General features: G+C 41.4%; 1 protein-coding gene across 4 annotated transcripts; it reads right to left on the reverse strand.

Annotated features, from left to right (window-relative positions):
- Window positions 14,544–46,111, reverse strand: BPGM (bisphosphoglycerate mutase). Of its 4 annotated transcripts, none has more exons than XM_018046913.1 (4): window positions 45,983–46,099; window positions 35,374–35,594; window positions 33,597–34,258; window positions 14,544–16,751 (listed from the first exon to the last, which is right to left on the reverse strand). In XM_018046913.1, exons 3-4 carry the CDS (start codon window positions 34,195–34,197, stop codon window positions 16,573–16,575), a joined length of 780 nt encoding a protein of 259 aa, XP_017902402.1. In that variant the 5' UTR covers window positions 34,198–34,258; window positions 35,374–35,594; window positions 45,983–46,099; the 3' UTR covers window positions 14,544–16,572. The 4 variants fall into 4 exon arrangements, with proteins under 4 accessions (XP_017902402.1, XP_017902401.1, XP_017902403.1 ...); XM_018046912.1 differs by having other exon boundaries at window positions 35,351–35,594; XM_018046914.1 differs by lacking the exon at window positions 35,374–35,594 and adding an exon at window positions 45,662–45,805.

Consider the following 72,089-nt stretch of genomic DNA (forward strand, 5'->3'; position numbering starts at 1 on the left):
CCCACCAGGCTCCCCCATCCCCGGGATTCTCCAGGCAAGAACACTGGAGTGGGTTGCCATTTCCTTGCTGGAGTTATTCTCACACAGTATTTTGGATGTTATTCTCAACTCACTGGCCTTCCAAACTTAACTCTTTGGCCTTCCCAAAGAGTCTGTGAGGCATCTGATATCCTTTAAGAAATTCCTTTTCTGTTTAGACTAGAGTGGTTTCTACTGTTCCTGACTAAGGATCCTGACACTGATATTTTCTAAGGCTGGGGGTCTGTGGCTTTAAATACCCTGTGCTAAAGAAGGCACAATGTTTGATTTTTATTTTTTTGCAAATAAAATGTTTAGCTCACCTACTCCTCGGTATGCATTCATATAATCCAATTAGTTTCATATACAAGCTCTGGACTCCCTGAATATAGAAGATGGCTTAAGAAAAGAAGGAAAGAAAACTCTGTTTCCTCCAACTTGAAAAGCAAACACTTCAATTTTGTTTGAAAAAGCTCACGAGCTCCACTCAGTGTCCTGATGGACAATGTTTTCCCAATGCCGTTTCAGGAGGGACTGTCCTTTCCTCATTGTGCAGTCTTGACACCATTGTCAAAAATCATTTGGCCGTATGTGATCAGGGTTATTTCTGGACTCTATTCTGTTCCACTGGTCTCTACATCTGTCTTTTTGCCAGTCCCAAAGGTCTTGATTTCTGTTGCTTTGTAGTATGTTTGAAATTAGGAAGTGTGAGACCTCTGAATTTGCTCTTTTTCAAGATTGTTTTAGCTACCAAAGGTCCTATGAGATTCAGTTTTAAGATTTTTTTTGTCTGCTTCTGCAAAGAATGCCACTGGGATTTTGAGGGAGATTGCACTGAATTTACAGACCACTTTTGGTAGTCTGAACATTTTAATAACATTAAATCTGCCAATCTATGAGCACCAGATGCCTTTCCATTTAGTTGTATTTTCTTCAGTTTCTTTTAGTAATATTTTGTAGTGTTCAGTATATAAGTCTTTCATCTCCCTGGGTACATTTATTCCCAAGTATCTTATTCTTTTTGATGTTATAGTAAATGGAGATTATTTCATTAATTTCCTTTTCAGTATGGTCAGTATTAGTGTATATAAACACAATTGATTTTTATATGTTGATTTTTTACCCTGCAACATTGTTAAAATAATTTCTTACTTTTAACCATTTTTTGTGTGTGAAATCTTTAGGGTTTTCTTTAAGATTACGTTATCTGTGAACAGAGATAATTTTACTTCTTCCTTTTCAATTTGGGTGCATTTTATATCTTCTTTTGATATCAGAGTGATGTTAACCTCCTAGAATGAGTTTGGAGCATTCCCTTATTTTAAATTCTTTAGAAGAGTTTAAGAAGGATTAGTTCATTCTTCTTTAAATGATTGGTAGAATTCTGCTGTGAAGTCATCTGGCCCTGGACTTTTCTTTGTTGGGAGGCTTTTGATCATTGCTTTAATCTCCTTACTAGTTATAGGTCTCTTCAGATTGTTTAATTTCTTATGATTCTTATGTTGGTCAGTTGGTAGAAATATATAATTTTCTTCCAGGTTATTCAATTTGTTGGTATATAATTGTTCACAGTAGTCTGTTTAACCCTTTTTATTTCTGAGACATCAGTTGCAATGTCCCCTATTTTATTTCCAAGTTAAGTTAACTGAGTCTCATTTTTTCTTAGTTATTCTATGTAAGGGTTTTCCAATTTTGCTGGTCTTTTAAAAAACCAAAACAACTCTTATATAGTTCAGACACTCAGTCATATCCAACTCTTTGCGACCCACGGACCGCAGCATGCCAGGCTTCCATGTCCATCACCAACTCCCAGAGCTTGCTCAAACTCATGTCCATTGAGCCAACTAACTCATCCTCGGTCATCCCCTCTCCTCCTGCCTCTTTCCCAGCATCAGGGTCTTTTCCAATCAGTCAGTTCTTTCCATCAGGTGGCCAAAGTATTGGAGATTCAGCTTCAGCATCAGTTCTTCCAATGAATATTCAGAACTGATTTCCTTTATGATTGACTGGTTTGATCTCCTTGCAGTCCAAGGGACTCTCAAGTGTCTTCTCCAACCAGTTCAAAAGCATCAGTTCTTTGGCTCTCAGCTTTCTTTATGGTCCAACTCCCAAATCCATACATGACTACTGGAAAAACCGTAGCTTTGACTAGACAAACGTTTGTTGGTAATATCTCTGCTTTTTAATATGCTATCTAATTTTGTCATAGCTGTTCTTCCAAGGAGCAAGCATTTTTTAATTTCATGGCTGCAGACACCATCTGCTGTGATTTTGGAACCCCACAAAATAAAATCTGTCACTGTTTCCATTGTTTCCCCATCTATTTGCCATGAAGTGATAGGACCAGATGCCATGATCTTAGTTGTTTGAATGTTGAGTTTTAAGCCAGCTTTTTCACTTTCCTTTTTCACTTTCATCAAGAGGCTCTTTAGTTCTTCTTCACTTTCTGCCATAAAGGTGGTGTCATTTGTATAACTGAGGTTATGATATTTTTCCCAGCAGTCTTGATTCCAGCTTGTGCTTCATCCAGCCCAGCATTTCACATGATGTACTCTGCGTATAAGTTAAATAAGCAGGGTGACAATATACAGCCTTGATGTACTTCTTTCCTAATTTGGGAAAATGTTGTTCCATGTCTGGTTCTAACTGTTGCTTCTTGACCTGCATACAGATTTCTTAGGAGGCAGGTCAGGTGGTCTGGTATTCTCATCTCTTTCAGAATTTTCCACAGTTTGCTGTGATCCACACAGTCAAAAGCTTTGGCATAGTCCATGAAGCAGAAGGAGATGTTTTTCTGGAACTCTCTTGCTTTTTCAATGATCCAGCGGATGTTGGCAATTTGATCTCTGGTTCCTCTGCCTTTTCTAAATCCAGCTTGAACATCTGAAAGTTCTCAGTTCACGTACTGTTCAAGCCTTGGTAGGAGAATTTGAGCATTACTTTCCTAGTGTGTGAGATGAGTGCAATTGTGCAGTAGTTTGAGCATTTGGGACATTGCCTTTCTTTGAGATTGGGATGAAAACTGACGTTTTCCAGTCCTGTGGCCACTGCTGAGTTTTCCAAATTTGCTGACATATTGAGTGCAGCATTTTCACAGCATCATCTTTTAAGATTTGAAATAGCTCAACTGGAATTCTATCATTACCACTAGCTTTGTTTGTAGTGATACTTCTTAAGTCCCACTTGACTTCGCATTCCAGATGTCTGGCTCTAGGTGAGTGATCACACCATCATGGTTATCTGGGTCATGAAGATTTTTTTGTATAATTTTTCTGTGTTTTGTTGCCACCTCTTAATATGTTCCGATTCTGTTAGGTCCTTCCATTTCTGTCCTTTATTGTGCCTATCTTTGGTATCTCTAATTTTCTTGAAGAGATCTCTAGTCTTTCTCATTCTATTGTTTTCCTCTATTTCTTTGCATTGGTCATTGAGGAAGGCTTTCTTATCTCTCCTTGCGATTCTTTGGAACTCTGCATTCAGATGGGTATATCTTTCCTTTTCTCCTTTGCCTTTAGCTTATATATCCAGAGAAGACCATAATTCAAAAAGACACGTGCACCACAACAGTCATTGCCAAACTATTTATAATAGCCCGGGCATGGAACAGCTGAAATATTCACTGACAGAGGAATAGATAAAGACACAGTACATCTATACTATGGAATATTACTCAGCCATAGAAAAGAATAAAATAACATCATTTGCAGCAACATAGATTGACCTGGAGTTTGTCACACCGAGTGAAGTCAGATAGAGAAAGACAAATATATGATATTGCTAATATGTGAAATCTTAAAAAATGGTACAAATAAACATTTCAAAAACAGAAATAAAGTCACGGATAGAGAAAAGAAACTTATAATTACCAGGGGGCAGTGGGGGAAGGATAAATTGGGAGATTGGGATTGACATACACACACTACTATATATAAAATAGATAATAAGGACTTACTGTATAACACAGGGAACTCTTCTCAATACACTGTAACAGGAAAATAGAGAATCTAAAATACAGTGGTACATGAATATATATATATATATATATATATATATAACTGATTTACTTTGCTGTACAGAATAAATTAGCACATTTTAAACCAACTATACTCCAATAAAAACTTTAGAAAAATCAGCTCTTGATTTTAATTTTTTCTACTTCTATTCTCTATCTCTGCTCTAATCTTTGTTATTTCCTTCTTCTCCCTAACTTTTCCTTTAGTTTGTTCTTTTCCTAATTCCTTGAGATGTAAAGTTAGGTTGTTGATCTGAGAGCTTTCTTCTTCTTAATGGAAGCATTTGCCACCATAAATGTTCTTCCTATTACTGCTTTCACTGTATGCCATATATTTTGGAGTGTTGTATTTTCATTTTATCTTCAGATATCTCCTAAATTCCCTTGTGATTTCTTTTTCTACCTGTTGGTTGTAGAAGAGTTGATTATTTTCACATTTTGGTGGATTTTCCTGTTTTCTTTCTGCTGTTGGTTTCTAGTTCCATTCTATATGGTTGAAGAAGATATTTTATGTGATTTCAGCTTCTCAAATGTGTGAAGACTTGTCTTGTAGATTACATGTGGTCTGTGGGAAGAATATTTTATGTGTACTTGAGAAGAATGTATTCTGCTGCTTGGAGGGAAATGTTCTGTATATGTCCATTAAGTCTAACTGGTCTAATTGTGCTGTTAAAGTCCTCTGTTTCCTTATTGATCTTCTGTCTAGTTGTTCTATCCATAGCTGAAAGGAGGAATGAAAGTCTGCCACTATTACAGTGTTGCTGTTCATTTCTCCCTTTGGTTCTGTCAATGATTCATATATTTGGGAGCCTTAATCTCTCTTAAAATAATATAGGATTTATGATTCTTACAGGGATTGTATTTCTTGGTAGTAGAATGTAAATGTTGCTTTGGGGAGACTGTGTGTCATGTAGCTGAAGCTCTTCAGTGGCAATAAGGCCTTGGGCCATTGGACCACTCTTCTTTTCAGAGAAGACTTCCATAACCATTCTTGATGGGTGGTGGCTTTCAGTTATTTAAAAAAAATACCTTTACATATTTTAAAATATTTTTGTTATGAAGGTATATTTGTCAAGGTACATAAAATGTCTGTTAGCTTGATTGATATTTTAAAATATTTGGACAAAAAGCATATGGGCCTCCACTGTGCTTTTGTATTGGACCTCATAAACATTCAAAAAGAGTCTGGGAGAGAAGTTGTAGGGACAGAATTGGTTATTATAGCAGAATGTTGAAAGCATCTAATGGCCTCCTTTTGGGACATTTAAATTTTATCCAAATAATGGAATGGTATTTATCCATATAACACAATTGTTTGCAGTCTATGAAGCATAGAGAAATGCTTATGATGAAGAAAAGAATACAAAATTGAATACAAATTAAGAATATATCTATGTGAAAATTTATACAAGAAAAAAAATAGCTCTCTGGATTGTAGGATTAAGGAGTTTACTTATTTTTAACATATTTAGACTGATATATTTAACTCTATAATTTGAATAAAAAGCAAGAATACAACTCATTAAAATGTTTTCTCACCATTATAGCATTCTGCCTATGGAGAAATGCTCTGAGTTGAAGGGCTACTCAGCCTCACTTGCCTTCCACTCCACCAGCAGCAGGGTTTCCACTTCTGCTTCCATGAATTCACACAGTGGGAAGACAGCCACAAAGCATAGTACAGCTTAAGATCAAATCTCTCTAGATAAGAACTATCTTAAAGAATATATCTACAAAAACTGGACAGTTTAATGCTCATGGGAGATAAATTTGGGGGATTCTGGAGAGTAAGTTTGCATGACCTTGCCTGGCACCCAGCTTTCTGAGGCAGAGAACAGTTGTGGATGTGACTGGTGATAGAAGCAAGGTCCCATGCTGTAAAGAGCAATATTGCATAGGAACCTGGAATGTCAGGTCCATGAATCAAGGCAAATTGGAAGCGGTCAAACAGGAGATGGCAAGAGTGAACATCGACATTCTAGGAATCAGCGAACTAAAATGGACTGGAATGGGTGGATCTAACTCATCTGGCCATTATATCTACTACTGTGGGCAGGAATCACTTAGAAGAAATGGAATAGCCACCATGGTCAATAAAAGAGTCCAAAATTCAGTACTTGGATGCAGTCTCAAAGACGACAGAATGATCTCTGTTCATTTCCAAGGCAAACCATCCAATATCACAGTAATCCAAGCCTATGCCCCAACCAGTAACACTGAAGAAGCTGAAGTTGAACGGGTCTATGAAGACCTACAAGACCTTTTAGAACTAACACCCAAAAAAGATGTCCTTTTCATTATAGGGGACTGGAATGCAAAAGTAGGAAGTCAAGAAACACCTGGAGTAACAGGCAAATTTGGCCTTGGAATGCGGAATGAAGCAGGGCAAAGACTAATAGAGTTTTGCCAAGAAAATGCACTGGTCATACTAAACACCCTCTTCCAACAACACAAGAGAAGACTCTACACATGGACATCACCAGATGGTCAACACCAAAATCAGATTGATTATATTCTTTGTAGCCAAAGATGGAGAAGCTCTATACAGTCAACAAAAACAAGACCGGGAGCTGACTGTGGCTCAGATGATGAACTCCTTATTGCCAAATTCAGACTTAAATTGCAGAAAGTGGGGAAAACCACTAGACCATTCAGGTATAGCCTTAATCAAATCGCTTATGATTATACAGTGGAAGTGAGAAATAGATTTAAGGGACTAGATCTGATAGACAGAGTGCCTGATGAGCTATGGACGGAGGTTTGTGACATTGTACAGGAGACAGGGATCGAGATCATCCCCCTCAAAAAGAAATGCAAAAAAGCAAAATGGCTGTCTGAGGAGGCCTTACAAATAGCTGTGAAAAGAAGAGAGGTGAAAAGCAAAGGAGAAAAGGAGAGATATAAGCATCTGAATGCAGAGTTCCAGAGAATAGCAAGAAGAGATAACAAAGCCTTCTTCAGAGATCAATGCAAAGAAATAGAGGAAAACAACAGAATGGGAAAGACTAGAGATCTCTTCAAGAAAACTAGAGATATCAAGGGAACATTTCATGCAAAGATGGGCTCGATAAAGGACAGAAATGGTATGGACCTAATGGAACCAGAAGATATTAAGAAGAGGTGGCAAGAATACACAGAAGAACTGTACAAAAAAGAGCTTCATGACCCAGATAATCACGATGGTGTGATCACTCATCTAGAGCCAGATATCCTGGAATGTGAAGTCAAGTGGGCCTTAGAAAGCATCACTACAAACAAAGCTAGTGGAGGTGATGGAATTCCAGTGGGGCTGTTTCAAATTCTGAAAGATGATGCTGTGAAAGTGCTGCACTCAATAAGCCAGCAAATTTAGAAAACTCAGCAGTGGCACAGGACTAGAAAAGGTCAGTTTTCATTCCAATCCCAAAGAAAGGCAATGCCAAAGAATGCTCAAACTACCACACAATTGTACTCATCTCACACGGTAGTAAAGTAATGCTCAAAATTCTCCAAGCCAGGCTTCAGCAATATGTGAACCGTGAACTTCCAGATGTTCAAGCTGGATTTAGAAAAGGCAGAGGAACCAGAGATCAAATTGCCAACATCCGCTGGATCATGGAAAAAGCAAGAGAGTTCCAGAAAAATATCTATTTCTGCTTTATTGACTATGCCAAAGCCTTTGACTGTGTGGATCACAATAAACTGTGGAAAACTCTGAAAGAGATGGGAATACCAGACCACCTGGCCTGCCTCTTGAGAAACCTATATGCAGGTCAGGAAGTAACAGTTAGAACTGGGCATGGAACAACAGACTGGTTCCAAATAGGAAAAAGAGTACGGCAAGGCTGTATATTGTCACTCTACTTGTTTAACTTCTGTGCAGAGTACATCATGAGAAACGCTGGGCTGGAAGAAACACAAGCTGGAATCAAGACTGCTGGGAGAAATATCAATAACCTCAGATATGCAGATGACACCACTCTTATGGCAGAAAGTGAAGAGGAACTAAAAAGCCTCTTGATGAAAGTGAAACAGGAGTGAAAAAGTTGGCTTAAAGCTCAACATTCAGAAAACATTCAGAAGATCATAGCATCTGGTCCCATCACTTCATGGGAAATAGACGGGGAAACAGTGGAAACAGTGTCAGACTTTATTTTTGAGGGCTCCAAAATCACTGCAGATGGTGACTGCAGCCATGAAATTAAAAGACGCTTACTTCTTGGAAGGAAAGTTACGACCAACCTAGACAGTATATTCAAAAGCAGAGACATTACTTTGCCGACTAAGGTCCGTCTAGTCAAGGCTATGGTTTTTCCAGTGGTCGTGCATGGATGTGAGAGTTGGACTGTGAAGAAAGCTGAGCGCCAAAGAATTGATGCTTTTGAACTGTGGTGCTGGAGAAGACTCTTAAGAGAGTCCCTTGGACTGCAAGGAGATCCAACCAGTCCATCCTAAAGGAGATCAGTCCTGGATATTCATTGGAAGGACTGATCCTGAAGCTGAAACTCCAATACTTTGGCCACCTCATGTAAAGAGTTGACTCATTGGAAAAGACTCTGATGCTGGGAGGGATTAGGGGCAGGAGGAGGAGATAACAGAGGATGAGATGGCTGGATGGCATCACCGAGTCGATGGACATGAGTTTGAGTGAACTCTGGGGTGTTGGTGATGGACAGGGAGGCCTGGCATGCTGTGACTCATGGGGTCACAAAGAGTCGGACATGACTGAATGACTATATTGAACTGAACTGAACTGAAAGTCATTCCACTCTTCTACGAGGGAAAAGACAAAGGAACAGAGGAGATTCAGCACCGGTAAATCACAGGGATCCTTGAGAGCCTAAGAGCCCTGAGAGATAGGCAGGAGATAAAAAGACAGGGTGATGATGGAGGAGAAATGAGTACAAAGGCAGAGGCTTAAAAAATGGTGTCCCTGAAAGTTTGTGTGAAGTACTGTGTGGTAGACCTTTTGAAAGGTCACCCGGGAGAGGAGTGAAGGAGAACAAAAGCAAATCATCTAGAAGACTGCTTAAATGTCTAGAGAGAGAAAAGCACCTTCTTAGTGCAGTAGGCAGCATGTGGGGCTCATAACAACAGAGAAGGTGGGGATGTGACTCAAGGTGTGAGTGGTGGGGTTAGAGATGAATTTGACAGCTAGGAGGAGAGATAATCAACAAAAAAATAAGTAATCAGAAGGAAAGTCAAGGGTGATGGCCAAATTCTGCCCGAGCATTTGAGTGCACCCGTACGACCAATGTTGCCAGACAAGTCTCCAGCAATGAAAAGGATCTGGTGTTAGTTTATATTTCAGATTGAAAACTGTCTGCCTCCTTCTCGCGTTGCAGTCCTACAGGGATCCACAATATTTATGTTTACATTTTATGTTTACCTAGGCTGGGCTCTGTAGTTACATAATCAGAGAAAGAAATCCCACGATCAACTCCAGGACTCTAGATACCACCTTTTGTAAGTAGCCAGAGCTAGGCTTACAGTCAAATTGAGAGGCACTTATGAATAAATACTGACCCCCAGTGTCTAGGTGCAGAAATAAAGATTAAATAAAGATTATAAAATACCAATACTCTCAGGAGAGTACCTAGAATTCCAGCTACAAATAATGTTTCTGACAATCCAATTCAGAATCCTGGGGTGCTTCAGAAATAAAAATACTGACCAGTATTTTACTATACTGATGGCTAGGAGCTGCCTGGAGAACTCCAGTGAATGTTCTATAGAAAAAAGTGTCAGAATGGATTAAATGACCTCAATCATGAGTGTACAACTATATAATGGTCTTGACCCTCTCTGCTCCAAGGTTCAGGTTTAAATACTCTGAAGTCTTCTCTGTAAGAGAGGAGATTTTTACACAATTAATTTGACTGATACAAATTCCAGCTGTGTTTTATTCTCCACCTAGGTCAACACTGACCTTTCCTCATGGCTCAGATGGTGAAGAATCTGCCTGCAATGCAGGAGATCTGGGTTCCAGCCCCGGGTTGGGAAGATCCCCTGGAGAAGGGAATGGCAACCCACTCCAGTATTCTTGACTGGAGGGGAGCCTAGTGAATTACAGCCCATAGGGTCACAAAGAGTCAGACACAACTGAGTGACTAACATTAGGTCAACATTACATCAAATGAAGTTTCCTCTCAAGTGGATGCAAGGCAATGTGGTTGGCTAATGTGCCCTTTTCAGTATCTGTGTGGCTAGAGTGAATTCATGAGAAATTCTTGAGTAAAAGCTCTGAAGCAAAAGAGTTCCTTCAGGTGCAAGCGCTTCAGGGAAAGAAAGGCACCGCCTAACATCTCAGTCTATGGTTGCTGCAGCTGCTATCAGATGGCATCTGCTTTCTACAGACTAGAAGAGATGCACTGGCTCTTTGGACACAAGCTGATGTTGCATTCTGGTCTAGGCTAAAGTTTTTAAGAACTTGGCATTGCAGAGAATTAAATGAAGCCGTCTTGAAAAGGTAGAGCTTCCTTCATGAAAACAGGGATTATTTTCATGAACCTTGTTTTTAAAGTAAGAATAGACTTAAGGCTTAAGTGGCCAACCACAATATAAATAAAAGGCTGGTTTTTAGTGCCAATGAGAAGCATTCATTACAGGCTATTGACCCCCAGCAGTCTTAGAAGGAAGCGTGGAGCAGCAGTAGAAACCATAGCTGCTTCGAGGTCACACGTATTCAAGCTGAGGTATGACACTCAGCTGAGTGAAACAAGGGACATGGGAGATGATTGCTTTGGGGAGCTAAATTCCAAGGAAATGAAGGCCCAGAGATTAAGGAGTTTAGGAGTCAAACAGGTGTCATTAAGAAGGGATGTCAGGCTCAGGCAGGAAGAGATTAAAGCCTAAGGTTTTGCATCAGGAGAAAGAAATTCTGTTTGTTCAGCTACAAGGTGATGGCAATCATAATCCTGCTTCTGACTGGTATTAGCAGAGAAGGTATTAATAATTGTTGGTCTGGTATGTAACTGTAGCACTAGACCTAGCAGAAGTAAAATAAGCATGCAACTATTTGTTTCTTGCAATATAATATAGACTTAAGAAGGTGTTCCTTTACTAACAAAGACTGAAATTTCGAAAAGAAATAAAAAGTACAGAATCCAGGCACATTTATCCAGTCATTGCATATAGCAAAAACATGCTTTCATTTTAAATATGAGGCTGTTTTGGTTGCTTATCAATGTTTCCCATTACTTTTTATTTGGTTCTATTTTGAAAAATATCAAACCTACAGGAAAGCTGGAAGAATAGTACAGCGTTATAAATTTTCCTCAATTTATCATTTATTAATTTGCTTTCTGTGTCTCTTTAAATATGTATGAACACTGTGTCAGCTGAACCATTTGAAGGTGAATTGCAGGCATCATGACACCCCACCCTTAAATTTTTCAGCCCCTAAAATGTCTTTTGTAACTTTTAATCAAAATATCCAATTAAGGTTCAAACCTAATTGGTAAAACCCTACTCCCTGGGGTGATGGTGTTCGGAGGTGGGGCCTTTGGGAGGTGAGCAGGTTTAGATGAGGTTATGAGGGTGGATCCCCCATGGTAAGAATAGTGTTCTGAAAGGAAGAGACCAGAGCCCCCTCCCTCTCTACCGTGTGAGGACAAGCAAGAAGACGTCAGTCTGAAAACCAGGAGACAGTTCTCATCAGACACTGAATCTGCCAGTGCCTTGATCTTGGACTTCCCGCCTTCTGAACCATGAGAGGTGTTGTCATCTGTGGTGCTTTGTTACAACAGCCTGAACAGACTAAGACAAATGTTTTATAATCCGTCCCTTGTTATTCTTTAATCCCAAACTGCCCCAAATTTGGCACCTGAAGCCAATGTTTATGTCCCACCAGTCTTTGGGCCTTTTCTTCTTTTCTGACTCAAGGTGTTCTAAGCTCACTTTATCTGCTTCCAACCTGGAATCAATGGTGTTTTCCCAAACATCGCTGGATCTATGGAACAGTATTTAGAAAACAAGATCAAGGTAACTAAGTGTGTTCATTTTTACTAGGTTATGGCTTCCAGGCCCTTTCAGAGCACACAGCCAGAGCTTGGGGTGGGGGAAAGGGAGAGGAAATTACATACACATTCATACAATTATCTGCAGTTCAAAACTAGTAACATGGTGGTCTTCTTTACCTTCCTCCACCTTCTCTCTCTCTTCTCCCTTTGTGAGTAACCTAATTTACAATAATATCAACAAATATGCTCAATTTTTAAACCTATGAAATTCAGAATTACTCAAGTAATTCTTTAAAACAGTCTCAGGAACATTTTCATCTTTAAATACTTGGAATTTAACATCAGTGTTACCAAATCATCCCAAATTATCCCACAGAAGTCACACAGAACAGACTAACAGCTCTCTAAAGAGCAAGGACAGATAATGCACCTGTATTTAGGACCTGAATTGGACAACTTAGCAATGGCTGTTTCTTGAGAGTACCAAAATGGACCAATATCAGAAGAAATTACTGGGGCTTCCATTTTAACTGGTTGAAGACTATTAAAGGAGTTTTCCTTCTCAAAATCTATCCTATTTGACATTCAGCATTCGTTTCAAAGCAATCCAGTGGGCAGAGTGAGAAGACACACATAACAGTGGTCACAAGTCAATGAAGGTTTCCCGGGTGGCTCAGCGGCATAGCATCTGCCTGCCAAGTAGAAGACACCAGTTCGATCTCTGGGTTGGGAAGATCCCCTGAAGAAAAGGGCAACACACTCCAGCATTCTTGCCTGGGAAGAAGAGGAGCCTGGTGGGCTACGGTTCATGGAGTTGCAGAGAGTCAGACATGACTTAGTAACTAAACAACAAAGGTAATGAAGCGGTAGTGGGTGATTGGTGAGTGAGTATTGCTTGTGGCTATTTAGTCTCAGCCTTTGCGGATGTTTAAAATGTTTTATAATAAAAAGATATTAAAAATATATTCCTGTTAAATCAGAGTAAGCATAAACGGCTAGCCCTAACTAAATAAAAGGCAAATAAAATGTGGCTCTGTTATGTGAAAGTCAAACGTGATGATGACAATCTGGCTCATGCTTACGATTTTGTCTAAGGAACTTACATTTTTTGGACTTAAATTCCACGTCCTAAAAGCTAGTCTATACAGTGAGATTATCCTCCAATGAGTAAAATTTCGCCTATTGTGGGCAAGAGTGACTTTAATTCTGCCTATCATTTTGCTAAATAGCTTTGGCACTAGAGGGAGATTACATGATTAAAATGTTCTTATAGTATGGCCATTTCATATTTCCCCTGGGACAAAATTTCCCTCACAGTCCAGTGTGGAAACCCTCAGGATACAGCATAATATAGCATCTGCCACAGTCAGATCTGCTGAGAGGCAAGCCATGATTTATAAGATGAATAGTGCTATAGAAGTGAGCCCCAAACTTGCAAAATCCAACCACGCAGAAGACAAAAGCAGGAAAAGTGATCAGAGTCTGAAATGTTGAGGCAATTTTGTTTTTCTGAGGGAAGAGAAACATATGAAAGACTTTCCAGGTGAGAGGGAACCTGAACTTTGAAGAGACTTGCCACTTCTAAGAGCATAAAAATAAATTTAAAATGATGCTGGGGATGATGAACTTTCTGTCCGGTAAAGCTGGTTCCCCTACTTCATTCTGTCATAAACAGAGAGGGCCTGGAAAATAAAAAAATTATAACTACATGGTAGGAAGGGGGGAAACATATGTGATCTCTGACTTCTCTTTCCTGGAAGGATTTCTGCTTCTGGCCACCAAGTTGGCCAAATGCAGCCCAACAGGGATTTGGTAACCAAAAAAAGCCTTTTGGCAACAAAGCTACAGGGCCTCTGGGGAGGCTTCCCAGGCTAGAAGACAAATAACCACTGCCATTAGTGTGCACACAAAGGGCTGCATTTTAATAAAAGTGGTCATGACCCAAGATGAGAAATAGTCTGCAAATTTGGGGCAAAAGAATCTGGTTAAGCATGGAAATAGCCAGATTGTGTTAAGAAATTTTCCTTGCACATCTTTATCAAGGAAATATACATGATGTAACATATCCTAACTGAGGATGCCTTGTTAATTCAGTGCTCAAATTTGTACTGGATGATTTTTAAGAACATTTTTCCTGAGGCAGAATTTTTTTTTTTTCTTCCAGAAAAACAAAGTCTCAGTGTACTGGGATACAGGATTCATTTGAGATATTTAAAAATGAAAACTCATAGCATCTTGCTATGGCTATTATCTTACCACACTGGACCTGCATATAACAAGCATTACAGCCTGGGTAGAAGAAACTTGTCTAGGTGATTCCAAGGCAAGCCAAACCTGGCCTGCCAAGGACCAAATTTCCAGATGAGCTATCATTTTTTACATTGAAAAAATTCCCCCTTTTTATGGCCCCAGCTTGACATAGTACAGAGGATACCAAGGACTCAGGTTAGGCATACTTCAAGGTACCTACATTAAAAATCCTGAATACTTTGTAAACCATGCAAAGTAAACAAGTTCGCTAGGTGGTCTCAAGGTTGACGTGCTAAAGTTGTTAAAGATAATTGTACATCAAGTTTTCATAAATATCTCTTTATTTCAGCCAAGATCTCAAAAACAATAAAACCAAAATTGTACCAGAATGTGTCAGCAACAATTATCCCTCTCTGAGGAGGTCTGTGAGATTCCAAAGTGACTGAGTGTGAGCACAGCTTTGTGTACGGGAGCAATCATGCTGCTGGGGGTCCTCTGGAGGTGGATGTCTAGAGGTGGGATGAGGGAAGAATCCAAATCTGGGATCTTGAGCTGCTTTAAGACATGGTCACCACTTGGGCTAGAAAATTCAGATGCCAGTTCCAGAAATAAAGCTGTTCAAAAATGGTCTGAGTTGAAGTTTAGCCATAGGTTTGGAATTCTAGGAAGAGACGGTAGTTGTGTTCGCGACCCTGATTTATCTGAATTATAAAGTGTGCTATTTGGTTGGGCAACAGGACTGTGAAAAGAAGGATGGCAGCAGAAAATACAGTAATTGGTCAAGAATGTCAAGTAGCCACATTTCACGTCCTTACGCATGGCAGATGTGGACAGCTGTGAGCAAACCATGTTCTTTTCAGCCATCTTTTTCAGCTGATGCTCTAAGTCTTCATTTTTTATCTTTTGGCTACACTGCACAGCACGTGGGGTCTTAGTTCCCTGACCAGGGATGAAATGTGTGTCCCCTACATTGGAAGTTCAGAGTCATAACCACTGGACTGCCAGGAAAGTCCCTCTAAATCTTGATTTAAGGATCAGTGGAGACCAAGCAGTGGCAAGGGTTTTATAATTAGTTTCCTTCTAATGCCAATTTTACTATAAAATGGATACAAATAAAATAATCCATCAATGGAAAACCGTGAAAAACTGGTGATACCTGTAATAGCTATTACAGTTGTAAACTGTTAAGATGACTCTATCGTTGAAACGTATGTCACTTGCTTTGATATAAGTCATTAACTTAAATGATGACGTACCTGTCTGCAGCATCTAAAGACATCCTGTATCGTTAAGACTGATGAGCAATCGATCAATCGATCGGTCTGTGGCCCACCCTGAGTACTGTAGACTATGCACCATAATGTTTTGCCCTCAGCAGATAAAGAACAAATGTACGTTGACGAGCGCCGGTATACCATTTCCCATATTCAAACAAAGGAAATTACACCCACTATACTCTAACTTCACCCTGACCCAAACTTCAATTTGTAGAGAATTAAGCATGTCTGTGTTGAAACAAGTACAGCTCTTTGTGTTACAGGAAGATGAAAGCAGAGACTAATTCAGAAGCCTGTACTTAATACTTATGAATCATATGGAAATACTTTGGGGGTACCACTTTCAGACATGGAACTTATTTTTAAATGAATTTTAAGGAGCCCAAGATTAATGTTTAAAAACAAAAGAGAACATGAACAGCTATGGCTGTCTATATGCTGCTAATTCCAGCAGCTAGAGAGAAATTCCACCAGACGTCAAACAGGATGTCTCTGGACTAGAGAAGAGGCAAAGGGCCTTGCTGTTTGTAAGAATCCATATGTGACTCTCCCATTTAATGGGCCTCTGGTCTTACCTATCAGAGTACCCCTTTTCCTTGAGGAAAAGACTAGTAATAAATACTTAAGTAGAGTATATTATCTAATATCTTTTATTGTCATCCCAGAAATTTTCTATAAATACAAACGTCTTATTGAAGTGAAGGTCTGTCGATAGTGACTCAATATTGATTTATGAATGAGGATGACCTTGAACTTAACCTTCACTTGTTGCTTTCCCATCTCAGAAACTTAGGACACTGATTAAGCCCCACTGGTGACTAACTTAGTGATTAATTAAAAGGAGGCCAGCAGGGGTTAGCGCATAAGGCTATGCCATAAGCACTTGGGCATCCTAAAGCCTTTAACTGGGCCAACGTTAAGTTACCTAATTACCTCTACAAACTCTACCCCACAGCCTAGATCTGGAAAAATCAGGTGGGGAGACAAAAAAAAAAAAAAAGAAAGCGAGATGAGCACCCGTAACACACCGCATGCCACTCCTGCAGCTATTCCCAGCCAGCACGTGGGAAAGACTTTATTTGTCAGCTCGTTTCACTTTTCCTTGATCGTCAACTTTCTTAATGGCCGCTTGGATAGCCTCTTGGTCGCCCAGGAACTGGTGAGGCCCAACAGTATGCAGGTTCTCGTCGAGTTCCAGGAGAATGGGGACCCCAGTAGGAAGAGTAATGTTGATAATTTCTTCATCCGAGATACCTGGAGATCAAGAGGGGGAGAAACAAGGCGTTAAAGACAACCCAGGAGGAAGCTCTGGTTACGTGTTTAAGTGCACATTTACTTAGTCCCACATTAACTGTGTGTTTGGAACCATGCCAGATACTGAAGGCTTCCAGCTATGGTCACTGGAAGCCAAGGACATCCCAGAAGATTAAGAAAGAAAGAAAGATGAGACAGAAATTTACATTACATCAAATCTTAGGAAAATATGTTTTGGGGCAACCTGTTCCTGGTTGCTTCCTAACTAAATGATTGACAGTTCTCGTCCTCTTGCCCTTTAACATTCCAACTGCTGGGAGAGCAAGGTTGGGATCTGAGTTCCCAGACCAGGGATTAAACCCACAGCCTTGGCAATGAAGGCGTGGAGTCCTTAGCCACTGGACCACCAGGCAATTCCATCAGATCTTTTTTAAGTAACCTGAATCATAGGTTGTTCAACTTTGACCAGAAGAGCTGGAGTTGTAGGAAGGGTAGTAGCAGCCATGGTGGTTATAGGTTTTTTTGGCTTTTTTTTTTATGAGTGCTTTAAACGATAAATAGCTAATGTACATTCCACATGCCAGGTACTTTTCGAAGTACTTTATGTGTGTTAACTTGTTTAATCAGATATGCACTATTATTTTTCCATGTAACAATTTTGACACAGAGAGGCTAAACAAACAATTCAAGATCACACAGGCTGTAAACAGCAAAGCCTGCATTTAAACCTAGGTGAGGAGAGTGAAAAAGTTGGCTTAAAGCTCAACATTCAGAAAAATAAGATCATGACATCCGGTCCCATCACTTCATGGCAAACAGAGGGGAAAACAGTGGAAACAGTGGCTGACTTTATTTTTCTGAGCTCCAAAATCACTGCAGATGGTGACTGCAGCCATGAAATTAAAAGACACTTACTCCTTGGAAGGAAAGTTATAACCAACCCAGACAGCATATTGAAAAGCAGAGACATTACTTTGTCAAAAAAGGTCCATCTAGTCAAGGCTATGGTTTTTCCAGTGGTCATGTACGGATGTGAGAGTTGAACTGTGAAGAAAGCTGAGCACCAAAAAATTGATGCTTTTGAACTGTGGTGCTGGATAAGACTCTTGAGAGTCCCTTGGACTGCAAGGAGATCCAACCAATCCATCCTAAAGGAGATCAGCCCTGGGTGTTCATTGGAAGGACTGATGTTGAAGCTGAAACTCCAATCCTTTGGCCACCTGATGTGAAGAGCTGACTCATTTGAAAAGACCTGGATGCTAGGAGGGATTGGGGGCAGGAGGAGAAGGGGACGACAGAGGATGAGATGGTTGGATGGCATCACTGACTCGATGAATGTGAGTTTGAGTGAACTCCAGGAGTTGGTGATGGACAGGGAGGCCTGGCGTCCTGCGGTTCATTGGTTCGCAAAGAGTTGGACACAACTGAGCGACTGAACTGAACTCAGCCTAGGTGTCTGTAATTAGAATACAATGTTTCTCAAGTTTCTCTGATTCCAAATGGACAAAAAGAAGAGAGGAGACCTGAACAGATGGAGTCAAGCTAATTAAAAGGTAACGAAAGTGTTCAAATTATCTGCTTTAAAAATAGACATTTATTATATAGACTTCTAAACTCTAACCATATGCTTCTGTGCTATATTAACAGAAAGGACCTAGGTAGAGCAAGTTCTGAGGCAAGTTCAAGGGTCCTCCTTTACCTGGAAGGTGAGAACGGCAGAATAAGGTAGTGGCAGTTAGTTATCAATGCACTCTGGCGTTTTTATTAACCAATGGTCATAACTCGGAGGCCCTCTCTGGGCCTCCACTGCCCCTGTCTAACTAAAAAAAGAAACACACGCTCTTCTCTACCACCATGACAAAGGCTGTGAGGTAGAAGGAATGGACTTAAAAAGAGAACATACATGAAGGAGGACAGCACAAAAGGTATTTCTTCTTTCTCCACTAGGAGTTCTCTTCTAGGCTGAAGATGTAAACAGTAGGCTGCTAACACACTACTTTGCCCTGCGGAGCCCCCACCCTCACAGTGCAACCCTACCTAAGATTACCACTCCAAACCAAAGCTGGCAAGAACGAACAAATTCAGACCAGACAGCCAGCTGTTTAGCTGGGAGATGACTGCCTTGGATTTTAGGAGCCCTCGGGCTCCGTCAGGTCAGATCTGTCAGCTGGACGCACAGCAGCTGCCACATGCAACCCCTGGAGACAGTCAGAGCAGAATGCAACAGCACGTGGTTTAGAGCCAGGTGACCGCTAAGGATAGAGAGAAACTGAAATCCTAATACATTGTAAATTAAGAGTATAAGATCCTGTGGAATCTTTGGAAAACAGTCTGGCAATTCTTCAAACAGGTAAACTCAGGATTACCATGGGACCCAGCAATTTTACTCCTAGGTACACATCCAAGAGAAATGCAAACGTATGTCCACACAAAAACCCATACCCGAACCCTCAGAGCAGCATCATTCATAAGACATAAAAGATGGAAACAGCCTAAAAGCCCACCAACTGATGAACGGATGAATTAAATGGGGTAGATCCAAACAATGGGTTATTATTTGGCAATGAAAAGGAATGAAGTGCTGCCGCTGCTGCTAAGCCGCTCCAGTCGTGTCCGACTCTGTGCGAACTCACAGATGGCAGCACACCAGGCTCCCCCGTCCCTGGGAGTCTCCAGGCAAGAACACTGGAGTGGGTTGCCATTTCCTTCTCCAGTGCATGAAACTGAAAAGTGAAAGTGAAGTCGCTCAGTCACGTCCGACTCGTAGCAACCGCATGGACTGTAGCCCACCAGGCTCCTCCATCCATGGGATTTTCCAGGCAAGAGTACTGGAGTTGGGTGCCATTGCCTTCTCCGGAATGAAGTGCTGATACATGCTAAGCATTGATGACCCCTGGAAACAGTATGCTAAGTAAAAGAAGCCAGTCACAAAGGAGTATATACTGCATGATTCCATTTATACCCAATGGTGCCTTCCCAAGATGGTTCAGCAGGTAAAGAATCCACCTTCCAATGCAGGAGACACAGGAGACATGGGTTTGATCCCTGGGCCAAGAAGATCCTCTGGAAGAGGCCATGGCAACCCACTCCAGTATCCTTGCCTGGAGAATCCCACAGGCAGAGAACCTGGTAGGCTACAATCCAAACGATCACAAAGAGTCGGACATGGCTGAGCAACGAAGCACGCACGAGGGCCAGAACTGGCAAATCTAAAACGGTGACATAAATAGACGTGTAGTTGCTTAGGGCCAGAGGGGATGGGAGGACTGCGCACTGACAGCCAGGTATGGGGTGTTTGTCTTTTTTTGAGGGTAATGAAAATGTTCTGAAACTGACTGTGCTGGTAGATGGACAGCTCTGCGAATAAACAATTCTGTGAAAAGCCACTGAATTATATACTTTAAATGGGTGAACTGTATGGCATGTGAATTGTATCTCTAGAAAGATGTCTGAAAAACTACTGAACAGATCCACAGAAGTTTACAGTTCAAATCACAAGACAGTAAAACTGGACTTTTTAAAAAGTTTCCAAATTCCAGGACTTCAGCTCTGGTCATCTGACTTGTCGATGGCTATTTCCACCTCAGTACTAGGAGAGAGGAGAATGTTTATGTCCATGTTCTGCCCTTGTGAAGGGCTGGGTGATAACTGGACGCCAGAACCTAGTGGTCTCATGTTTTCAAGACTAGTACAGGGATGAATGGGCTTCGCCTGTGGCTCAGCAGTAAAGCATCCACCTGCAGTGCAGTAGACCAGGGCTCGATCCCTGGGTTGGGAAGATCCCCTGGAGAAGGAAATGGCAATCACTCTAGTATTCTTGCCTGGGAAATCCCATGGACAGAGGAGCCTGGCACGCTACAGTCCACAGGGTCGCAAAAGAGTAGGACATAACTTGGTGACTAAACAACAATAACAGGGATGAACTGACTTGTCCGATCCCCTTGAAATAGCTAACACACGGGGATTATCATGGGCCAGGGTTAGGGGTTATGATGTGACCTCAGAGAAAAGTGCTAGGTCTTTGGCAAGGGTCAAGGGGCACATGTGGAACTCATCTGACTATGGCCTCAGATCTAACCAGGTGTAACAAGTGTTATTTTCAAGAGCGTTACTCTCAAGCTCATGCTTACGGCTTAGATAACAACCCGGCTATGCGTGGGACCAAATGAAAGAGCAAACTAAACAAAAGGCCACAAGAACTACAATATCTCACCTATAAAGAAAGGAGAGTTCAACAAAAACAGAAATATTTCCAATAAATAAAGCTGACATTCCACTTTAATGGCTACTCAAGCCATTCACAGAGCAGACTAATTACTTACAAATATTTAAAATACTTAGACCGCTTAATAATCAGTCAACAGACTTAGTGACTGACACTTTAAAAAAGCAAATTAGGAAAAACCACAATGAAGCCATTACTCATTGCTCAATTTTGGCATAAGCCACATTCTTTGTCCTGAGAGAGTTAAGCAAGCAGAACTCCTAAGGCTAAAAAATGCATCTGCGTTGGATTAAATCAAACTGAATCAATACTATATTATGCAATATCATATTACAAATGTATTAACCAGAACATCATATGAAAGTTATAATGAGTGACCAGATATCACATGCTCCATCTGATAATGGGTTCAGATTGTTTTAAAAGGCATCTAAGAATGTTCTGAACTGAAATACCTAATCCCGCATCAACCCCTTCACCAACTCCCGACTGTTGTCTTTAATTCTTGAATCTTCCATGTAGGAGCATCTGAAAGGTAACTGCAATCCATTTTAATGACTGGGATATTTCAACTAAGAAATAATGAAAGTTTGATGGTAAGTCAAAGGAGTAACTCAAAGCCAATATGGGAAGAAATCTAAACAACTTAATTCTCTGCACACAGGACCGACTTCAAAAAATCAAGACTGTATCTACAATGATTCCCCTGACCACTGAGCTGGAACAGGAACCATGGACAGTCATGAAGATCCCCACACAGATATACAGCACTACCCCTCTGCCTTCTATCAGCGGAGGATGAGCAAATACTCACTTCTCCCACCAGGATTGTAAGACAATGTTTTAGCCACTCTTGTGATGTTCATGCTTTAGAACGGGGCCTTATGCAAGAATTTAGTAATGTTTGTTCAACTGTAAGGAATTTTATTATGTGTTGGCTGCTAGAATCTGGAACTTTTTTAGCTTAATGATCTGATATTACAACTATATGAATTAAGTAAAGGCTGTTAGGAATAGAATGTTAACAAAAACTCTAAGACATATAGTCTGTACATGAAAGCACTCAGAGGACTATGTCGGAGGTACATTTCAGTTGCTCAGTCGTGTCCGACTCTTTGCCACCCCATGAATCACAGCATGCCAGGCCTCCCTGTCCATCACCAACTCCCGGAGTTCACTCAGACTCATGTCCATCGAGTCAGTGATGCCATCCAGCCATCTCATCCTCTGTCATCCCCTTCTCCTCTTGCCCCCAATCCCTCCCAGCATCAGAGTCTTTTCCAACGAGTCAGCTCTTCGCATGAGGTGGCCAAAGTACTGGAGTTTCAGCTTTAGCATCATTTCTTCCAAAGAAATCCCAGGGCTGATCTCCTTCAGAATGGACTGGTTGGATCTCCTTGCAGTCCAAGGGACTCTCAAGAGTGTTCTCCAACACCACAGTTCAAAAGCATCAATTCTTCGGTGCTCAGCGTTCTTCACAGTCCAACTCTCACATCCATACATGACCACTGGAAAAACCATAGCCTTGACTAGACGGACCTTTGTTGGCAAAGTAATGTCTCTGCTTTTGAATATGCTATCTAGGTTGGTCATAACTTTTCTTCCAACGAGTAAGCATCTTTCAATTTCAGGAGGTACAGTACTGGCCAAATTTCAGGAGATGGAAACAGAGACTCACAGTGTGCCTCGTAAGTACAGACTTTGCAGTTCCAAGTCCAGGCGCTGCATCCTGGTACCAAGGATATACAGCACCGGACTTAACAGATCCTTGGCACACGGCTGAAATGAATGAACCTGAACTCTCTAAGCTTTCAAATTAAATCTAGTCCCCTACTGCTGAAGCTCTGACTAAAGATTGTGATTCCTTTATTACCTTTTTAAGGAAAAAAAAGAGAGATGGTCAAAAAGGTTGAAGAAAAAGTCATTTGTATTTAGTGCACAAACAGCAAACAACTGAAATGAAATCTGTCTTCTATATATTTTCTTTGGTTTTCTCCAAAGAGTTTGCCCCAAATCTTTGAATATCAGGAAACAAGAGAAAAGAGGTTTGGGGAGACAGATCTATACAGGACAACGTGCACGTGCGTGCTCAGTTACTTCAGTAGTGTCCAACTCTTTGTGACCCCATGGACTGTAGCCTGCCAGGCTCCTCTGTCCATGAGATTTTCCAGGCAAGAATACTGAAGTGAGTTGCCATGTCCCCCTCTAGGAGATCTTCCTGACCCAGAGATCGAACCCATGTCTCTTGTGTCTCCTGCATTGGCAAGTGGGTTCTTTACCATTAGTGCTACCTGGGCAGCCCTGAGAAACCCCAATTCCATGATGTATATTTTTGGGAATCAGAGAAAGAGGGCAAAACTCTGATCAAATTATACAAATGTGAGGTGCCCCCCGTGCCCCCCTTCCTTTTCCCAATCACATCAGTCACAATTAAAACTCCACTGACAGTGACTTGTGATGAGAGTTCTGTATTCTTCTATTGCCAAAATAAGAGCTGACACAAGATTCTGAATTTCATATATGGTCCACCTACTTTTATTTCTTTTAGGTTTGAATACTATCCACGTACAACTTAAAAGACTGGCCAGGGGACAATTAGAACTTGGTTATTTGAGTAGTGTAACATGATGATAACATAACGGCCTCTGATTTAGAATAAGGCAGAGAGTAGAATCCATCCTACATCCAATTTTATAGTTAAATGGTTTAGGTTTCTATAAATCAATTATAATACGAGAAAGCTTAACCATACCACAAGATAAGCATTTGCTTCACAGAAGAGAGGCCTGACTTTGCTACTTCTGAAAATATCCCACAAAATGCCAAAGGTGACTGGTCAGTCAGTCCCCGTCCCCACAGCAAGTCCCAGCTGACCTTTCCTCCTTCAGTCTCTAATTTCACTCCATCACTTCTTTGCCTTGTTATGTGTGCAGCTGCACACAGTTCTTCAGTGGGGCAAGCCTATCTTGCATGCCACGTTTACTCCAAACTTGAAACTGCCTAGTCCTTTCTTGAACCCAGACTAAACAATCTACTTCCGCTGGCAACATGCAGACTACATCCAATGCTTCAGTTCAGTACCTCGCTTCTCCTCCAATGTGGGCCGGCAGGAAACAAACAGGAAGTGGCTCTGCCAACCACAGAGAAAGAAACACACACCCGTCTGGAATGCGAAGGAACAGGGAGCTATTAGATACTAAGCCTGGGCTAGGAGTCATCGTGGTAGCAGCTGGTGAGAGGTGGGCCCTGCTGTAATCTTGACTTCTTAGTACAGCATGGGTAGTTGTTTATGCTGTTAAAAATCAATAAAGCAGTCCTTCACGTAGAGGTTTTCTTACTATATAGTACTTCACATATTTAAGTCTTCTTTCTTCTGAAGGAATTAAGAACTACTATAAAGTTAAAAGTAAAGCAGTTCATGTCACTATGCCAAACTGAAAGCCTTTGCAGAAAGAAGGAAACTATCAACAAACCAAAGGGCAGCATTCTGAATGGGGAAAGATATCTGCAAAGTGATACATCCGATAAGGGGTTCATAGCCAAAGTAGACAAGGAATTCAAACAATTCAGCATCACACACACACACAAAAAACAAGCAACCTGGTTAAGAAATGGGCAGGGGACCTGAATAGATGTTTCCCAAAGGAGAAATGCAGATGGCCAACAGACACATAAATAGACGCTCAGCTGTACTAAACAGCAGCGAAATGCAAATTAGAACCACAGTGAGATACCACCTCACACCTGAGTGGCTATCTTCAGAAGGACAACAAATAACCACTGCCGGCAAAGATGTGGAGAAAAGGGGACCCTGTGCACTGCTGGCAGGATTGTAAATTGGTGCAGCCATTATGGAAAGCAATACGCAGGTTTTTCAAAACATTAAAAATAGAGCCACTATATGATCTAGCAATTTCACTTCTGGGTATTTATCCAAAGAAAACAAAAACACTAATTCAAAAAAAAAAAAATACATGCAAACCAATGTTCACTGGAACATTATTTATAATAGTCAAGAAATGGAAGCCACCTAACTATTCATTGATAAAATAATGGATAAACAAGACGTGGTGCATATACACAATGAAACATTACTCAGTAATAAAAAAGATAGCTTGCCATTTGTGACAATATGGATGGATCTAGAGGGTATTACGCTAAATGAAATCAGGCAGAGAAAGACAAATACCATGTGATCTCACATGAGAAATCTAAAAATCCAACCAAACAAAACAAAATGAAAACAATCAATGATTGTTCCAATGAAAATTTAAAAACATGACTTACAGGCTTCCCTGGTGGCTCAGTGGTAAAGAGTCCACCTGCCAATGCAGGAGACACGGGTTCAATCCCTGGTCCGGGAAGATCCCACATGTAGTGGAAAAACTAACCCCACGCATCAACAACAACTGAGCCCACGCGCTGCAACTACTGGAGGCCATGCACCCTCAAGCCTGTGTTCTGCAACAAGAGAAGCCAGCGCAATGAGAAACCCACACGTTGCAACCAGGGAGCAGCCCCCTCTCGCCACAGCTTAAGAAGAGCCCACGTAGCAGCAAAGACCCAGCACAGCCAGAAATAAATTTTAAAAATGAAAAAACATGACTTGGCTACACTAAATAGCAGAGTAAGACACAGAAACAAAGGAAGTAAGTTCCAGTAAGTTCAAACACTTGTTCTAATTCCTACCAGAAACATGTATGCAAAATGCCTAGAACTGTGTTTAGCGCACAGCATGCACTCAAAAAAGGGCCATCTTGTATAGCTGTACCAGGGAGCGTCATTCACAACCCACAATGTAAAACCATAATAATATAAGACTCAATTAGTTGCATGAAATTATCTTTTTATACTTTACTTGCCAAAGACACTCGAGTCAGCTTCTCATAACAGTATTCCAAACAGAATAGATCAAGGGAAGGGCTACTTTTCAGGAAAAAAAAAACAAAACAGCTCAGGTGGTAAGTATCCTGTGGACAGAGGAGCCTGGTGGGCTGCCGTCTACGGGGTTGCGCAGAGTCGGACACGACTGAAGCGACTTAGCAGGAGCAGCAGCAGCAGCATGTGGTAAGGGGAGACTTAGTGAACTGGGTTTGGGCTTCGTTCACAACCCCACCTACTTACCATGGTCACGGCTAAGCTGTGAGATCTGTCTGGGTTTTACTTTAATTCAACAGCACCTGCCTTCTTTCCCACAGGAAGGATTTGACTGACTGTAGGATAGAACCAGGAGAAGGAAACGGCAACCCACTCTAGTGTTCTTGCCTAGAGAATCCTGTGGACAGAGGAGCCTAGTGGGCTGCTGTCCATGGGGTCGCATAGAGTCGGACATGACTGAGTCAGACACGACTGAGTGACTTCACTTTCACTTTTCAGATTCATGCATTGGAGAAGGAGATGGCAACCTACTCCAGCGTTCTTGCCTGGAGAATCCCAGGGACCGAGGAGCCTGATGGGCTGCTGTCTACGGGGTTGCACAGAGTCAGACATGACTGAAGTGGCTTAGCAGCAGCAGCAGCAGGATAAAATCATAGCATCAAATATTTGAGAAACAAAATAACATCTTAGGAACTTTCTCCATTATCGGGGTATATACAATCTAGAGTAGATGAGTAACGTGTATACTCTTAGCCAAAAGATCTTAAGGCCCTTGGAGACTTCAGGGCGGACCAATTTCCCAATTCGTTCCATGACTGGCTTATCATTCTTTCCAATCCAAAGTTACAATAAGGTATTTCTATAAGACAGTATGCTGTCATCAATTCTATCAGTTACCGTACTCTGTCCAACAGAAGGTAAGATGCTTTTAAGTGTGTCAAACAATTTAAGAACAATATGGGGGGAAATTGCCCACTTCCTTGAAAGATCCTGTTTGAAGGGGAGAATTTTACATAAACATATCTAGAAAACAGGACTAGGATTAAGATCAGTCTACAACAACATTCACGTTTACCTTTGTGACCAATGCAAAGAATTTAGCAACTTTTGTACTTATAGGGAATATGGAATCTGGTCACACCCATTTCAAAGATTCATTCTTAATACAGATGAATAACCTTTATAATAAGATGACCATATAATTTATCATCCAAGCTGGGGCACTTTAGAAAGTGAAAGGAGATGCTGTGAATAACTGTACCAGGGTAACAGACATTAATCAAAAACAGGGGGATGTATGGTAATATAAATTCACAGTAAAAATAAATTAGCAATTAAGATGGTAAATTTTATGGCTTTTCAAAAAAATATCTTCACTGTTGCGTGAGGGCTTTCTCTGGTTGCAGCAAGTGGGACCTACTCTCCAGTCTGGGGCACACGCTTCTCACTGTGGCGGCTTCTCGTCGCAGAGCGCAGCCTCCTGGCACACGGGCTCAGCAGTTGTGACTCATGGGCTTAGTTGGCCCCACCACACGCGGAATCTTCCTGGGCCAGGGATTGAACCCGTGTCCCCTCCACTGGCAGGCAGATTCTTAACCACTGAACCACCAGGGAAGTCCTTTACACTTCTTTAACATAATAAGCACATATACACACAAATAAATTGGCCAGTCATCTTTTTCTATTAGGAAAATCTTAAAGTAAGGGTATGTGTGCCTCTTGCTCAGTCATGTCCGACTCTCTGCAACCCCATGGACTGTAGACCACCAGACTCCTCTGCCTATGGAGTTTTCCAGGCAGGAATACTGGAGTGGGTTGCCTCTTTCTACTCTAGGGGATCTTCCTGACTCACAGACTGAACCCTCGTCTCCTATATCTCCTGCATTGGCAGGCGAATTCTTTACCATTTCGCCCCTTGGGAAGCCCTTAAAGTAAGCGAGATTCACTTAATTTTTGGAATCTTGGAAAGTCAGTATCTGAATTCAATTTGTTGTTGCTCAGGGGCTCAGTTGTGTCCACCTCTGTGGCCCCAAAGGCTGCAGCACGCCAGGCCTCCCTGTCCTGTGCCACCTCCTGGAGCTTGCTCAAACTCATGTCCACTGAGTCTGTGATGCCATCAAACCACCTCGTCCTCTGTCATCCCCTTCTCCTGCCTTCTCTCTTTCCCAGAATCAAGATATTTCCCAAATTCAATAGAACTTTTTTTTTTTAGATTGAGAATTTATCAAGTACCACATGAAAATTAGGTCTCCTAACCTTCCAAGAAGATCCACCAGCAAAGCAGGAGACCCTGGTTAGATCTCTGGGTTGGGAAGAACCCTTGGAGAAAAGAACGTCTACCCACTCCAGTATTCTTGCCTGGAGAATTCCATGGACAGAGGAGCCTGGCAAACTATAGTCCATGGGGCCACAAAGAGTTGGACATGACTGAAGTGACTAACACAACACATGTAGCCTTCACCCATGAACTCTCGAAGGTTAATGCCATATAAGATAACTGTTGGTATTCCTATTCCAGTGAGCATATACATCTACAATAAATTTTTTAAAGGGCTGGGATCTCACTAAATTATCAGAAATGACATGGAAGAAATAAACACTTTCTTCTGATCTTTAACAAGTGACTTATGCTTAATTTTTAGAGCTGTGGCATAGAATACCTGGATTTTATTTTTCAACATACACTGTAAGAGAAATTTTAGTAGAGGGAATTAGCATTTAGAGGATTCCTAAAACAAGAGATAACAAATAATTTATGTTGTGATCCTAAAATCTAGTCCAGTCTATTTCCAGCACATTAAGTCATTTTCTTCCATGTTAGGCATGGAAGTTCCTACAGGGAATCTTAGCAACAGCAAAGAACCTTGATGAATCTTAACAACAGTACCACCAGGGGGTACTATAGACCAAAAGGGAACAAAGTTGTTCTCCCACTGATGGGGGAGCCAAGATCACAAACCACTCTTAAGACTTCCCCTGATTCATGTCAATGTATGGCAAAAACCACCACAACAATGTAACGTAATTAGACTCCAATTAAAATAAATAATTTTTTAAAAAAAGACTTCCTATGGACAAACTGCAATCTTCACTCATTCGCTTCCCCAGCTACTGGCTTGTGTCTAATGGTATATTCTGGTTTTTCTGCCAATTTTTCCCCCCCTGAATGTCTGGCATACTTCCTGGTTACCAACCCTACCATTTCTACCTTCCCTATCTTCCTCCCATATACCTCCCTTCTCTTCTCCTGCAGACACCTGCCAGCCTTATACCTTTCTCTACACGTACCTTCTATTCTTTGTATAACTGACCTCTTCGAGCATGAAACCTGCTGTTTTAAATCAGTTATTCCCCAAATGAAAACATTTTCTATACAGCCTGTTTACAGTGATAGGATAGGAGTTATAATTTAAGGGACTACTTCATTAATCTCTGAAAGGTAAGTTAGTTCCATACAATCCAAATTAAAGGAAGAAAGACCTTCACAAGAAAAGTTAAATGAAGCCTAGGAACAAATGCCCACTAATTTCTCACTCAATAGTGTCTGACTCTTTGTGACCCCATGGACTGTCGCCCACCAGGCTCCTCTGTCCATTGGGATTCTCCAGGTAAGAATACTGGAAGGGGTTGCCATTCCCTTCTCCAGGGGATCTTCCTAACCCAGGGATCGAACCCAGGTCTCTTGCATTGCAGGCGGATTCTTTACCATCTGAGACACCAGGGAAGCCTCAGTAATGCCTATAAATCCATTTCTGCCCCAGTGGTCAAAGCTGTGTTTTAATTTTTTAATTTATTCTATATTCCACATCCATGCATATCTCCTTTGTTACCTGTCACTTCCATGTATTTGCCCCAAACTACTGCTTTCCAGGGCTATTTCAAATCCTCTCATTTTTAAATCTCATTGATTATTTTGTAGCTTTAGTAATTCACATACCATACCACATACAACTGACCCATTTAATGTATACAATGGCTTTTAGCATATTAAGAGTTGTGCAAACATCACCACAGTTTTAGAATATTTTCACCACCCCAAAAAGAAACCCTGCATGTATCAGCAGTCACTCTTCACTCCACCCTCTTCCCCTCCAACTCAGTCCCAGGAGACAAACAACCTATTTCATGTCTATATAGATTTGCTTATCCTGGAGATTTTATACCAGTACAGTCCTACAATATGTGATCCTTGTGATTAAGTTCTTTCATGTAATAATGATATCGAAGCTCATCCACATTATAGCATGTTCACTAATTATTTTTAATGCTGAATAATATTTAATTGTATGGACATACTACATATTTCATCTGTCCAATCACCCACTGATGGGCATTTGGGTTGCTTCTACATTTTGTCTTTTATGAATAATGCTGCTTTGAAAGCTTGTGTACAAGTTTTTGTTTGGACATATGTTTTCATTTCTCTTAGGTATTGTTATGAACTTAACTGTATTTCCCCCAAAAAACATATGTTGAAGGTAACCTCCAGCACCTCGGAATGTGATCTCACTTAGAAATGAGTTTTTATAGAGGTAATCATGTCAAAATGAGGTCACTGGGTTAGGCTCCAGTGCAGTATTTTGGGTGTCCTTATAAATAGGAAAATTTGGACAAGATGCAGAGACACACAGGGAGAACCCCCAGTGAAGACGGAGGGCTGCACTGATGCTTCCACGAGCCAGGAACGTGAGGGATGTCTGGCAAACACCAGAAACCACAAGAGGCAAGCCGAGATTCGCTCCTGCAGCCACTAGGGGGAGCAGGGCCCTGCCGATACCCTCGTTTAGGACTTCAGCTCCCAGGACTGTGAGACAGTTATGTTTTTCTAAGCCACCCAGTTAGGGGTCCTGTGTTACAGTCACCCTAGGACTGTATCTAGGGGTAGAACTGTTGGATCATTGTTTCACCATAAAGGAACTGCCAGATTGTTTTCTCAAAAAGCTGTATCATTTGGTTGTTTTCAATAAATTATTAGCGATTTCAAAACCTCCCTCAAATACAGACAGTCAGCTCTTCTATGTGTTACCTTGCCCTTGATGAGTAATTCTCTCTCCAACCCCACCAAGATGGCAGTCCTCCTAACCACAATTTATTAAGCCTTCCTATATTTTTCAAAAAAGAATAATAACAAATGGTTAAATTACCAATGCACTAATAGAAGGGGGTATTAGAGTAAGCTACAGTCGGGGCTGTAGAACAATCTAAGCACTCTAAACGTGAAGATAGGCAAAGAGTAAATAGTACCAGACAGCAGGAAATTGTCTTTAAAAGGAGGATTTCCGAGATGGGGAAGAGAAGAGGATCCGTAAGGAGATGATGGCAGTTTCTCGAAGGAAGGGAATCTGGCCACAGCAAGATCTAAATTCCATCTATGGAAAAAAGGAATCAGTCTGGGGAGAAGAGAATACATCTTCTGGCAGAAACTTTGAAATTCTGAATTTCGGTTTGTTATTCTCCTGAAAGGAGCCTCAACAATAAAGTACTATAATAAACCCAGTAATGATGAAGTTATATATACAGATTTAATCAAATATCTGACTATTCTGAACAAGGAAGAGTAAAACTCTTTATACAGTTGAGTAAATAAGATACACACACATACCCACACATAAACAGATCAAGCACCATGCCTGGCCAATAAAGTTTTTAACAGCTAATAAAGTCTATAGATTTCAGATCTCTGCACAAGGAATGGATGTCAGGTATACAAGTAATGACTTGGCTCTTGGCCATGTTATAAAAATTAGAGGGGGAAAAAAACACATGCTAAAAGGTTTACATTAAAATCTCATAAAGATCATTTTGTTAACAATAACCTATCTTCATTTATTTCATGTGCAATGTCAACCTTTTCATTTTCACAGCCTCGTATAGAAAAGCAAAGCAGAATGAAAAGAGAATGTTGGAGAAATGCATTCTAATGCCAGTGAGCTAACTGCTGACAGTGACAAGAGACAGGAAAACACCAGAGCCCATCACACAAAAGGCACAACCATCCAGGATTATTTGGGAAACAAGCGCATCAAGGCTGTATGTTGTCACCCTGCTTATTTAACTTATATGCAGAGCACATCATGCAAAAAATGCTGGGCTGCATGAGGCACAAGCTGGAATCAAGAATGCAGGGAGAAATATTAATAACCTCAGATATGCAGAGGACACCACCCTTATGGCAGAAAGCGAAGAGGAACGAAAGAGCCTCTTGACGATGGTGAAAGAAGAGAGTGAAAAAGCTGGCTTAAAGCTCAACATTCAAACAACTAAGATCATGGCATCGGGTCCCATCACTTCATGGCAAATACATGGGGAAACAATGGAAACAGTGACAGACTTTATTTTCTTGGGCTCCAAAATCACTGCAGATGGTGACTACAGTCATGAAATTAAAAGACGCTTGCTCCTTGGAAGAAAAGCTATGACAAACCTAGACAGTGTATTAAAAAGCAGAGACATTGACGACAAAGGTTCATATAGTCAAAGCTATGGTTTGTTCAGCAGTCATGTATGGATGTGAGAGTTGGACCATACAGAAGGCTGAGCACCAAAGAATTGATGCTTTTGAACTGTGGTGTTGAAGAAGACTCTTGAGAGTCCCTTGGACTGCAAGGAGATCCAACCAGCCCATCCTAAAGGAGATCCTGAATATTCGTTGGAAGGACTGATGCTGAAGCTCCAATTCTTTGTCCACCTGATGTGAAGAGCTAACTCATTAGAAAAGACCCTGATGCTGGCAAAGATTGAAGGCAGGAGGAGAAGGGGACAACAAAGAAGAAGATGGTTGGATGGCATCACCAACTCGATGGACATGAGCTTGAGCAAGCTCCAGAAGATGGCGAAAGACAGGGAAGCCTGGAGCGCTGCAGTCCATGGGGTCACAAAGAGTTGGACCCCACTGAACAACAACCGGGATTATTGAGTGAAGGGAGAAAGGAGAGAGAAAACCCCTGAAGATGTCACAGTGCAATCACGGTGCCCCAAACTGGTGAGCTTGAGTCCTCTGAAGAGTTCATGTTACTTAAGAGATAGGTAACAACAGTATTTTCTGGAACACAACATCAAGGAATTAAAATTAAAGCTACTGATTATCTCTAATAAGCCATCATTTTCTTTTCCTTCTCCTGAACTTTCTCCCAGTCGATGACTAAATCTGGTCTGGAAAGAGAAGACTGGAACAAAACAATTATCCAGGAAACCTACGTCTGAAAATACAGCAATGGTTGTTTCAAGCTGGAAGAACATAAAATCTATATAATTTTACTTATCGTGAAACACTAAACCAACAACAAAAGAAATGTACCCTGCATACCATTTCTACAGAAACCTCTTCCCTCCCCAGCCTCCTCTCACCTGGTTACAACAAAAGACACATAATCTTTTAAATCAGTGCTTCTCAAGCACTTGGAGAAGCCTAAGCAGCAGTATCAGCATCACCTGAAAGTTCTTTGGAAAAGCAAATTATGGAGCCACACCTCGGGCCTACAGGCTCCAAGAGTGGGGCCAGAAACCAGGGGTGGTCCCAGTGCTCCCTCCCTTCAGGTGATTCTGAGGCTTGCTGAAGTTAGAGCAAATAATACAAACGTAAAAGACCCAGGATTTCTGATAGAACAAAACAATCCTTAAACGACTGAAGCAACAAAAGGTGACAGGGAAGGAAAGTCTATAATGTAAACTGTGCATTATTAGTTTAGAAACCATGTTCTTTCTGGACTAAGACCTGGTTAGCAATAGCATGAAGATGGTACCTTCCAGATATTTCAGGAGTGCCCGGCAGCTATTTCCATGAGCAGATATCAGAATGGTTTTACCACGTAACACTTCAGGAGCAATCCTCTCATTCCAATAGGGAAGGAGTCTCTCCAGAACATCCTTTAAGCTCTCGGATCGTGGCAGCTGATCCAAAGGCACATCACACACTTTATACTTCCGGTCATTGTAGATTTCGTGGTAGTAAGGATGGGACTCCTCGATGGGAGGAGGGGTCACGTTGTAGCTCCTTCTCCACAGCCTCACTTGCTCCTCGCCGTGATTCAACGCCATCTGCTCCCTGTTGAGACTGATCAAGGCTCCGTAGTGACGCTCATTGAGACGCCAGGAGCTCTCCACGGGAACCCACTCCTGCCCCAGCTCTTCCAGGATCAGCCAGGCTGTGTGGATGGACCGCTTCAGGATGGATGTGAACACGAGATCAAACTCAAAGTTTAGTGCTTTGAGTTGCTTCCCACAGTTCCGCGCTTCCTCCAGTCCGTCACTGTTGAGTTTCTGATCCACCCAGCTACAAAAACGGTTCTCTTTATTCCAGGCACCCTCTCCATGTCTTAACATAATCAGTTTGTACTTGGACATATTGATGGCTGAGCTTCCCTAGGGCTTTCCAAAGGGCCAGTGTTCAGTGACAACAATACATCTAGATGGAGAAGAAACAAGAAGTATAAAAGTCATATGTTTCATTCAAATGACTACCTTGGAGTGGAAGCACAACTTTCCAACAGCCAGTTTCTAAAATACACTGGAATGATTCCTGAAACCGTTTTGATATCAGGCATCCAGCAACTCATACACACTACGGCACATACGGGCAGAGTCTACGGATAATTACAGAGAACCTAGTTAGCCGACTTAAATTTTCTGATGGTTAGATAGTATATGTTAATTGGATGACGTGAAACAACAGAACACTTCATTCTAATGGCATGCTACATTTCCATCAGATAGAAAGGCAGTTCCTGCTTACAGAAGAGAGGGTTTAATAGGATGAGTTGTACGTGTCTAAAATGATGACTTGTAGCTGGGAACTCCCAGATTTGAGAAGCTGACTCAAGATTGAAGGAACACCCTTCTCATTCTGTTTTCCCTTTGGTGAAGAAATAAATATTTACAGTCTCATCTTATTATAGAAGTTATTAAACATGCTAATCCAATAAACCAGCACATTCACCTGGTATGTAAATCACCAAGTGGAGAAAACTGGCTCTTTAATGCCATAGTCTACACCACACACACAGACAAGAAAATCTAAGTTTCAACATTGAAACAATACTAAGATGATTTCAATCAACCTTAGCATCCAATATGGTAGTCACGTAAAGAATCTCTCACCTGACTCAAGACGACAGTTTTTATAAATAAAATAAATCTGGATACAAAACAAGCTATCAAATCAAGCAGCTGAGAGATGCTGCCTGTAGAAACAGATTACCAGGAGCAGGTCTGTAGGAGTGAGAGGAAGCACACAGATAAGGAGGCCACATCTCCTCTCAACCCTCTGTCCTATACATGCCAGCCACATCGCAGAGGAAGACTCTAGTAAGGTGGGGCAGGCAACCCTGGAGTGTTTCTGAACCCCCTAACTGAAGCTGCTAGCCCAGAAATCTGGGCCCACTCTGTCCCCTGGAGAAAATCTGCAGCCTGGCTGCACCAGCCTGCCTCACTGGCCTTTCAACGGACACTTCCACACTGACAAATGCGACTTGGTTTTTGTGCCCAGCACCTTCCATACCAGGGGGTACAGATTATACAAACATCAGGGCCTGGTCTTCTGCCATTCTTGACAACTTCCATGAACTGGAGATACTCTGTCCCACTTAAACTGTGATTCGCCCACAGTTATATAATAATCAGTGACGAAGTTAACTGGACTCTGGATCTCATTTCTTCCTTTCCTTAGTTAATTCCGAGAGATTCTGAAGTGGAGGGAAAGTCTTTATAACAAAGCTTCCAATTTCAGAGGGCCAAGAGCAGACCTGAGGGAGGAAGCAGATGGAGATGACCTGCAAGTGGTTGAAAGGCGACAGCAATTAGGTTTACAACCTTCCCTTCTCATCGGACATCAGTGAAGTCTGACCTTTATTCAGTGCATGTGCAACAGGGAAGCATCAGGTTACTGGAAGAGCCTGGGCTCAGGACGCAGGTGAAGGTACCTTGCAGAGCTGAGACTTTCCAGAGGGAGAACGATGCCTCTCCCCTCAACCCAGATGGGCACCGAGGGGCAGAAAACTGAAATTGGGAGGCAAGGCAGCTAGGCAGTGTTTGGCTAGGTGATTACTGGTACCTGGAAGTGGAGTATTCATGAAACGAATGAAGCTCAAGCTTTAGGGCCCCTCACTTGAACAAACTACTTTTAAGGCTCTGGGAAAGACCAATTAACGAATTCACATGGATGAGAATGTGTATGTGTGTTTAATCAGCAAAAGAAAGACACTTGGGTATTGTTTTTTTGAAGAGCCCACCCCAATCCACTAAGTGCTAGAAGCTTCAGACCCATCAAAAACTGGATTCATGCCCATGCAACACTTTATTTACTGCTCTGTTTTTGGTGGTGGTGGTGGAGGGGGATGGAGAAAAGAGAAGCTGTCAACGGTTCTCTACCTCAGCCTTTACTGTGTCTTGTCAAGCAAGAAGCTCCTTATAGCAAAGAAGTTATTTTTCAATTCAAATGAAGAAGGTATGATGTACAAATATTGTAGGCAGATGCACCTCATCATCTTTTGATGATGAACTATCCTGAGGGGGAAAAAGGTGTAGCAACAACATCACAAACACTCAGGCACCTATCATGAAGCTTTACAGTATTTTAATCAGCTCTATTTGTTTACTTTAAGAAATAAGACAATTTCTGTTTCTTCCCTCTCAAAATACATACACTGGAGCAGAGAAATAGTGCTACAGCCACTACAAATACACCAGCCTCTTATTATGGTGCACAGAGGGCAAACGCAGGATAAGATACTGAACTGGGGCATCTACTTCAGGTCAACAAAACCCCTTCCCTCTCTCCTCCTTGCTATCAACTGACCTTTGCCATTTAATTAATGGCTGAATATTTACAAAGGAGCTGTTGAGGTTTCCAGCTTGCAATCTCTATGATTCAGTCTCTGTGGGAGCTGGTATGTCAAGTGTTTACCAACAAATACAACACTGCTGTCAGTTTCATCTAAAGTTTCAGGCAGGGGCTGCAGATCTGTGTGGGGCTGCAGGGGTCGTGGGAACACTGCTGAACTGCAGAGAACATATGCGCTTCTCTGATGGATGCAACTCATGCACACTGACACATGGATGGAAAGTGAAGTGAAGTCGCTCAGTCGTGTCCGACTCTTTGCAACCCTGTGGACTGTAGCCCACCAGGCTCCTCAGTCCATAGGATTCTCCAGGCAAGAATACTGGAGTGGGTTGCCATTTCCTTCTCCAGGGGATCTTCCCGACTCAGGGATTGAACCCAGGTCTCCCGCACTGTGGGCAGACGCTTTAACCTCTGAACCACCAGGGAAGCCCTAGCATCTGTATAATTTAGTCTCACTGAGCTAAGGGTACCATTCTAGAACTTTTCTGGAGAACAAAGAAAAGCTGAGAGCTGCTGGAAACAGAAGACTGGAGAGAATGCAAGACTCAGACCAGAAAGAACTTGCGGATTCTGTTTTGAAGAGTATATAATTTTTTTTTTGTAACATGATCATTTCAGCTTAAAAGTTCATAGGAAAAATGAAAGGAGTAGCTACTACTTAGCTCCAGCCCATTTCTCTGTGAGACTGAGGAACTGAGGTCCTCAATTTTCCAATTTTCAAAAGAACTAGAAATGTAATTTCATGTGATATCCAATACAAATACTAGCAACTAACAAGAATACATTTTAAAAAACATGAGCTAAATAAGACCTGTCTGAGAGTAGCTTGAGTCTGCTAGTGTATGACCTGTGACTTAAAGGGGAAGTTCCTCCAGATCACAGGTGAATGGGAACCCCCACCCCAACTCCTGGAGCTGGTCAGAGCCCAGGCCTCCAGGCTCTAATCCGGGCCCTTTCTCTGTGGTTGTCCAGTGCACTTTTTCAAAGGACAGACCTGCTAATCCCCACATGTGCCAGGCTTCCTTGTCCCTGACCCTCCCTTCACCAAACCTCTGCCAGTGCCTTGCAGAGTCCCAGCTCTGTAATCAAACTCCTACTCAACTTTGGACTCTTCTGGAATGTTTCCTCCAGCTCTCAACATTGACCAAGCTGAAAATGAACTGAGCACAAAACTATTCCCAGGTGTCTGCTTTTCCCTTTAGCAGGGGTTTTGTGCCTCATATCCTGGGGTGGAGGCAGCTGATGGTCAGGGTCCTGCTCCCTCCCTCTTGACGGTACCGCCTGACCAAATGCCTCTACCCCCACATCTTCTGGGCAGGAGCAGGGAGCTTTGATTCTGAGAATCGTGCAATATTCAGCCGTAGTTATCTAACCCTCATGTATTAGCTACAAACTTCCTGAAAATTGAGTACCCTGTTTAAAACCCTCAAATTACTTCCTGTTGATCTTAGGACAAAACTCAAAATCCTTAAAGTGACCAGTAAGGCTTTGGTTTTATTTCCTTAACATACCATGTTCTTTCTGGCCTCAGGAACTCTGCATACTCTGTAGTCTACACAGAACCCTTACCCATCATCACCTCCCCTCCACTGCCACTTCAATCCCACTCTGCTTTTTGGACCCACCAGACATCAGCTGTGTCCAATCAAAATGTAATTCGAGTCACATATAATCGGCTTTTTAAAATTGGTAATTTTAAACTTTCTAAAAGTCATATTAAGCAGAAAAAAGTAGGTGAAATTTTAATAATTCATTTTATTTAACCCTTTAGTTTCAAAGGATTATCATTCTAACATATGATCTATATAAAATAATTAGAGGTGTTTTTTCCTAGTAAGTCTTTGAAACCTGATCTGCATTTTATACTTAAAGCACAACTCACTTTGAACTAGCCAAGTTTCAAGGGCTCCATAGCCAGTGGTTACTATATTGAATGGTGTGACTATAGAGCTTACTTTAAATGTTATTTCCTCTAGGCTGGTGGTTTCTCAAACTTTAATGTGCATTGGAATCACCAAGAGAACTGTTTCAGATTACTGGGCCCCATTTCCACAGCCTGAATGAGTAGGTCTGGGGTGCGTATAACAAGATTCCAGGTGATGCTGATGCTGCTGGTTTGAGGATGATGCCTTCAGACTTCTGTGTATGCCCTTCTTTCTCACCTATTGAAAGTGGTGAAGTGCCTTCCCACAGCCCCCTGCTTTATGACACTGGGCGCAGTTGCAATGGGTCACTGTGACGGATCACTTGTTCCTGGTCCGTGTGCCCTGTAACCTGCATTAGAGCTGATGACTCACTGCCTATCTCTGGAACCCAACATGACTCTTGACACACACTAGGTACTTAGTAGGTGTGTTGACCGAAATCAAAGACAAGCAAAAATGATTAGACTGTGCTAATAAGGCTAAGCGTGGTGCAATGAGTATTCAGAGTCATGTCCAATTCTTTGCGACCCCATGGACTGTTGGCTGCCAGGCTCCTCTGCCCATGTACTTTTCCTGGTAAGAATATTGGAGGGGGTTGCCATTTCCTAGTCCAGGGGATCTTCCCAGCCCAGGGACTGAACCCACATCTCTGACATCTCCTGCACTGGCAGGCAGATTCTTTATCACTATGCCAGCTGGGAAGTCCAGTAGTTTTTGTGGTGACTGCCAAAGCATAGGACAGCTGGGGACATCTCTGGCAATCCAGTGGTTAAGACTCCACTCTTCTACCGCAGGCAGTGTGGGTCCCATCTCTGGTTGGAACTAAGATCTCACATGTCACACGGTATGGCCAGAAAAACAAATCAACAGTCAGTTGGCAGGTCCAAAACGTTAAGTAAGTAAAGTCGCTCAGTCGCGTCCAACTCTTTGCAACCCCATGGACTGTAGCCTACCAGGTTCCTCTGTCCATGGGATTTTCCAGGCAAGATTTAACTCAAGAATTCCAATGTATTTGATGGCAAGGGCAGAGCCAAGAACAATCATCCATCATATTTTTGTATCTGTTACAGTTTAGTATGTTCTTAAATGGCCTTAACAATATGCACAGAGAAAACAGACTGATTTGTTGAAAAACACAGAAGCACTAGATGAAACTGGAGCTGTCATCCAGGCCCCGTGCCTCTGACACCCATGCTCTTTCTACCTCATCATGGAAGACTTGCCAGTCTGGGTGTGAGCATCTAAGCTCACTTGGCTTCACTTCACAGGAGCATCTCCAGTCACAGCTTGTCTTTCCAACCCAGGCAGACATTTCATGAGATGCTCACAAACAAGGTGAGTATAAAGGAGGGCTCGGCGTGTGACTGCTCGTGAGAACCTCAAGGCACAATGTCGAATCAGGCAACAGACACCCCCAACTTAGAAAGAGGGGCCATGCTAAGAACTAAAAACTATTCTTTTTAAAGGTCCTCATTTATCCTCTCAGCAAGGGTTATTGGCACTTGAATTAAGCACTGATTTTAGTCAATGATTTACTTCATACCCCCAAGGGGCCACACAGGTCACTGAGTGACCACACTTCAGGGTGCCGTCCTTTTTAAAATATGATGTGGCTCAAAGAAAAAAAAATACTAAGCAAACATATCTTTTACATGACTCTGCATCTCCTCTTCCCGCCCCTTCCTCTTGGCTGTTATTCCCTTCCTTCTGGCCATTATTTTTTTTAGTTGTCTGACACCTACCTTGTACCTTGCCCACTCTACTGAAACAGTGTCTCAAAAGACTGCTGATTAGTCACTTCTTAGTAAGTGGAGACCATCTTCACTCAGAACTCCCACTGCTTTGACCCCTCTGAAGCTAAGCACTTCCATCAAGGAAAGAAAAATTCTTCTAAGACTTCAGGGCTGCATTTCTCCCACCTCTTCTATTGTTACGTCCTGGTGCTGCCCACCTGTTGGCAACAGTACTGGGATGGTGAAGCATATATCATAGCACACCTTCCCTACCCAGGGATTGAACCTGGGTCTCCTGCACTGCAGGCAGATTCTTTACCATCTGAGCCACCAGGGAAGCCTGTATGACGCCACAGCCGCTACCTTTCTTGGAGTGCTCATCGTGTGCTTGGGACGATTTCCATTCTCAACCACCATTCTATGGACAGGTTACTACAATTACTCCTATTTTATAGATGCAGACACTCAGGAGAGGCTAACTTGCCCAAGAGGACAAAGACTGTAAGTGGCAGAGCAGGAGTTCACTATCAGGCCAGCCTGGACCCCAATGCCTATACACATGCCCTGACCCACTGTGCTTTACATCCATATGGGCACCCCAGGCTCTGTCTTCCAACCCCGGAAACCCAACTTTTCTCATGACTTTAATTACATTAAAAATGGATGATGTATCTCCATTGACAGCCCCAGATATTCATCAGTCCGCCCTGTCTGGTCAAACAACTCATTCTTCAAACATGTGCTGCAAATCTCATTTGAACATGGCATAAAGCTAGGCCTGGAGGGAACAGAGAATCGAACATGAATGATGCCTCCAAGGGACTAATGGGGTAAAAGTGACGTGTGTGTATCTCAACAGCAGAAAGTAATCCAGAGCACGAGAAAGCACTTGATGTATAAGGGAGATGGAAAAGGAGTTGTTGTTGTTTTTGTTTGAATAATGCTTCGTGGACATGGCACTATTTAAGCTGGATTTGAAAAGATGTTTAAGATTTATGTTAAGGAATTCTGGTCTAAGGAAGCAGTGAGTAGAGGTAAGGGAATGGGTATTTATGGAGAACCATTCAAACTGGTTTGCCTAGAACAGTCTTGCTTTAGACCTGTTTCCCCAACATAGTGATTATAGGGCCCCTTTCACACTTGAAGGTCCCATCTGGAAAATTACATGATCACCCTATACTAAGTATAGGGTATAATAAGGAAGTAGGAGGACACTAGTCTAGAAAGATAAGGCTGAATAGTGGCCCAGAAAGGACATTGTGCCAAAGAATATAGGTTATTCTGCAAGTACTGGGACGTCATTAAAGCTTTAATAATGTGTATTTTAGGAGGATCAGGCAGCATTTACAAGTAAGGGAAATGTATGTGAATACTTATGAATCTTTTGCAACTATTCTGAAGGTAACATTTAAGGAAGACCTGGGGCAGCATAACTGCTGTTGAAATGGGATGAAGGCAATGATGTGAGAGACACTCCAGCTTAGCTGGAGGCAAAAAAAAAAAAAGCGGGGGGCGGGGGGCAACTTTTTCTGTAAAAGGTCCAAGAGTAAATTTTTTAGGCTTTGTGGGCGATATGGTCTCAAAATCACTCAATTCTGCCACTGTAGTTGAAAGCAGTCATAAACAATGCGTATACAAACAAATAAGGCTATGTTCCAATAAACATATTGGAACTTTTGGTCTTTTACATATGGATAAGGAAATGAGAATTTCATATAATTTCTATGCACATGAAATAGTTATTCTTTGACTTATTTCAACCATTAAAAAAATGCAAAAGCCATTCATAGCTTGTGGGCTGGAAAGATAGTAGGCCAGAAGGTCTTAGCTTCCTAAACCCTAGTCTAGCTGAGATTACTCAGATCTACTAATCACATCAGTATTTTAAGCATCAGAACATTTAAGCATCCTGTCATAGGATAATCCCAACACTATTAAAATCACCTTATTTTATTCTTGGCCAGCACTGCAAGTACTTTGAATAATGGAATCCCATTCATAACTGTTTTTAATCCTTCACATAAGACAATACTGAGCACATTTAAATCAGTCTGAGTAGTTTATTTTGCTTCATCAAATTACTTAATAATGGGTTCAAGATAGAACAATAAGGAAAAATAATATTCATCTTGTTAACCAACTTCAAAAATATAATGTCATTTTGACATGCTTTACTTTTATTAGACATCTTTATAAACTGTCACAGTGCTTCACACTTCAAGTGAATACATACCTGGCAACTCATGAACAGGTGGGGAAAATTATAGGATAAAGTCCAGTCTCAGCTTGCTTTGTTTCCAAAAACTGAGTAAGAAATGTGATTAATGATAGAATGTTGAAGCAATATAAAATAAGGGATGCAGAGCCAGAGTTGCTTTGATCCAAAGCTGTCTCTTCAATAATAAATATTCAAATGCTACCCTAGAGCATTTGGGTGTTTGCATGTTTGCACCACTTGGAGGTCTAAATCCTCACTATGCAGCTTTGAATGACTCTCAACCCCCACTGCATTAGGGATCTAGCTCTACAGGAGACAGACTGGGTAGACTTGAGGACAGAAAAAAGAGAGGTTAGTCAAGTTTCTGATAAATTAAAAAGGAACAGTTCTTAAGGGAAATGAAATCTGGAGCTCAGTTCCTAAGATTCTCCGGGCCCAGCTCAATATGAAAAGTTCAAACATGCCTATATCCCAAAGTACCTCCCATTCCTCATCTATTACTTTTTCAAAAGCTTGAATGGTAATTTTTCCATTTGCATTTGCATTATAAGAACAACTATTTTACCAGGAGCAAACTCTATTACTTATAGGTGTTTTCCAGACACTATTACCCTGTCATTCTCCAACTTTATACCTTCTAACAGCCCTGACTGACCCCATGTTACAGAGGTTAACAAACCATAGCAGGCAGACCCTTATTTACAGGGAAGTGTCCAACAATGAGATGTGTGTGCGTGGGGCATGTGACCTGTTCCAGCTGGCATGGCATCACTCATGTGAGGAATACCCATTCAAGACATCTCCTTCCTATCTCTGGTTACTTATTCCCCTACAATAGTAGCATCTGTGTCAAAACAAACCATTTCCACCAAATCCCAAAAGTGTGAAGTCAAGAAACCTAGACTTTAGTCCCAGCTCTGCTACTTAATGACAGTGTCATCTTGACTATTTAAGTTATCTGCTGCACCTCAGGTTCCTGGTCCATAAAGATGAGGGTAATGAAATTACTGTTTCTCAAGGGGCTATGAGGAATACTAAATGAGATGATGGTAAAGCGCCCTACCAAAGAATGCAAGGTATTCTGGTTGAATGGCGCAGACTTTGACTAACACATGAAGACTGATACAGACCTCAGGGCCTTGAAAGTGATCCTACCTTGCTGATGGTATGAGCAGAAACAAAAGCTGGGGATAAAATAAAATGAGGGTGGGGGTAAGGAGAAAAGGTTAAATTAGATAGGGGAAGGAGGAATGCAATCAAACGTTGTATGTGTTTCAGGGCAGGGGTGTTGACAGTAAGATACAGTCCTAGAAGCATACCAAATACTAAGTGATATTCTATAATTCACATGCTTTGGTAAAGTGGCTAACATTTATTTTACATTTTATAAACTATGTTTTTTTCATATTTGTGGCCACGTTTCAGTTAAAGAGTTTTGTTATTCAGTGATACTTTTAGTCCTATTTCCCCATACAAATATCCCTTCACACCAGATTTCATTCCAAAGATGTTCAAGTGACCCATCATTAGTTCAGACGCTGGTGTGTCCTCTGTGCTCTAGGCACAAGACAAAGATGAAGGTGTGGCTGAATTTAGATGTCATTACTTAATATAAATTTAAAATGAAATGTGCCACTTAATTTCAACCAACCATAGAAGGCAAAAGAGGAAGAGAGACTAAAAGATCTACCCAGACACCACCAGCAGCTGTCTCTGAGTAGTGGAGTAAAGGATGACATTTTCTGTTTTACTTCTATACAATGTTCATTCTGGACAACGACCAAACTTTCTACAATGACCCACTTGGTTTGGTTTAAATATGGACACAAAAGAACCAGGTACAACCCTTGTAGCTGGGAGCTTTTGTTTGCTAACAGACTGGTTAGGAATTTACTGTAATGAGATTTTGCTGATGTACTTGTGGTGGAAAATGTTTAAGAATCTTTAGTTTAAAACAGACTTTGAACACAGGCATGGACCTCAGAAATAATCTAATGCAACACCCACTTTTTAAAGAGACAGAAGTTAAGAGTCAGATAATTGAAAGATTACACCTGGTAGCTCAGTTGGTAAAGAATCTGCCTGCAATGCAGGAGAATCTGGTTTGATTCCTGGGTCAGGAAGATTCCCTGGAGAAGGGATAGGCTACCCACTCCAGTATTCTTAGGCTTCCCTTGTGGCTCAGCCAGTAAAGAATCCGCCTGCAATGTGGGAGACCTGGGTTCAGTCCTTGGGTTGGGAAGATTCCCTGGAGAAGGGAAAGGCTTCCCAATCCAGTATTCTGATGTGGAGAATTCCACGGACTGTATAGTCTATGGGGTTGCAAAGAGTCGGACATGACTGAGTGACTTTCACTTCACTAAGATCACACAACTTCAAGACTAAACCCAGGTGTCTTGACTGCCAACTCACAGCTCCTTCCACAACACCATTTGACTGAATTATGCTTCTCTAAACCCCACCACAATTGAGTAGCATCTGTGGTATGCAAGGTGCATAGGAATACAAGGATGGAACAAACCTAGTCCCCTGGCCTCAGGGGAGGCAGTTTTAAAAGACAAAATGACATGTGTTCTGCTTTCATTATAGAAAACCCTAGAAACTACTGGTGAAAGATTGCATCTGATTTTTGCCCCCCCCCCAAAGTAGGCAGTTAACATTCTGATACCACTTACAAGCCATTATGCCTCCATAATTTGGGAGGCGGTAAGGTAATGAGAGTTATAGTTAAGTTAGCCAACAACCAATTATTCCTCAAAACTCAACTGTGAATTTCACTTCCATTTGGCATTTCTACTCTCTTTCTCCAGTAACATGGCCCTCATCCCTTGGAAAGAAGAAGAAATACACTTATTTTTTCATGTGTAGTGGTTCAAAGAACCTGTGATTTAGTTCCAGATTTGAACCCTCCACGAAACCACTGCAGATATTTACCTTTCTCCTTTCATGACGTTCAGGTTTTTTCTATCTACTGAGCCTTCAAGGGCCAAGTCTGCCATCGCCCTCAATATAGCGCCAAGGCCCTGAAAACATACGGAAGCGCTCTTTCAGGGGGAGTCCTACGATGGACGGGGCTCTGACTGACACCCGGTACCTGAGACGTCCAGGGGTGTAGAGTATCACTCCCTTCGACTCCTTGTTTATTCTTGCCGTCAAGACACCACTACCAACGCGGGGTCCTCCTTTCCGTTGGCAGACTAGACAGGCTTATTCTGAGAAAGGGACAGCTGAGCGGGACCTGGGGGATAAGTGAGGGTCGGAGCTTGAGGGGTGGGCGTGCGAGTGCCAGACTCCCACCACAGACTGAACCTGGGGAGGAAAGAAACTGGCCCTCCAGCGCGCTGAAATAAACCACCACATCACTGACAAATAGAAAACCTTGGCAACAGCACTATTAACAACAGCCACCACTCACCTGCAAAAAGGCCACCAGTAGCAGCCGCTCCTCGGAAAACCCGAACAACCGGCGTCTCCCAGGGCTCATCACTGCGGCCGGCATCGACTCTCTTTTCTAGCCTTGGAGCCAGAAGGGGCAGGTCCTAGGGCTCTGACTATTGGAGAGTCGAGTTGTCAATCATTCACACCCCCGCTCTACTCCCAGGAACAGGTCAAGGTCTTTTCCGTTTTTCAAATCCCCTGAGTAGAAAGTGAGGCTCTGATTGGCTCTTTGAGGAGACGAGCACACTTTCGGACCAGTGAGAAGCTAGTTCTGACGCTAGTGGGCGGGCTTGTTCCGGCGGGGAAGTAGAAAAACAAAACCCGGAGCGTCTCCTGGGCAATAGCGAAACCTCAGGAGCTCTTAGGAGGTTGAGGTGCTTGAAAGCGCTTACGCGTCGGAAAGAAACTATCTGCCAACGTAGAGAAGTGTCGACGGAATCCTGAAGTGATGAGGTGATGCCTCTCTTTACTCATGGGAAACTGCAGCTTGGGGATGAAGGTGGGCACTCCTCGCGGAGAAAGGCTCCTTCTTTCCTGGTGTTTTAAACGGTGATTAAAGTAAAAGCCTTTAAAGTGCCCGACTTATGAGCAGTAACTGGCCCTCACTCTCTCCTAATACTTTTGTAGGTTCCCCGTAGGCATTCAGGGGCTTCCCTTGTGGCTCAGCTGGTAAAGAATCCGCCTGCAATGCGGGAGACCTGGGTTCCATCCCTGGGCTGGGACAATACCCTGGAGACGGGAATGGCAACACACTCCAGTATTCTGCCTGGAGAATTCCATGGACAGTCCATGGGGTCGCAAAGAGTCGGACACGACTGAGCGACTATCACTTTCACTTAGGCAGTCCTCTTCACTGTTTTGGTTGGAGGTAGAAAAACGTTTCGTGGAAGGCACTTCAGAGCCTAGAGGACAGATGAAGGGAGCATGGAGTGAAATGAGAATTATAAATTTGGAGGCCACAATTACCGAACAAGAGGAACCTATGAAAATACCCGAAGCTTAGCACAGGGCCCTATACACTTCTAAGTAGGCTTGAACCACCACACAAGTCTTTGAAGCTTAACTGTCAGAGCTTAAAAGCTCTGGTGGGCAAGAAAGATAGTAAGGATTGGTGTGTTTGCCTGACCACATGGGAAATTTCCCTTCCTGTATTTCTGAAAGCTGTCCTTCCTAGTGTTTAGTGTCTTCTTTTTGAGTTTTTCCTGTTTCATCCTCATAACAAGTCCAGTAGATACCTAACAGGCAACCAGATACTCAGAATAATTAAACATACATTTGCAAAGGTAATTTCCACATTTTAAACTCTGTGATCCACTGTTGAATTAAGACCTAAGCATTTGTAGTTAGTTCTATTATCTCATTTATCCTTAGAGCATAACAGTTTCTCCTAGGATCTCAAAGAAGAGATCCTTCTGGGAGAGCACAAATCCAAGGCTTGACAAATTCCAGCAAGGGATTGATACCATCCAGGGATAGTTGAATTCAGCTTGTATTTGTCATTAACTAGAGGTCAGGTCTGAGCAACTGGAGGAGGCAACTTCCAGTGTGGACTCCCAAGAATGCAGCTTTCAAATCCTATACTCTTACACACTTCCTCTTCCTTTACTCAATACCAGGTAAGGACAGAGTGAGGGGAAACTTTCCTACAAGTTGACATCAAAGCTCTCTACTTAGAGTGCCCACCATCCATACCCTGGAGAATAAATACAGCCATTCACAAATGTCCATCTTATAGCATTTGACATATAGGGATACACTGGGCTTCCCTGGTGGCTCAGATGGTAAAGCGTCTGCCTGTAATGCGAGAGACCCAGGTTCAATCCCTGTGTAGGGAAGATCTCCTAGAGAAGGAAATGGAAACCTACTTCAGTATTCTTCCTGGGAAATCCCATGGATCAAGGAGCCTGGTAGGCCACAGTCCATGAGGTTGCAAAATAGTCAGACACAGCTTAGCAACTAAACAACAAAAATTTTGAAAATTTACTTTTATTAAGACCAGTCATGAGCATTTACTTCTGATATAACAGATAGTATAGATAGTATGCAAATAACTCAGTGTCCCAGTTCACTACTTCAAACATTTGGTGTTGTCCCAAATAAGAAATGAAAATGCAGTAAATTATTACAGCCATGTTGTCTTTCTTTCTGTTATGTGAATATATCAAAAAGTCAATATTAGCACATATAGTACTTTAAGAATTAGTAGAAGAGTGTCTTATTCAGGACCTGAATAAAATACAGTTTTATGATAGCCTACACACTGGGCCAAAATAATTTCACCGCTGTGTGAATGGAGCCACTATCTTTTACAGGTAGGGTTGAGCTGGTGCACCAATCATCAAATTCATTCAAGAACCTAGGCTTTTCTACCTTGGCTCTCTCCTTTCTTCCATCAGGCTCCAAAGTAGCTGGTCCTATATCCTCTGTACAGGATTATCTTCTTAGCAATCTTTCCACCATGATCTGGTTGTTTGCTGGTCTCCCGCCACACCCTGCCTTCTTCAAGGTTAAAACTGCTTCTCATCATCTGAGGTAACATACCCAAAATGTCTGGCTTCACCATTGACCCATTCAGTACACAACTCCTCTACTGAAGCCAAAAACTGGAAATGGCCTTTGGGATTAGCCATGAAGAACTTCAGAAAGGCCTTTGAAGCCATCTGTCCCTTCATTTCTCAAGTTAAATCATAGAATGCTCATCTCACAGAGTAGTGCAAAGAATGATGGAGGCCATTTTGAAACAGTATTGCAATCTTTGAAGCATCTTACGTCTGCCACTTCCTCGCACTGGGAACTTAGGCACATTGTCTGACCTCTTTATCTGTGTCTTTATTTGTGAAATAGAGATAATACCTAATGGGCCATCATGAAAATTAGATGATGCAGGAGGCATCCAGCACAAAGGAAGTGTTCAGTAAATGGTAGTTATTCTTAACAGCTACAGCAGTGATAAAATGTATTTTAACTACTCACATTATACTCCTGTTTTACAAACTCAAGAAGGTCTGGGCCATATGCTTTCCTCCCCTTTCCCACTCTATACTCAAGTGGAGATCTGGCCTCCTGCAGAGGCTATAGGACAGGAATTTCCTTTGTTAATCTTGCTGCCAACCAGAGAGGTAACTGTCAAGATGTGAATGCTGAAGAGGGTACAAACCCACTGTGGGGCCAGGAGCCTGTGGTATTAAGAAGTCTGAACTATATGTCTCAACATGGAGCATCGTAGGGTGAACAAAGTGGTCATAATTTCTCCCTGTAGAGTTGTTTTTCAAATGCCATATCAGATTTATATATAATACTGTATGTTAAAAATATTATGTTCATTGTACAGGCTTATAAAGGAAAAAATTTTGAACACCCATATTCCTACCACTTAAAATTTGTTGAAATTCTTTAAATTTAACATGTTAAATTGTTAACAATTCTTATTTCCTTCTAATTTTTCCCCTATAAACCAATTATTTTTAATAAAAACAATTCATTAGGAACATCTCCCCATGTCATTTAATAGTCTCTAGTTACAATTCCATCATGTGACTACCTTTGGGTATTATGTCTCACAATTCAACCAGTCTCCTACTCTTGTGCGTTGAGGTTGTTTCAGTTACTTTCGAAGTTTCAGGGACTTAAATGGGCTGCTACGTTCCTTAAATAACAGGGTGCTCTGAGAATGTCTGTTGAAAACAGCCTGATAAAGTTGCCAGGCATTTTTCTCTCTGTGTCCTGGCACTGCAGAGCTAAGAAAGCTGAAGCCAGGGAAGCCTGAAAGTTCCTGGAGGGTTGCCCCTTCACCCCACCTCCCTCCCCCAAGTTTCCTATTCTTTAACCTGAAGAAAAGGTGTGGAGATGAGAGAAATTGGGGGAGTGATTAACTTGGGCTCCACTAATAAAACCTTACACAACTCCTGGCATATGTGTCTTCATTTTACAGATGGGGAAAGTAGGGCACAGAGAGAATCTATGCAAACCTGCTAGTTAGAGCATCTGAGTTTGACTCCTAGACTTGGTTCTGAAATTTGAACTCTTCCCCACCATGCTCCTACTTCTTTTAAAAACTAATGGCTATAACTTCATTCTTTTTTTCTTTTTTTCCTGTGAGAAATGTGTTGTCAGTCTCCTAAGATTTATTGGTTATCTGCTCCCTTAAAAAAAAAAATTCCCTCCTGACTGTCCAAGAATTTCTTCTGCCTCTAGGTTTCCCAAGTTGGCTCCTTTGCCTGAAGAGTGTATCCTCATTCTTTGATGAAGAATCAAACAACTTAGCATTTTTCCCCCCATTTATTTGCTTGTTTTCTTACTGAAGCGTTCTTACTATATATGTTGGGAAATCAGACTCATAAAGGGAAGTTCTTTTAAGCTGCATCAGTTTAACAGTGTTACATAGTTCCCTTAGCTTTGGGGAGTTATGTAGTATGACTGTATAGAGAGTAATAAGTCTTTTTCTCTGATTTGGTTATAAACTGGTTCTGAAGGAAGTTCTAAAAGAGGCTTTACAAAATTGTTCAGAGCCATGCAGCACCATTAAAATGGGTGTATCACCTCCCAATATGACTCTTTGAAGGCAGTAACATATTTGGAAGTGTAATTTCTGGAGTGTTTTGTTAAAGGCTGTATGCGTCATCAAATCACAGTTTTAACCAGGAAGACAACTTTTGGGGGACTTCCTTGGTGGTCCATTGGCTAGTACTCTGCTCCCAATGCAGAGGGCCCAGGTTCAGTCCCTCAGGGAACTTGATCCTGCATGCCTCAACTAAGAGTTCAAATGCTGCACTAAAGATCCTGCAGGCTGTCCCTGTGCAGCCAAATAAATACTTAGGAAAAAAAAAAAAAAAGATAGCTTTTTGCCCCCCACCCCCACCTCCGCCACACACACTATAGCAATACCCTAACTCAAGCTACCATCACCTCATGGCTGGATTTTATCAGTAACAAATCTCCCGGAATCCACTTTTGCCCCCTTTTAGCTAGACAGGGTGAGCTTTGTCATTGTGGTACAGCTAATCCCCTCCTTCCCCCAGCTTGAAACACCACAGCGGCTTCCCACTGTCCCTAATACTGGCCTTTCTTCTCCCCTATGGCCATTAGACCTTTGCACGAGCATTTTCCCTACCTAGAATGCTCTTCCTTTACAGGTAGTTAAAGTGCAGAAGACGAATCCAATTTTCATAATTCCCAGGCTGAATCTCTAATATAAGTGTGTTCCTGGGGATTTGTTGTTATGCAGCAGGGGGAAAACATGATTTGGAGGTTCAAAGGAAATTCAGTAGCACAGTGGGTAAGAGTGTAGGCTTTAGGGTCAGTCTGCCTGGATTCCAGTCCTGGTTCTATCCTGTATTAACCACATGATATTGGGCATTTTTTTTTTCAACACCCTTGCTTTATTTCTTCTGTTGTATAATGGGCCACTATAAGAGTATTTTGGAGGAGGGCATGGCAACCCACTTCTGTATTCTTCCCTGGAGAATCCCATGGACAGAGGAGCCTGGCTGGCTAGAGTCCATGGGGTCACAAAGAGTCAGACACAACTGAAGTAACTTAGCACACACGCACAAGGGTATCTACCTCATAAAGTTATACTATTTAAATAAGTTAATACATGGAAAGAACTCAGTAAATTTTAAAAAGTCTCAACAATAAATGAAGGCCCCAGTATAATTCCTTATGTGGAAGGTAAAATCAACCTTGCTAATTTTCTCTTGTTTTCTTCTGGAGAAAAACAGATACAGCAAGCAACTGGGAGGCCTTCCCAGGGCAGCCAAAGGCTGGTCCTAGCAGATAAGGCTTCAGGGGCTGCACTATGTAGGGAAAGACATGTGATGACTTAGTCAAAACAGGTGCCAGGCCACAGATGCCAGTGAACTGAGATAATAGGAAGCCTAAAGGGGTTTAAGAAATACACAAGGAAAAAGAAAAGAAATCTAAAATTTTAAAAATCACAACAGCAGGCAAAAAGATAATATATTTACAGATGAAATCAGTTTCAGCTTCTCAACTAAGCCCTGTCATGTAAAATATCTTCTACTTATGTGATAAACATTTTGGAGGCTATCTGAGGTCCCAGAACTTCTTACCAGAAGTGTTCTCTGGCAGCTTTGAGATCCGTCATTTCTAGCTACTTCTAGGTACTATTTTGTACCTAGAGGAGAGAAGCTACTCTCCTGTTTCTCCCTATTTACTGTGGATCTGAGACTCCAACTTGAGTGAGACAAAGCTCTTTGTATCCCCCATTTAATTCCTCACAGAGTCCTTATTAATTCAATTTAGAAACTAGTTTGACTGGCATCACTTATTAGTGAGTTTTCAAGTAAAGCATAACGAGAATACAGAATTTGTTATGAGTTTGGTAATTATGAGTGAGTTCCAGCCACTTGTTGACCTCCCTATGCCCATTGAATCTCGTAACTAGTCTCTGCCACCATCTCTCTGTGAGGTCAGATAAGAGGAAGGAATAGGTAAGTCACCTGTTGTAGGCCACAGGATGTAAAAATTCGCCAGAAAAGCTATCCTCGTACGTGGCATTCTGTAGAATATTATTAGACTTATGAGTTATGGCAGAGGTTCTACCACTTGATGGTTCTTGGAGAGATGATGTGCTGACTCAGGTGGTTGTGACCCATGGTCATTCAGTGACAGCTGAGGTGAACTACAATGCCAAATGACCTAGTTTCTTCACCCTTGAAATGTTAAGCAAGTGTATAAAGGCCAGGCATCTATAGCTTGCTAAAACTTCCCTTGAAAATTATTTTTAGGACCAGTAGGGAAAAAAAGCAAGAGAGTTCCAGAAAAACATCTATTTCTGCTTTCTTGACTATGCCAAAGCCTTTGACTATGTGAATCACAATAAACTGTGGAAAATTCTGAAAGAGATAGGAATACCAGACCACCTGACCTGCCTCTTGAGAAACCTATATGCAGGTCAGGAAGCAACAGTTAGAACTGGACATGGAACAACAGACTGGTTCCAAACAGGAAAAGGAGTACGTCAAGGCTGTATATTGTCACCCTGCTTATTTAACTTATATGCAGAGTACATCATGAGAAACACTGGGCTAGAAGAAGCACAAGCTGGAATCAAGATTGCTGGGAGAAATATCAATAACCTCAGATATGCAGATGACACCACCCTTATGGCAGAAAGTGAAGAGGAACTAAAAAGCCTCTTGAAAGTGAAAGAGGAGAGTGAAAAAGTTGGCTTAAAGTTCAATATTCAGAAAACGAAGATCATGGCATCTGGTCCCATCACCTCATGGGAAATAGATGGGGAAACAGTAGAAACAGTGTCAGACTTTATTTTTTGGGGCTCCAAAATCACTGCAGATGGTGATTGCAGCCATGAAATTAAAAGACACTTACTCCTTGGGAGAAAAGTTATGACCAACCTAGTTAGCATATTCAAAAGCAGAGACATTACTTTGCCAACAAAAGTCCGTCCAGTCTAGGCTATGGTTTTTCCTGTGGTCATGTATGGATGTGAGAGTTGGACTGTGAAGAAAGCTGAGCACCGAAGAATTGATGCTTTTGAACTGTGGTGTTGGAGAAGACTCTTGAGAGTCCCTTGGACTGCAAGGAGATCCAACCAGACCATCGTAAAAGAGATCAGTCCTGGGTGTTCACTGGAAGGACTGATGCTGAAGCTGAAACTCCAATACTTTGGCCACCTCATGGGAAGAGTTGACTCATTGGAAAAGACCCTAATGCTGGGAAGGATTGGGGGCAGGAGGAGAAGGGGATGACAGAGGATGAGACGGCTGGATGGCATCACCGACTCAGTGGACATGAGTTTGGGTAAATTCCGGGAGTTGGTGATGGACAGGGAGGCCTGGCATGCTGCAATTCATGAGGTCGCAAGGAGTCGGACACGACTGAGTGACTGAACTGAACTGAGGGAAAAAAAACCCTATGTTCTCGGATCCAACCATATTAGGCAGGATATTAATAACAGGCCAACTTTTAACAAAATATTATGGTAGATGATTCATTTTTTTATCTAAAAATGGTAAGTGTATGTGTATGTATATATATTCCTCTTTGCCCCAAAGCATTTAATTTCTTCATGCTTTGTTTCTCTGCCTTCTCTAAAATGGGTGAGAAAGAAGAACAAAAATAGGAAAAGGAAGGAGAAAACAAGTGAAACCATCAGAAATACACAGGATCTGGTCTTAAACAACAAATCAAACTAAAAAGTAACCAATTAGGCATTGAATGTTGCCTAGTGTTTAAGAGATTGTATTAAGACATTCTTGAACTGAAGTGAAGTGAAAGTCGCTCAGTCATGTCCGACTCTTTGCGACCCCATGGACCATACCGTCCATGGAATTCTCCAGACCAGAATACTGGAGTGGGTAGCCTATCCCTTCTCCAGGGGATCTTCCCAACCTAGGGATTGAACCCACGTCTCCTGCATTGCAGGCTGATTCTTTACCAGCTGAGCTACCAGGAAAGCCCAAGAAGTTCTTAAACTTCCTAATTTTGAAGTTTTGAAGGAAGAGAATTAACAGTATTTCTAATACCAACCATAAACTATACCAGGAGCAAGAGAAATAAAGTGAAACCTAGTCCTTGTCCTCAAGGAGCATGGCCCAGTAAGAGAGAACTCATGAACTATGAATTACTGTCTAACAAATTCAAGTGCAATTATTGAGGACTCAAGGTGTTTTGGTGGCTGGGGGAGGGGGGTTAGGGATGAGAAGAGTCGATAGGATGTGAGAAATTTAAATACATAGGGGAAGAGGTAAAGTGAGCAGTGTTAAAAAAAAATTGAGTAGACTTCTAGCCACAATCCAAAACTGGATTGTGGAGATAGTTTCACAATTGTATTAAACTCACTGAAACTCATTTGGATTATATGCTAAAAATGGCTGAATTTTATGATATATATTTTTTTTCTTAAGAACATTGGCTTTAGAAACACACCTGTGGACAGATTTCTGGCTCTGTAATTTACTAGCTGTGTGATCTTGGTCAAGTTAGTTAACCTCAATGTGAAGGAGGAATAATGATCTACTCTCTCTAACTCAGCATTATTGCAAAGATTACATGGGATGGAATATGTAAAGCTCTTGCTACATTATCATGCTCAGTATGAAATATTCCACTGGGATGCTTAATGAGAGTTCGTATGTGCTGTCTACCAAACACCTCTCTTTGCTCTCTCTTTTAAATGGTTTGGCAGCAGCTATAGCTTCTTTTGACTTCCTTTCAGTAGAATTTGACTCTGATACCCCCTTCTGAAACAGGAGAGAAGAGGGCGGAGCACAACCTTCAAAAAAAAATGCCCTAGGGACTTCCTTGTGGTCCAGTGGTTAAGACTCTGTGCTCCCAATGCAGGGGCATTGATTTGATCCTTGGTCGGGAAACTAAGATTTCACATGCTCCAAGATGCAACCAAAAATGTTAAAAAAAAAAAAAAAAAAGAATTATATAGCCTGATGACACCACATAAACTGCCTAGAACCAAATGGCTCCAAGATGGTGGATGAATTGTCTTCCACTAGACTTGAACCTCAGTATGCAATCATTGTTACACGTTAGCAAACTAAATGACATACCCACAGGTGCAAGGACAGTTTCAAAGCAGACCGCAAGGGTCAAAAAGGGGGCGGTGGCCCAATTCCTGGAAATCTCCACTCCCTTTCCCAAATAGCTGGAATATTCCTCCCACACATTAGCCTATAAAACTACTCACCCCTATAAAAACTGACAACCCCATACCCTGGAGCCGCTCTCACCTTCTGAGATGGCCTACACTCCGTGGAGTGTGCTTCTCTCTAAATAATTTCACTCCTTACGTATAACTTTGTCTCTCCCTGAATTCTTCCTATAAATGAAACCTCAAGAACCTGAGCTTCATTAAGTCCTGGAACCAGGTGTGTGATCGCAATTAAAGGACTGTAGGTTCAAGTCCCAGTCTGAGTTACATGGTTTCACCCCCTCCCCCAATACTCTCCTATTTCTCTTCTTCCATTGCTTGCTAAGCACCTTCATCAAGCACGTTACCCATACTTCCAGTGACATTTCTCCATGCCTTGGCACATGCTGCTCTTTCCACCTGCGAAGTGTTTACTACCTCCTTCACTTAACTAACCCTTAATCATTCTTCTGGAGAAGGAAATGGCAACCCACTCCAGTGTTCTTGCCTGGAGAATCCCAGGGACGGCGGAGCCTGGTGGGCTGCTCTCTATGGGATCACACAGAATCGGACACCACTGAAGCGACTTAGCAGCAGCAGCAGCAGCAGCAATCATTCTTTTATTTTTTAGAATTTTTTAATTATGTAATATTTCAAACACACAGATGTTGGGATCTCCTACTTCCCCAATCCTGTCTCTCACTAGAGGCTCTCTTCTTGTCTGTGAGGTCAAGCCACACCTTGCCACCCCTGGGGGGATAGGAATAGCCATTATCATAGGTGGCAAAAGATAAAATGCCCATCACTGGCCAACCCCTGCCTCCCCAGGCCAAGAAGGCAATACTTGCTTCCAGAGATGGGGCAGAGGCGGTGGTATTTTATGACAATACATTTTGAAAATACAGATTAAATTTAAAAGTATATAAAAACTACGTAACTTACTAAAATTGACTCAAGAAGAAATAGAAGACCTGAATCGTTCCATAATCAATAAAGGAATGGAATCTAAAGTATAAAATATTCCCCTACCAACATCACTGACCTGGAACATTCTGTAGCTGAGGATTGCAGGAAATGCTTATTCCTAGTGCTTGATATCTGCTACCATGTGGAAGGAACTGTGTTGGTCTAACATAGCTGGCATCTGTGTAGCTCTCAAGGTTACTTATCTTCAGGGGAATGGGAAAAAACTGCCTCATTAGTAAATATAGGAGAATAAGCTTGAGTACACCTGACCTCTACCTCCTTTAATTGGCTTGTTTCAGAAAGAAAGTGCATGAGTGACCTTATTTATAAAGCCACTGCCCTTGCTGGATAGATCTTAGGTTCTGGTGCTGCCTGTCTAGGTGGATAGTCAGTCTGTCTAGGTTTGGGGATGGTATTAAGAGGCTTACTGTTGCCTCATTCGTGCTTGAGCCACATTATCCAACAACTTTTTCAAGCATTGTTGTTGTTTAGTCATTAATTCATGTCCAACTCTTTGTGACTCCATAGACTGCATAGCATGTCAGGCTTCCCTGTCCTTCACTATCTCCCAGAGTTTGCTCAAACTCGTGTCCATTGAGTCAGTGATGCTATATAACCATCTCATCCTCTGCCACCCCCTTCTCTTTTTGCCTTAAATCTTCCCAGCATCAGTGCCTTTTCCAATGAGTCAGCTCTTCGCATGAAGTGACCAAAGTATTGGAGGTTCAGCATCAGTCCTTCCAATGAATATTCAGAACTGATTTCCTTTAGGATGGACTGGTTGGATCTCCTTGCAATCTAAGGGACTCACAAGAGTCTTCTCCAACACCACAGTTCAAAAGCATCAATTCTTTGGCACTCAGCTTTCTTTGTAGTCCAATTCTCACACCCATATGTGACTACTGGAAAAACCATAGCTTTGAACATATGGACCTTTGTCGACAAAGTGATGTCTCTGCTTTTTAATACACTGTCTGGGTTGGTTGTAGCTTTTCTTCCAAGGAGCAACCATCTTTTAATTTCATGGCTGTAGTCACCATCCACAGTGAATTTTTAGTCCAAGAAAATCCACTTTTCCCCCTTCTATTTGCCATGAAGTGATAGGACCAGGTGCCATGATCTTTGTTTTTTGAATGTTGAGTTTTAAGCCAGCTTTTTCACTCTCTCACCCTCATCGCAAGGCTATTAATCAAGCATACAGATGATATTCTGCTTCTACCTTTGTTTTCATACACCTACATCTATTTCTTTTCACATTTAGTTACCAGTTTTACAAATTTGGACTAGTGAAGAACTGTCTTTAAAACTTTTTATGTTGAACTAAATTTAGACTGATGGAAAAGGTGCCAGATTAGCACAGTTTCATGTATCCTTCACCCAGCTTCCCCCAATGTTAACATCTGACATAAGCATACTATAATCCTTAGAACCAGGAAATTAGCATAGGTACAGTACTACTAGCTAAACTGAAGAACTTATCAAAATTTTGCCACGAATCTCCCACTAATGTCCTTTTCCTATTCCAGGATTTTATCTAGGATCTTACATTGCATTTCACTGTTAATTGTCCTTGGTTCCCTGAGGTCTGTAATAGCGCCTCAGTCTTGTCCTTCATGACCATGATATTCTTGAAGCGTGTAGGTGATTTTGCCAAATGTCTCTGAGTTTGAGTTGGCCTGATGTTTTTTCATGATTGGATTGAGGTTTTCCGGTTAGGCGAGAATACCATGAAATACTATTATCTTCAGTGCGACATATATCACAGGGTTCATGATGTTGATATGTTTTATTATTGGTGGTGTTAACCCAGTTGGTTAATATGGTTTCTGCCAAGTTTCTCCACCATAAAATCATGTCTTTCCCTTTGTAATTAATAAGTAGGTTGGGGGAGACTTTTTATAATCATGCAGACTTTATTTCTCCTCAAACTTTTACCCACCAATTTTATCATCTATTGATACAACTTGTCTTCAAGTTATTTTTGTGGTATTTCATGATTTTATTTTTTCCTTTCCCTTTATATTCAAATTCTATCATAAGGAAGAGTTGTCCTATTTCTACTACTTATTTATTTGATTATTTTATCAGTATTGGCTCATTTATTATACTTATGAATTATAATCTAACACTATAATTATTTATTTTACTGCTCAAATTGTTCCAGCTCTGGCACTTAGGAGCTACTTTGCATTGGCCCCTGTATTTTGTTTTGCTTTTGGAGCGTGTTATTACCATCTGGGAAAAGATATTCTAAGCTCATCTTTATATTACCTGCCTTGACCCTGGAATCAACCATTTCCCCCAAGAAACTCTGGTTCCTTTTATTAGAGAACAGAGTTTAGAATCCAACATATGAGCACAAGGTGTGAAACTGGCTAAAATTTCTGACAATTTCAAGTTGATGAAAATAAGGACTAATTGGAATTCATAGGCTTATGGGAACTGGTGCAAGTGGTTTGGAAAACAATTTGGCATTAGCCACTAAAGCGTAGGTAGGTACATTCCATGAGTCAGTAATTTCACTGGAGGAACTCTTGCACATGTACAAGAGTTGTATGCAGTTTTGTTTAGACTAGCACATAATGGAAAACAACCCAAACGCCCATCAGTAGGAGAACAGATGAATAAAGTGTGATATATTCATACAATGGAGTATTCTAAAGCAGTGAAAATGAGCTGCAGCTGTACACATCAACAGGAAATGAATCTCAGACGTATAATATTAGCCAAAAAGAATACAGAATGTATGATTCCATTTATAGAAAGTTCATCAATAGGCAGAATAAAGCAATATAGATATTGTAGGGATGCATAAGTGATACGATGATCAAACTAGAAAGAAAAGGCAACCATTATGGCAAAATCCAGGAGAGTGATTACAATTAGGGGTGGAATTTGTGGAGCTTCACAAGTATTGGCTGTATCATATTTCTTAAGCTGGATGGAGGATTAATGGGCATTCATTTAGTTTAGATCAGACATATGTATGTGTGAAATACTGCATAATGAAGAAGAAAAGGGGAGGAGCTAGAGGGAAGGAAGGAAGAGAAAAGGAAAAAAAGAAGGGAGGGGAGGAAATAGGGATGGACGGAGGTAGGGAAAGAAAGAAACAAAAAAGCATTCCTGAGCATGATATCTTAAGATCCGGGTGGTTCAGATTCTGACACCAAATACCTCTTTGACTTTGAGTGAGCCACTAAACTTTTCAGAGCCTCCGTTTTCATACCAGTTAAATAGGTAAAATTTGTTCTTTGCCCTGTGTGCCTCACAGTGTTCTTTTGAGGGAGAAAATGAAACTATGTGTAGAATAGTACTTCAAAGAAGTAATTAAGTATTCTGAAATATAAAAGAAAAAGAAAGTTAATACCTCAAATCACCTTGCTTCCTAATGCCAGAAACCTAGTGTACCTTGATGTTGATACATAATTTTTCATTCAGCCACTATTTAACTTCTACCCTGCACACTCCTTGCTGAACTAACATATCAGGAGGAAAGCAGATATTTGTTTATGCCTTTCCAGAAGGTTGGTTTGCTCTTCTGAGTGACTTATCCAGAGCATTTCTGAGGTCTCAGACTGGAGAACTAAGGCGTTTCTCACCTGGGAAGGGCAACTTCAGTGTGCTCCCTGGTGGTCAGAGGAGAAAGCACACATGAAAGGTTGGCCATCAGCCTCAGTTTCAACAAATACAACGATAATCAATATAAGGTAAGGGCTACTATGCTTTACTACATGCCAGACTTTGTTCTAACTTCTTCATTTTCACGATCTCATTTAATGCTCGTAACAGCCCTGAGAGATATGTCATATTATCCCCACTTTACAGATGAGAATATAGACTCTTGGACAGTTGAAGTAAATGACCCAAGGTCACCAAGTGAGTGACAAGGGCCAATTTCTTCCTCAGGGCCATCTGCAGCCAAAGCCCATATGTATTATCTAACCCAACTGTCTGTTGATCAGTTGAGTTCTCCTAAGAGATCTTTTCATCTCGCAGGTATAATCTCTGGGCTGATATGACTTTTCATCACCAGCCAACTTTACAAATAAAACTGTGATTTTATTAGGTACTACTAATTTTGTTTTTAAATTCCAGCTTTACTGGTAACACACCAGTAGGAGCCTCATGGGGAATACTAAACAGCTTGAATTATTTGTGCTTAGGAAGGATCTTTCTGCTTTCCAAGTAGCTCAGTGGTAAAGAATCTGCCTGTCAGTGCAGGAAACGCAAGAGTGTCAGTTCGATTCCTGGGTGGGGAAGACTCCCTGGAGTAGGAAATGCCAACCCACTCCAGTATTCTTGCTTGGAAAATCCCATGGACAGAGAAGCCTGGTGGGCTACAGTCCACGGAGTCACAAAGAGTTGGATGCAACTGAGCACACAACGCGATGGACCTTCCTATTGTGGCTGAAGGACCCTTCAGAAAAAAAAAAAAAAAAACGGAAAGATCACCAGATTTTAATTTACAGACTCAACCCATTTTTTTCAGTTGACTCACTGTCCCTCTTCTTTGCTTAGAATAATCCTCTTTACCTATCTTGACTGGAGCCCACACTGGCTGCTTCTTCAGCCTCTGATTTATGCTATAATGACTGGCTCTTGGCCTTCTGCTTTTTAAATCTTTTATTCTATTAATAAATACATATTCTAGTATTTAAATAACTTTTCATTTCTGAAATAAAGCATATTTGGGCACAATATAGTTTACAAATATGCCATTAGAACCAGTTGTTATGTTTTCTTATTTATGTATTTTAAGAGGTTGGTCTACAGTTTTGAATGATTCTTGGTGAGATTTTGGTCCCCAGGTTATTCTAACCTTGTAAGATGAATTGGGAAAATTCCTTCTTTTCTGATTTTGGAAAAATGTGAACATCATACATATTACCTTCATTCTGAATATTTGATAGAATCCTTTTGGTTAATCATCCTAGCTTGAGAGGTGGGAGTGAAGCAGTAAAAAGCATATGAAGATGTCTATCCTCAGTCCTACCTCTCACCCCTGGTGCAACCCAGTCTACTGAAGTTTTCTTTTTCTTAGGTCAGTATCAGTAATTCATGTTTCCTATGTAACATTCATTTCATCTAGATTTTCAAGTTTGTGGCACCAAAATGTTATCTAATGTTTTCTTAGAACATTCAAATATCTTTTTGACTGTAGTTATAACCCTTGTGTTATTTAAGTTGGAATCATTTCACTTTGCCTGAAGTTACTGATGACTCAGATGGTAAAGAATTCGCCTGCAATGCAGAAGTCCCAGGTTCAATCCCTGGGTCAGGAAGATCCCCTGGAGAAGGAAATGGTTACCCACTCCAGTATTCTTGCCTGGAGAGTTCCATGGACAGGGATCTATTTAGGAACATTTCATGCAAAGATGGGGTCGATAAAGAACAGAAATGGTATGGACCTAACAGAAGCAGGAGATATTAAGAAGAGGTGGCAAGAACACACAGAAGAACTGTACAAAAAAGATCTTCACGACCCAGATAATCATGATGATGTGATCACTAATCTAGAGCCAGACATCTTGGAATGTGAAGTCATGTGGGCCTTAGAAAGCATCACTATGAACAAAGCTAGTGGAGGTGATGGAATTCCAGTTGAGTTGTTTCAAATCCTGAAAGATGATGCTGTGAAAGTGCTGCACTCAATATGCCAGCAAATTCGGAAAACTCAGCAGTGGCCACAGGACTGGAAAGAGTCAGTTTTCATTCCAATTCCAAAGAAAGGCAATGCCAAAGAATGCTCAAACTACCGTACAATTGCACTCATCTCACATGCTAGTAAAGTAATGCTCAAAATTCTCCAAGCCAGGCTTCAGCAATACGTGAACCATGAACTCCCTGATATTCAAGCTGGTTTTAGAAAAGGCAGAGGAACCAGAGATCAAATTGCCAACATCTGCTGAATCATGGAAAAAGCAAGAGAGTTCCAGAAAAACATCTATTTCTGCTTTCTTGACTATGCCAAAGCCTTTGACTGTGTGGATCACAATAAACTGTGGAAAATTCTTCAAGAGATGGGAATACCAGACCACCTAACCTGCCTCTTGAGAAATCTGTATGCAGGTCAGGAAGCAACAGTTAGAACTGGACATGGAACAACAGACTGATTCCAAATAGGAAAAGGAGTATGTCAAGGCTGTATATTGTCACCCTGCTTATTTAACTTATATGCAGAGTACATCATGAGAAACGCTGGACTGGAGGAAGCACAAGCTGGAATCAAGATTGCTGGGAGAAATATCAATAACCTCAGATATGCAGATGACACCACCCTTATGGCAGAAAGTGAAAAGGAGCTAAAAGGCCTCTTGATGAAAGTGAAAGAGGAGAGTGGAAAAGTTGGCTTAAAGCTCAACATTCAGAAAATGAAGATCATGGCATCTGGTCCCATCACTTCATGGGAAATAGATGGGGAAACAGTAGAAACAGTGTCAGACTTTATTTTTTTGGACTCCAAAATCACTGCAGATGGTGACTGCAGCCATGAAATTAAAAGACGCTTACTCCTTGGAAGAAAAGTTATGACCAACCTAGATAGCATATTCAAAAGCAGAGACATTACTTTGCCAACAAATGTTCATCTAGTCAAGGCTATGGTTTTTCCTGTGGTCATGTATGGATGTGAGAGTTGGACTGTGAAGAAGGCTGAGCGCTGAAGAATTGATGCTTTTGAACTGTGGTGTTGGAGAAGACTCTTGAGAGAGTCCCTTGGACTCCAAGGAGATCCAACCAGTCCATTCTGAAGGAGATCAACCCTGGGATTTCTTTGGAAGGAATGATGCTAAAGCTGAAGCTCCAGTACTTTGGCCACCTCATGCGAAGAGTTGACTCATTGGAAAAGACTCTGATGCTGGGAGGGATTGGGGGCAGGAGGAGAAGGGGACAACTGAGGATGAGATGGCTGGATGGCATCACTGACTCGATGGACGTGAGTCTGAGCGAACTCTGGGAGTTGGTGATGGACAGGGAGGCCTGGCGTGCTGTGATTCATGGGGTTGCAAATATTCAGACACGACTGAGCGACTGAACAGAACTGAACTGAACTGATGCTCAGTAAATCTTTAATCCAGTTTTCTGTTGATGAGAGGGGCTCTGTTCTCTCCTTGTTATATGATCTGAGGCCAAACTATGGCGGAGGTATTGAAGATAAGGTGACCTCCTTCAGAAGGTCCCATGCACGCACTGCTGCACTCGGTGCCCCCAACACTTTAGCAGGCCACCACGACCCATGCCTCCACCAGAGACTCCTGAACACTCAGGGGCAAGTCTGGGTCAGCCTCTTGTGGGGTCACTACTCCTGTCTCCTGGGTCCTAGTGCACACAAGGTTTTGTTCATGCCCTCCAAGAGCCTGTTTCCCAGTCCTGTGTAAGTTCTGGCAGCTCTATGGTGGGGTTAATGGTGACTTCCTCCAATAGGGCTTATGCCATACCCAAGTCTGCTTCACCCAGAGCCTCTGTCCCTGCAGCAGTCCACTGCTGACCCATACCTCCACAAGAAACACTCAAACAGTTCTGGCTCAGTCTCTGTGGGGTCTCTGGGTCCTGGTGTGCACATTTGTTCGAGCTCTCTGAGCATCTCTGGTGGGTATGGGGTTTGATTCTAAACGTGATTTTGCCCCTCCTACCATCTTGCTGGGGCTGCTCCTTTGCCCTCCCCCCCCTTTTTAATACTTAAAAAATTTCTTATTTTATTAATTTTATTTTTATTATAATTTTTTAATTAAATTTATCCTTTGCCCTTGGACGTGAGGTATCCACTCCAGCACCATGCAGCTGCCAAACAGTATGAAAAGGCAAAAAGATAAGACACTGAAAGATGAATTCCCCAGGTGGATAGATGCCCAATATGCTACTAATCAGTGGAGAAATAACTCCAGAAAGAATGAAGAGACAGAGCCAAAGCAAAAACAACACCCAGTTATGGATGTGACTGGTGATGGAAGTAAAGTCTGATGCTGCAAAGTGCAATACTGAATAGGAACCTGGAATGTTAAGTCCATGAATCAAGGCAAACTGGAAGTGGTCAAACAGGAGATGACAAGAGTGAACATCAACATTTTAGGAATCAGTGAACTAAAATGGACTGCAATGGGTGAATTTAACTCATCTGACCATTATATCTACTACTGTGGGCAAGAATCCCTTAGAAGGAATGGAGTAGCCATCATAGTCAACAAAAGAGTCCAAAGTGCAGTACCTGGATGCAATCTCAAAAATGACAGAATGATCTCTGTTCATTTCCAAGGGAAACCATTCAGTATCACAATAATCCAAGTCTATGCCCCAACCAGTAATACTGAAGAAGCTGGACGGTTCTATGAAGATGTAGAAGACCTTCTAGAACTAACACCCCCCAAAAGATGTCCTTTTCATTATATGGAACTGAAATGCAAAAGTGGAAGTCAAGAAATATCTGGAGTAACAGGCAAATTTGGCCTTAGAGTACAGAGTGAAGCAGGGCAAAGACTAATAGAGTTTTGCCAAGAGAACGCACTGGTCATAGCAAACACCCTCTTCCAACAACACAAGAGAAGACTCTACACATGGACATCACCAGATGGCCAATACTGAAATCAGATTAATTTTATTCCTTCCAGCCAAAGATGAAGAAGCTCTGTACAGTCAGCAAAAACTAGACCGGGAGCTGACTGTGGCTCAGATCATGAACTCCTTATTGCAAAATTCAGACTTAAATTGAAGAAACTAGGGGAAACCACTAGCATTCAGGTATGACCTAAATCAAATCCCTTACAGTTATACAGTGGAAGTGACAAATAGACTCAAGGGATTAGATCTGATAGACAGAGTGCCTGAAGAACTATGGACAGAGGTTCATGACACTGTACAGGAGGCAGGAGTCAAGACCATCCACAAGAAAAGGAAATGCAAAAAGGCAAAATGGTTGTCTGAGGAGGCCTTACAAATAGCTGTGAAAAGAGAAGTGAAAGGCAAAGGAGAAAAGGAACGAAGTATCCATTTGAATGCAGAGTTCCAAAGAATAGCAAAGAGACACAAGAAAGCCTTCCTCAGTGATCAGTGCAAAGAAATAGAGGAAAAACAATAGAATGGGAAAGACTAGATATGTCTTCAAGAAAATTAGAGATACCAAGGGAACATTTCATGCAAAGATGGGCTCAATAAAGGACAGAAATGGTATGGACCTAACAGAAGCAGAAGATACTAAGAAGAGGTGGCAAGAACACACAGAAGAACTGCACAAAAAGGATCTTCACGACCCAGATAATCACGATGGTGTGATCACTCACCAGCAGCCAGACATCCTGGAACGCTAATTAAAGTGAGCCTTAAGAAGCATCATTATGAACAAAGCTAGTGGAGTTGATGTAATTCCAGTTGAGCTATTTCAAGTCCTAAAAGATGCTTTGAAAGTGCTGCACTCAATACGCTAGCAAATTTGGAAAACTCAGCAGTGGCCATGGGACTTGAAAAGGTCAGTTTTCATTCCAATCTCTAAGAAAGGCAAAGCCAAAGAATCTTCAAACTACCGCACAATTGCACTCATCTCACACACTAACAAAGTAATGCTCAAAATTCTTCAAGCCAGGCTTCAACAGTATGTGAACTGAGAACTTCCAGATGTTCAAGCTGGATTTAGAAATGACAGAGGAACTAGAGATCAAATTGCTAACATCCATTGGATCATCAACAAAGCAAGAGAGTTCCAGAAAACTCTGTTTTATTGACTATGCCAAAGCCTTTGGCTGTGTGGGTCACAACAAACTGTGGAAAATTCTTAAAGAGATGAGAATACCAGACCACCTGATCTGCCTCCTGAGAAATCTGTATGCAGGTCAAGAAGCAACAGTTAGAACTAGACATGGAACAACAGACTGGTTCCAAATTGGGAAAGGAGTACATCAAGGCTGTATACTGTTGCCCTACTTATTTAACTTATATGCAGAGTACATCATGAGAAATGCTGAATGAAGCACAAGCTGGAATCAAGATTGCCGGGAGAAATATCAATAACCTCAGATATGCAGATGACACCACCCTTGTGGCAGAAAGTGAAGAAGAACTAAAGAGCCTCTTGATGAAAGTGAAAGAGGAAACTGAAAAATTGGCTTAAAACTCCACATTCAGAAAACTAAGATCATAGCATCTGGTCCCTTCACTTCATGGCAAATAGACGGGGAAACAATGGAAACAGTGAGAGAATTTATTTTGGGGGGCTCCAAAATCACTGCAGATGGTGACTGCAGCCATGAAATTAAAAGACACTTACTCCTTGGAAGAAAAGTTATGACCAACCTAGACAGCATATTAAAAAGCAGAGACATTACTTTCCCACCAAAGGTCCATCTAGTCAAAGCTATGGTTTTTTCCAGTAGTCATGTATGTATATAAGAGTTGGAGTATAAAGAAAGCTGAGCACCGAAGAATTGATGCTTTTGAACTGTGGTGTTGGAGAAGACTCTTGAGAGTCCTTGGACATCAAGGAGATCCAACCAGTCCATCCTAAAGAATGTTCATTGGAAGGACTGATGCTGAAGCTGAAACTCCAATACTTTGGCCACCTGATGTGAAGAAATGACTCATTTGAAAAGACCCTGGTGCTGGGAAAGAGGAAGGCAGGAGGCAAAGGGGACTACAGAGGATGAGATGGTTTGATGGCATCACATACTCAATGGACATGAGTTTGAGTAAGTTCCCAGAGTTGATGATGGACAGGGAAGCCTGGAATGCTGCAGTCCATGGGGTCACAGAGAGTCAGGCATGACTGAGCACCTGAACTGAACTTTCTTCATCCATTCTAATATCTCTCATTCTTCTTGTTGTTGTTCAGTCATTAAGTCATGTCTGTTTGCTACCCAGTGTAGTGCAGCAAGCCAGGCTTCTCTGTCCTTCACTACCTCCCAGAGGTTGCTCAAACTCATGTCCATTGAGTTGGTGATGCTATCTAACCATCTCATCCTCTGCCGCCCCATCTCCTTTGGCCTTCGGTCTTTCCCAGTATGAGGATATTTCCCAGTGAGTCAGCTCTTCACATCAAGCTGCCAAAATATTGGATCTTCAGCTTTAGCGTTAGTCCTGCCAATTAATAGGTAGGTTTGATTTCCTTTAGGATTGACTGGTTTGATCTCCTTGCTGTCCAAGGGACTCTCAAGAATCTTCTCCAGCACCAAAATTCAAAAGCTTCACTTCTTTGGCACTCAGCCTTCTTTATGGTCCAACTCTCACATCTGTGTATGACTACTGGAAAGTTTGTAAAGTGATGTCTCTGCTTTTATTCTGTCAAGGTTTGTCATAGCTTTCCTTCCAAGCAGAAAACATCTTTTAATTTTATGGCTGCAGTCATCACCTGAAGTGATTTTGGAGCCCAAGAAGATAAAGTCTGTCACTGTTTCCTTTTTCACCCTCCTATTTGCCATGAAATGATGGGACTGGATGCCATGATCTTAATGTTTTGAATACTGAGCTTTAAGCTAGCTTTTTCACTCTCCTCTGTCATCCTCATCAAGAGGTTTTTTAGTTTATCTTCCCTTTCTGCCATAAGAGTGGTATCATGTGCATATCTTTGTTAATATTTCTCCTGGAAGTCTTGATTCCATCTTGTGATTCATCCAGCCTAGCATTTTGCATGATGTACACTGCATATAAGTTAAATAAGCAGCATGACAATATACAGCCTTGTCTTACTGCTTTCCCAATTTTGAACCAGTCGGTTGTTCCATGTCCAGTTCTAACTGTTGTTTCTTAACCTGCGTACAAGTTTCTCAGGAGACAGGTAAGGTAGTCTTGGTATTCCCACCTCTTTAGGAATTTTCCATAGTTTGTTGTGATCCACCCAGTCATAGGCTTTAGCATAGTTAATGAAACAGAAGTAGATGTTTTCTTGGAATTCCCTTGCTTTCTCTATGATGCAACTGATGTTACCAATTTGATCTCTGGTTCCTCCGCCTTTTCTAAACTCAGCTTGTATATCTGTAAGTTCTCAGTTCACATAATGCTGAAGCCTAGCTTGAAGGATTTTAAGCATAACCTTACTAGCATGTGAAATGATTGCAATTGTATGGTAGTTTGAACATTCTTTGGCATTGCCCTTCTTTGGGATTGCCCTTCTTTGGGATTAGAATGAAAACTGACCTTTTCCTATCCCTCTTTCTAGCCCACAGAAAAAGACACAGGATATAATCATGGCCCAAGAGGCTAAATCCTGTTATGTAACACATCTACATGGCTTATTATTTATTTCTCACTTCTTTTTTCTTCCAAAGTTAATAACATTCAGTTATATAGATTAAAATATTTCTCACATGTTCATAGCTAGGACTATGCTGTACTAGATAGATGACTAGAAACTGAATAAATTTCAAATATAGTATTAATACATTATAACCTCAGATATGCAGATGACACCACCCATATGGCAGAAAGTGAAGAGGAGCTAAAGAGCCTCTTGATGAAAGTAAAAGAGGAGAGTGCAAAAGTTGGCTTAAGGCTCAACATTCAGAAAACTAAGATCATGGCATCTGGTCCCATCACTTCTTGGGAAATAGATGGGGAAACAGTGTCAGACTTTATTTTTTTGGTTTCCAAAATCACTGCAAATGGTGATTGCAGCCATGAAATTAAAAGATGCTTACTCCTTGGAAGGAAAGTTATGACCAACCTAGAAAGCACATTCAAAAGCAGAGACATTACTTTGCCAACAAAGATCCATCTGGTCAAGGCTATGGTTTTTCCAGTGGTCATGTATGGATGTGAGAGTTGGACTGTGAAGAAAGCTGAGTGCCAAGGAATTGATGCTTTTGAACTGTGGTGTTGGAGAAGACTCTTGAAAGTCCCTTGGACTGCAAGGAGATCCAACCAGACCATCCTAAAGGAGATCAGTCCTGGGTGTTCACTGGAAGGACTGATGCTGAAGCTGAAACTCCAATACTTTGGTCACCTCATGCGAAGAGTTGACCCACTGGAAAAGACCCTGATGCTGGGAGGGATTGGGGGCAGGAGGAGAAGGGACAGAGGATGAGATGGCTGGATGGCATCACCGACTCGATGGACGTGAGTTTGTCTGAACTCCGGGAGTTGGTGATGGACAGGGAGGCCTGGCGTGCTGCAATTCATGGGGTCACAAAGAGTCGGACATGACTGAGAGACTGAACTGAACAGAGAGTATAAAGAGAGTATAAAGTAATTATGAATCAAACGTCTTAAGAAATTAAAGATGGAATAAAAACTGGAAAAGGACCAAAATATAAAGCCAATAAAAAAAAATACCAGGCATTTTTGAAAAAAAAATTAGAACCTTTATAAATAAAACATAATTACTGAAATTAATAACTCACTGGATGAATTAAACAGCACAATATATGCAGGTGAAGAAAATATTAACTCTGAAGGAAATGCTCTGTCTGCAATGCATAGAGACAGAGCATTAAATATGAAAGAGAGAGTTAACCACATGGAGGATAAAATGAGAAAGTGTAACACATCTGATTGGAGTTCCAGGAAGAAAAAATAGAAAAAAGGCAACATTAGAAGACACAAAGGCTGAGAATTTCCCCAAACCAATAAAAGGACATGAATCCACAGATAAGTCCAAGACAGAATAGATACATAAAAAGAAAGTTATACCCAGATATATTTTAGTAAAAGCAAAGAATATCAAAGACAGAGAAGTTCTTAATCAGGCGGAGAAAAAAGATAGATAATTTACAAAGAACAACAAGTAGATATCTAGTTTCTCAATAGCAATTATGGAAGACAGAACACAGTAGAATTATATCTTCCAAAGTTCTGAAGAGAAAATAACCATCATCCTAGATTTCTAGATTTAGCAAAACTGTTTTTCAAGGACAAGGGAAACAGAAAAATAGTCGGACTGACATAGACTGAATTTACCTCCAACAAACTTTCCCTAAAGGGACATTTTCAAAATGCACTCTTGAAAGAAGAAAAATGATTCTAAAAACAATTTCAGGATATCCACATGCAAAAGAAGTTGGATACTTATCTTACACCATGTACAAAAATTAACTAAAAATAGATCAAAGACCTAAACGTGAAAATTAAAACCATACCTTTGGAAGAAAACATAGAGGTAAATCTTCATCATATTGGAGTTGGCAATGGTTTCTTAGATATCACCAAGTGCACAAGAAACAGAAGAGAAAATACACTGGACTTCATCAAAATTAAAAATTTTTCTGCATCAAAGGATGTTATCAAGAAAGTGAAAAGACAACTTACAAACTTGGAACTATTATTTTCAAATTACATAAATGATGTATCTAGTATCCAGAATTTATAAAGAACTCCTACAAATCAACAAAAAGACAAAACAATCAGAAAGTGAGCAAATGAGTTAAATAAACATTTTTCTAAAGAGCATATATAAATGGCCAATAAGCACACAAAAAAATGTTTGGCATCATTAGTTATTAGGGAGCTGCAAGTCAAAACCACAAGGAGATACCACTTCGTACCCAGTAGAATGACTGATTATTTTTTGTATAAAATAAACATCATAGATATGGAAAACAAACTTACAGCTATCAGGAGGGAAGGTTGATGGATAAATTGGGAGATTGGGATTGACATATACATAACTATATATAAAAGAGATAACTAATAAGGACATACTGTACAGTACTGGAAACTCTACTCAGTACTTCGTAATGACCTATATGGGAAAAGAATCTAAAAATGGGTGGATAACTGATTCACTTTGTTGTATGCCTGAAACTAATACAATGTTGTAAATCAACTATATTCCAATAAAAAATTTAAAAAAAAACAAATATCTATAAGGATGTGGATAAACTGGAGCCCTTGTACATTGCTGGTAGAAATTGTAAATGGTGCAGCAACTATGGAAAAAAGTTTGGTAGTTCTTTAAAAAGTTAAATGAAGAATTACCATAAGACCCAACAATTCCTCTTCTAGGTATACAACCCCAAAGACTGATGCTGCTGCTGTTGCTGCTGCTGCGTCACTTCAGTTGTGTCCAACTCTGTGCAACCCCATAGATGGCAGCCCACCAGGCTCCGCTGTCCCTGGGATTCTCCAGGCAAGAACACTGGAGTGGGTTGCCATTTCCTTCTCTGATGCATGAAAGTGAAAAGTGAAAGTGAAGTCGCTCAGTCGTGTCTGATTCTTTGTGACCCCATGGACTGTAGCCTACCAGGCTCCTCTGTCCATGGGATTTTCCAGGCAAGAGTGCTGGAGTGGGTTGCCATTTCCTACTCCAAAGACTGATGACAGATATTCAAACAGATACTTAGACACAAATATTCGTAGCAATATTATTCACAATAGCCAAAAGGTAAAAACAAACCAAATGTCCATCAATGGATGATGGATAAATAGATCTGCTATATTAATACAATAAAATGTTATTCACCCACACACACACACAAAGAATTAAGTACTGATGCTTGCTACAACATGGATAAATCTCAAACACATTATGCTAAGTGAAAAAAGTCAGACTCCAAAAATCAAATACTGTATGATTCCG

This window comes from Capra hircus, chromosome 4, assembly GCF_001704415.2.
Source record: "Capra hircus breed San Clemente chromosome 4, ASM170441v1, whole genome shotgun sequence".
Classification (NCBI taxonomy): Eukaryota; Metazoa; Chordata; class Mammalia; order Artiodactyla; family Bovidae; genus Capra; species Capra hircus.

What these genes read in the sequence shown, in the direction of transcription:
- BPGM (XM_005679489.3), bottom strand. Translation starts at nt 34,197, where the DNA reads ATGTCCAAGTACAAACTGATTATGTTAAGACATGGAGAGGGTGCCTGG. An exon ending in ACTCCTGAAATATCTGGAAG is followed by an intron (nt 16,752 to 33,596) that starts GTACCATCTTCA and finishes CTTGATCTCCAG; the next exon opens with GTATCTCGGATGAAGAAATT.